This window comes from Nuphar pumila, chromosome 11, assembly GCF_984573655.1.
Source record: "Nuphar pumila chromosome 11, dmNupPumi1.hap1.1, whole genome shotgun sequence".
Lineage (NCBI taxonomy): Eukaryota > Viridiplantae > Streptophyta > Magnoliopsida > Nymphaeales > Nymphaeaceae > Nuphar > Nuphar pumila.
Genome location: NC_143259.1, coordinates 92,246,917 through 92,319,005, shown reverse-complemented (window position 1 = coordinate 92,319,005; position 72,089 = coordinate 92,246,917). Strand labels below are relative to the sequence as shown.

Sequence of the window (72,089 nt, the reverse complement as noted above, 5' to 3'; positions counted from 1 at the left end):
CCCTATACATAGTTGTCAACTTCATCTAAGTCTTCCAAGAATTGCAGTCACGGGTAACTTATCCTCGAACCAGACAAATCAGAAAATAAAGTAAGATAAAAAAAAATAAAGAAGGAAGCCGCACAACTATTGGTCAGCTCTTTCAGATGCATATGTAGAGGACCGACCTTCCCATTTATTACGGAAAGAATAAACTTTCATCGATGTGGAATTGTTTTCACCAGAAATACATTGTCTCCAGTCCTCCATCGACATTCCTAGAAGGGTCATACACTTGTCCCTTACGGTATAGTTTAAATCCCGTAATAGGACAACACTTCCATGGCACTTAAGGCCCGTAATCTGCGCCACATCTTCTAGGATCATGGTGATCTCAAAAGAATCAAACTGGAATATGTTTGTCTTATTATTCCACTTATTTACTAGGTGGGTCATGGTGTTCCAACACGTTTCAAAAGAATGTTGGTCCAAAGGCCGCCAAAGTGCATATTTCGCAATCGATCATTCTGATATTCACTCAGTTGTCCATACCACGACAAAACTATAGGCCACTGACACCGCCTTCTGAGCTTTTCACCTGGTGCTCTACTTCTCTTGTGACCTCCCTGTAACACAAAATAGCATATTATTCGTATCAAATCAAAATTAGTCTCATTTGTACTTCTACACGTCGTTGTACACAGTAATCATTAAAAATAATAATTGTTGCATATTTGCTATATATAGTAATCACTATCATAGTAATCAATATACATAGTCATACTTATAACAATAAATCGTTCACAGTAATCGCTATCATAGTAATTACTATCACAGTAAATCATTCATAATAATCACTATCACAGTTTGTTATCACAGTAATCGCTATACATAGTAATGACTATCACATTAATCGCTATACACAGTAAATCATGACAGACATGATCGATTTACGTACCTTGGTCACATTTTTCTCCTCTTCATCTCCTCCCTTCATCCTCTACTTTTCAATTTCTTCTTTCCTTTCCATTTTCTTCGCTTCCTCCTGCTTTTTCCTTTCCCTTTCCTTCTCTTCCTCTTTCTGCATCTTCATTTCCCTTTTCTTCTCTTTCTCCTGCTTTTTCCTTTCCCTTTCCTTCTCTTCCTCCTACTTCTTCTTTTCTCTTTCCTTATATTCCTTGTCCTCCTTCTCCTTCCTTTGTTTTTCCTTCTCTTTCTCGTCCTTCTTCTCCTTTCCTTCTCTTCCTCGTCCTCCTTATCCTTCCTTCGCCTTTCCTTCTCTTCCTCATCCTGATGCTTCTCCCTTTGCCTTTCCTCTTCCATCTTCATCATTTGCCTTTTCTTCTCTTCTTCCTCCTTCTTCAATTGCTTTTCCTTCTCTTTCTTCTCCTCCTCCTTTTTTCTTTGTCTTTTCCTCTCCTCCTCCTCCTTCCTTTGCCTTTCCCTCTCCTCTTCCTTCTTCCTTTGCCTTTCCCCCTCCCTCTCCTCATCCTTCTTCATTTGCCTTTGCTTTTCATTCTCCTCCTCTTTCTTCCTTTGATTTTCCTTCTCTTCGTCATCCTTCTTCTTCTTCTTCATCTTTAGTTCTTCATCATACTTCCTTTGCTCTTCAGCCTCAATATCTAATGAATAATCCTCCACATAATACAATTACAATGCTTTGTCCCTTTCTTTATCATTCTCAATCTTCATTATATTTTGGTACCTTTCATAACACTCATATAGATGGGACTGGCGAATCATTTCAGTAATAGTCATGAAATCGAACAACAAGGGATTTCTTGTCTGACGAGCTTTAGACATTGCTAACCTGCACAACACATAAATTTAATCGCATCATTATATGTTACAACTGCCCTCCCAAGTATATAATATTATAAATTACCCTATTCGTTAAACAATCACCAACATTACAAATCATCGCAATATTTGGCTTCATAAGTAAACATCACTGTAAGATTTAACAAACTTAAGTACAAATCGAGGTAACTTCATAAATACACATCGCTACTGCTTTAAATGTACAAATCATTGTTGCTTCAAACTTACAAATCGTTGTAGAAATCACAACCTTCATAAGTATATATCGTTGAAACATTTGGGCTTCATACATAAACATTGTTGTACGATTTATTAAACTTAAGTACAAATCATGGTAATTTTATTAAATCGTTATTGCTTCAAACGTATAAATTGTTGTTGCTTCATAAGAACAAATCGTGCTAACTATTTTTTGACGCCCAGAAGGTGGATAGGTACAAATCTATTTGTTTCAGTATGAAAATAGGTGTTATTTAGCATGAATAGTAAAATCAGCTGTAAGATTTAGCATTCAGATTTACAAATCGATTTGTTTGCATAATAAAACCTTACATGAAACTCACTGAAATGATATGAGTTTTGATAATCGGATAGTGAAGGAGAAACACCCAGAAAGTAGATGCAGTTGATGGTGGCAACGATGCTGCCACTACGCAGACAATGACAAAGGGTGCTCCGACGATAGAAGATGAAGGCAAATGTTACTCTGGCAGCAACAGACGACGACAAAGGGTGCTCCAGTGGAAGCAAACGACGGCAAAGGATGGTCCGGTGGCAGCAGACGACGACAAAGGGAGCTCCTGTTACATCAGATGGTGCAAAAGTTTACTGCTTAGGGCAAAAATAGAACGTTTGAACTTTGAAGAGTTAACATCATTCTCGAACCGGCGTTTCACTTTTTTAGATGGAGGATCTCGAATCGTCGTTTCACTTTTCTAGATGGACATTTTTGTCCTTTTCTTGAACCATCATTTCATGGCGGGAAAGGGTACTTAAGTCTTTGCAACTGCACCGGACTCCGATGCTAAGTGATGTCGACACACACGGGGATACGAGCCCCACATGCTTATATACGTGGAGCTCATTCGGACCCCCAAACACGCACTGTAGCAACAATGCGTCTTAAGGGGAGGGGGCATATAACCTGCTTCGCATTTTTTCAGTCCTACTAGGAAGTACATCAACCTTTAGCTTTGCAGCATACCCCCATATTTCAAACTCGTGATGCCCCTTCAACTTGAGGCATCAAGCACCACATGTATAGAAACCTTTGTGACTACTTGAGCTAAAAAAAAGTCATATAACCCTAAAGAATAACTTTGTGTATGGATCATCCATCACATGAGAACTACTATAGGTGAAACCCGTGGGATTCAAACATGAGACCCTTTGGTTATGATAGTGCAGCTTTACCATCCAGCTATATTATTCGACCACAATGTTCCACAATTATGGGCAAGAGCTTATTTTGCATTTTATGGTCCATCAAATATTTGGCAATGCATACTGAGTGGAAATGATTTGGTTTAGATGGGATGGGAATGGATGATCATTCAGCCTTATCTGAAGACACACTCGTCACTTGATTGCTGTTTGGAAAATCAGATGAAAATAAAAGCAGCAGTTGTTGCATAGTGCAATCATGGTTTTACAAATCTCTTATATATATATATAACATGCTAGATTTAGTGGGAATCGACTCTTGGATCATGTTTTTTCGAGAAAAAAGTGTATTTTTATGAGTTGAAAAAATTTGAAAAATGACTATACATACTGTACAGGTAATTTGACGCGATTTCCTAAAAGTTCTATAATTTTAGATATTTTTTTGATGTCCAAAATCACAAATCGCTAGAACACTTGTACCTTTCGCAACTACGAATTTAGGCATTTTTGCGATAAAATTATACTACCCATCGAATACGTTAAATCTAGAACTGTAGGTTTTTTTATGTGAATTTAGACCTCACGAACTCACATAAATTTATTTGCAAAATCTCGATGAAACTGAAACCACCAAAATAAAAATATCATACTTTGTTGCATACATTTCATATTTTGCATAAATGTATTTGTGAAACTCTACTTACCATTTACCACTAATTTCATAAATATCTGACTTTTTGCATATAATTCCCAAAATCACATAAATTTATGTGTGAAAGTGCAGTTATCACTTACCACCAAATTCACAAATATCTTAATTATTCACAAATATCTTACTTATTCACATATACGATACAAAAATCTATTTTGTGAAACCCCACTAAATTCGTAAATATCTTACTTATTCACATATACTACACGCTCTCACATAAAGTAATTTGTGAATTGCCTTATATCACAAATATCTTACATAACTATTTGTGAAAAATTGACACATATGTGATACTGCTTATTTATTGTGAAATATTTCTTGAATCATATATAAATCTGTTGGGGTCCCCAGCCTAATTATTTTTGCATAATCTAGGGTTTGTTTTCTGTCTTTTATCTCAAACCAGTAGTTCCCAACCTACTTTCCTTTCAGCAAGTATTTTTGTCAAATATTTCTGAAAACTATTTTCAGCAACTATTCATCGTTGAACCATCGATGACATATTTTTTCGATAAGCACAGTGTGCCCTTTTGTTTAATGGTTGAATCAAACATTGTTCAATTTCTTTTAACAACTAAATCAAACAATCTTTCATTTTATTTAACGGCTGAATAAAAAACTGTTCTATTTTGTTTAACGGTTGAATGAAACAATGTTTATTTTTAATTTTTTTAAAATTCTTTCTAAAATATAAATATGTTGTTTGTTTTTTGCAATGCTTGTTCAATATTCCCTGCATTGTTATTGTAGAAAAATTTAAATCTGTTTATTAATATAATATGGCCAATTAGAAGAAGACTTTGTCAAAGAAGACCACACCCACATCATCTGAAATTTCTTAAGTACAATAACAAAAGCCAACAAAGAACTATGAACTGGATCATCCTGATAATTTGGAAGCACGATTTAGTGTGCATAACTGGGTAGAGAGGGAGCCACATCCATTACAAAAAATGTGGGTGGCTAACATTTTTTACAAAAAATGCACTATCGATAATCACATATAGCTGCATTTAAGTAGTGAGATGAAACAAAATTGAATTGTCGTATAGAAAGTGGCTTACATCTAAGGCAGAATGTGCAGAAAAAGTTAAGAAGTTTATGGGCACAATCTTGTCTCCCATCCTAACCTCAATGCCTAGAAAAATGAAGTTGCAGATGCGGTCACCTGTAGTAGTAGTAGTAAGAGGGCAGAGAAAGTACCTAACTAAGGAGTTGAGGTTAATGTGGACCCTCATTAGGAACTAGATGTAAGTGAGGGTCATGTGGCTGGGTTGAATGTGAACACCGCTCAGGAGTCCGATGTTGCTCTTCATATGCAAACAAAAAGATTGCAACAGAAAAAAAGGTCTGGTGCTCGTGGATAATAAAAATTTATTGCAATTGACTAATTTTATTGATTAAATTGATATATATATATATATATATTGCTACTATACATGAATGCAATTGATTAATTTGTCATGTATGTATGCAATTGATTATATATATATTGGTACTATTCATTTTAGTTGACTGATTGCATTCATTATATATATATATATATATATATATATATATTGCTACTATACATAAATGCAATTGATTAGTTTGTCATTCATGTGTTCAAAATGTAAAAATTCATTACAATTGAGGGATTTCATTGATTATATATATATATATATATATATATATATATATATATATCAATTTAAATTGCTACTATACATGAATGCAATTGATTAGTTTGTCATTTATGTATTCAAAATGTAAAAATTCATTACAATTGACTGATTTCATTGATTTTATATATATATATATATATATATATATATATATATATATATATATATATATATTGCTACCATACATTAATGTAATTGATTAGTTGATTATGTATGTGTGCAAAATATAGAAATTCATTCTAAGTGATTGATTTCATTGATTTTATATATATATATATATATATATATATATATATATATATATATATATATATATATATATATATTGCTACTATACATTAATGCAATTGATTAGTTTGTCATATATGTCTTCCAAATTTTAAAAAACATTTTAATTAACCAATTTAATTGATTATATTGATACTATACATGAATGCAATTGATTAGTTTGTCATGTATGTGTGCGAAATATAAAAATTTATTGAAATTTATTGATTTTAGAAAAATTAATTTGGATTGTAAGATTCTCAGCTAATTGATTAAGAAGAGTCAACATCCTGCATGCACCGATTCTACTGGAACCAAGCATGCCAATGGTTTTTAACACTGGTAGAAAAAGCGAAGGAATTTTTGAATCAAATGCATTTTTGACAATTCTTGGAGATCACACCATGGAACATCAATCACCCCCTCTTAGAGGCCATTGTGCAGTTTTGGAATCTTACAACTAATATCTTACAGTTCGAAGATCTTGAGATGACAATCATGTTGAAGGACGTGACACAAATAACCGGACTAAAGTTTCATGAGGAGCCCGTTAGTGGACATCAATGAAAAATTTTCAAGCAGTTGTATGATATTTATTTGCAAGCATATGATGATGCATTCAAAATAGATAAGATAAAGTTTTTATGACTTAGGAACAATTATGACCCTAGTAAAGTGAGGAGGATGAAGACAAAACTACCGTGTGCTAAAGTAAAGGGCGGTAGTAGGGTGAACAAGACAGTAAAAGCATTCTTGCTATACTTCTTTGACTCATGCTTAATCATCGATACTTGTGGACAGTCAGTCCATGCATCATACATCGAACTGTTGAAAGACTTGGATCACGTCGATTAATAAGCATGGAGAGCAAACACACTTGCACACCTGTATGCAAGTTTGAGTAGCACGAAAGGTGAAAGAAAAAACCTTACCGCGATATTGATATTGTTAGAGATATTTATTCCTTTATTGTACCTTAACTTTTGATTTATAGTTTTTAATATACTTACATATTGTATATTAATTATTGTTATGCAAGTTTGTATATACGAGCACATATCCATTAATAGGCCTTAGATGTGCGACATCGCCCATGAATTTCCACGTGCCATAATATAAAGTCGATCATGCAACGAAGAGGGTCGTGATCGAACATTGGTGGGTCCTCGCATGTCACGTGTCGACTGTGTTGCATCGCTTCACAGGCTGATTAGGGCAAACGTAAGTATTATTGTTGATATTTCATATGTTTTTTAAATAAATGCATGTCTGTAGCCCTAACTATAAAGGAAATGTAGGAAAACTAGTGCTTTTATGAACGCGTATTGGAGGAGAAGGAGAATGCCAATGTGGTTGTAGGATCGAAGGACATCACGATGAAGGATATTTGGATGTACAACTTGAATGAAGTTGAGCGTCAAATGACTAGCCGAGTCATTCAACAATTTGGGTTTGTACAACAATCAACTAGTCACCCTCACACAGTTAACAAATTTTTATCACATGCCACCGGATCGAATGAAGAATTACCCTACGATATTCCTCTCTGAACTTCAAGACTGGCATGAGGGTGACAAAGATATCGGCTTATCATTGATGAAATGCGTCACAAATAATGATTCATAGCTGCCCAATAGGTTGCATGTTTTTCAACGACAAAGAAGGCCTTTCAGGGAGAGAAAAAAGTTGGAAAGAAGCAGAGAAATACCATAAGTAGATCGGAGGGAGAGTTGGCTCTTGCATATGAAGAAATCTGCATGCTGAAGAATATGGTACGTACTGAAGAGGATATGATACGTACTCAAGTTGACCTTTTAGAGAACACAAATAAGGTCATCGAGGTGCTACGATTGCGGCAATCACATCTACAACCGTAGAAATTCATTTAATCGTTCTTTATTTTTTTTGTATATATTCGAAGATCAACATTGTAACTCATTGACTTATTGATTTATATATAATGTCATTTGAATATTTCCATGAATGAATTTTTATATAAAGTCATTTGTTTGTCATTTATTTGTATATAATGTCATTGATTAAAATATTTAAATGGTTTGAATGTTAAACTGAAACCACTATTGAATGTTTAAATAATTTGAATATTCAAATTGAAAGCGTTGTTGGATAATTTGTATATAACATCATTATTTATATGTTTTCAAATCATTTGAATGTTTAAATTATTTGAATGCCTGTTTGCTTACATTCATTGTTATTTGGTTTGTTATATACGAAAATCCACGAGTTTATATATGATTCGAGAAATTCACAAGAAATAAATATTTTTGCATATTTGTCATAATTTTACAGTAAATACAATATTTTACGATATCTAAAGATTCACAAATAACTTCATGCAAGAGCGTTCAAGATATGAAAAAAATAATATATTTGCAAAATCAATAGTACGAATTTTATAAACATATTTATGCGAAATATGAAATATATGCGAAAGAGTATGACATATGCAAAAAAGTATGATACTTGTGATTTTGGTGGTTTCAATTTCATCGAGATTTCATACATAAATTTATGTGAGTTTGTGATGTTAAAATTCCCATAAAAAAACTTGTGCTTTTGGAATTAAGTGGGTGTTGGACATATTTGACGAGCTATACAATTTGATCACAAAAATGCTTAAATTCGCAGTTGCAAAAGGTAAAAGTGTCCTACTGATGTCTGATATTTGCGATTTTGGACATCAAAAAATATAAAAAATCAGAATATTTTTAGAGAATCACGTCAAATTAGCCATATAGTATGGTCATTTTTAAAAAAAAATTGATGCCTTCATAGCCATTGATTTCGGATCACCGAAAAAACATGCATACAGGTCAGATTCCGGTGATCCAAAAGCCAATTCCCACTAAACAAAACCTATAAATCACATTTATAGTGTTAGATGTGAGAAAAAATACCGAAAACTACAATTTTTGAAGGGGCCAAATGGGCAAAACAAGCGCATTACTCTTTATCTCCCTTTGTCTCTCTCTATATATACACGCACACACATACCTGCTCACATCTTATATTTTGATGATTCAAAAGTTGATTCCTACTAAGCAGTAAATCACATCCGTTAAGGTTAGATGAGAAAAAAAAAACACGAAAAAAATGAGAAATCAAAACCATCCATTCCCTCCTATAGGACTTTGCTGGGAATCAACTGTTGGATCATGTTTTTCTGATAAAAAAATACTATTTTATGACTTAAAATTTGTGAAAATTTTGAATTGTTGATTTTTGACACCTTATAAAAACATGCTCACATCTCATACTTGGATGATTCAAAAGTCAGATCCTATTAAGCAAACCATGTAGATCACATTTGTAAGGTTAGATTCGAAAAAGGAACAAAAACATGAAAAAAAGAGAAATAAAAACTGTTCATTCCATCGTTTATATCACAGAAACAAACACGACACCCCCTTACAAACAGGGCCCTGCATACACGTTACAGTGGCACGGCCCAGGTAATCAGTGCTGCCAAATTTGCAAACAGGGCCCAGGTAATCAGTGCTGCCAAATTTGCAAAAACAATGAATTTTAGAAAACTTAAAAGGATTGGACACTTGACTTATTTCTTTTTGAAAAAAAAGGAAGCTGAGACAATACACATGGCAGCACACCAATTAGTGGCTTATTTTGAAAGTGCAGTCCAGACATTCAGCAATCATTTTCATAGTACTACGACAGGTTGACTGCGAACAAAATAGGCACTTCACAACAAGAGGAATTTTGGGCAATAATAATCTTTTACAAGTGGGAGTAGGTTTGTTGGGCACTTTTTCAAAGCTAAACTTGGTTCTTTATTTCCACTACTTTTAGTTGAATACTACTATTTTAGCTTTAGTATTGACTATTTAACGCTTGAGAGAGAGAGAGAGAGAGAGAGAGAGAGAGAGAGAGAGAGAGAGAGAGGTGAATAGTTTGAAGCACAAGTGAGATATCTGCAACCACTCAGTGAGATTCAGTCTTGGTAGGAAGATTGACCATCGAGTTTTTACTAAGTGGATAAAATTTTGAATAATAATGTGCATGGATACTTTGGTGAAATTTTCAAGTATAAAGATTTTAAGGATAGTTTTGGTATTTGCACAATGAATGTAAAAGTAATATTCTCATAATGCAAAGCCAAAGTCGTAGTAAGTTTGCCCTTGGATAAGAAAGTGCAGTTAATAGCGATGGCCATTTTCTTGTAATGAGGCATGCATATTTATTTATTAGGTCTTAATCATTTATGCGATTTGTAATAGTAGTTTTGTTCTAAAGAAAATGCTAGCTAATCTGTAGAAGAGTCCTGGATTAGTGTGAAAAGGTCACCATTATGGGGAATACAATTTTTTTAAGAAAAAATGGAAGAAATGAGAAAACATCTCCATTTTCATCTTTTTGTCTCTGTTGAGTTGGAACTTTTGCTTTCTTGATCTAGCTACCGATAGCAGAATCCTTACCAGATCAGCTATTCACATATACTTGGCTAAGAAATTATTTGGAGCCTAAATGGAAATGGGCATTTGACATAAATCCAAACTAGTCAGATCTAAATCTAACACAATCAGATTGGGATTCTGTCTGGTTGAATCTTGCACCATACAACCTCAGCCCCTAATTCCTCATCCTCAATTGCACATCCATGGTTCTCAGTGGGAAAATTAGAAATAATAGCCACATGCAATAATTTGTTATTGTGGTTTCTATAACATGATACAAACATAGATTCATATTGAAATAAAATGAGCCGCAACTGATAAAATCTAGGCAGAGAATCTCTAGACATTAACGCATTTAGGATAACAGCCTGTGTTCATCTTTTCTTCTTAGGTTCATTGCCCATAAGATATTCCACCAAATGTGGTTCAAAGTTTCAAACATTAATATGGCTTATCAGATTGTGACCTTAAATAAACACTTTTTTTTTTCAAACCAAAAAAGCTGGAAGTCAAGCTTTTTATTAAAACTGATTGGGCAACAAACAAGGACATGAAATACGATAATGGAAGAGAAGGATTTGTTCATAAAGAAATTGAAGAAGACATTGGAATGAAAGATGTTAACAAATTGAGATTTGACACCAATACTTCTCTTTTTCTTTTTCTGAGACTTTATTTTGTTAACATTTTTTTCCTTTTTAATGTTTCAGCTGCAATATATTCGAGAAATAACATCGATCAAAAAGACATGTTCAAACCCTAGAATCATCTGATAAACTAATACAGGTCGGTAGATCTGATTTGAGATTAGAGGCGAAGAGAGTAGATTATGAATCAAAAGAGAGAGAAAGAAGAAGAAAATAAAGGAAAAAGGAAAAAAGAAAAAGAAAAAAGAAAAAGAAAGAAGAAAAAGAAAGAAGAAATAAGGAAAAAATTTAAACAAAAGTATGGTTAGGAAGAATTAAAAAAACAAGAAAAAGCAAGCAAGAAATACCTGTTAAGGTTACATGCTGAACCATTCCTTACCATTGTGGGACTTGTTCTGATGCCATGTGGACCTTGAAGGAAGAGAAAAGACGAGAAGAAAAGAAGGTAACTGATTGAGAAGGGATAAAAGAATGACCAGCTTCCTCTTAGCCTTCCAAATATTGTTTATGTCAACAGGGTTTGGTTACAAAACACACCCAATACATGTAGAAATTACACGTGCAACTATGTTACAACATAATTCTGTGTGCATAAGCAAGAAAGAATAATTGACAAAAAACAATCCCTAGGACTTGCCCTTGAACCTAACAATCTACATTTTTGGCTGACTCTACCAATAACCATGGGTTGGATCACTTCTTATTTCCTATTGTTTGGTTCTTACTGCTTGCTTGGACACTTCATAGAAAGAAGACTAGCTGCCACTCTTTATTCATAGGGTTGATAGCAAGGTTGCCAAACTAGGAAGCAGAAGCGGGAAACGATACGGGAAGCAAGAAGCGAGAAGCGCTGCATTTTAAAATGTATAGGAATCGAGAAGCGAGGAGTAAAAAAAAGAAATACAAGAATTGAATGAGAATCAAAATGAAACACAAATAAAAACTGAAATAAAAGTGTCTATTCTTAAATTTCATGATTTTTTAGTGCAAGAAATAAATTTTTAACAAAATCTAAAAATGATGATTGCCAATTTAGAGAAAGCACATGGAAGTGAGTGAGAAGCATGAGAGGAAACAAATAAAAAACATGAAAAATAGAGTGAGAAAACATATAAGAAGAATAGACGAAGCGTTTGGAAAGCATAGGAAAATAGTGGGAGAATCGAGATTCCCATCAAGTTTCAGAAGTGAGGAGCATCGCGCTTGCGAAGCGAGTTTCCGCGAAGTGGGCTTCCCACCTAACTAAGAAGCTTTCGGTAACTCTGGTTGATAGGATTTTTGTCGTTCTATATAAATCAAATAATGTGGAATCAATTTATCCAGCAGTAAATAAATGTTCTCAGCCCAGTTTTGGATAGATTCACCCCAAACAGGGGAAACCCAAAACAGAAAATATGAGGTGTTCCAGTAAGACTCAACTGCAGTCTCTGGCAAAAATATATCGCCCCCCTGCAGTTTCATGCTAAATGTGCAGAAGCGCATATTAGTGCATCTTTCCAAGATGGTGTCTTAGTTCTACTTTAAGTGTTTCATACAGTGTTAGACTTGAATCTAAATAATATGAAAGAAGAAAGCAATCCAAAAGGTTACATGAATAAATGCCAAGCAATAGCTCAAAGGAGAAATACATGTCTTATTCATATCCTTGATATAAACATGGTCACTAAACCAACAAACCATTCAGATGATAAATGACAGCATGGAAACGTGATCTTAAATACACCAATGAGGATGAGGCATTTGGAGTTGCCTATATTGAGCCATGTGATGTACAAAGAATCAGCTGAAACCTCAAATTATGAGGAAGAGCTAACCTCAGTTATCTTACTTGCAGGAGCCTTCTCACGCCTTTGTACATAAACTGAAGGAAACCAACCAGCCTTCCCCTTGCACTCACCCTCAGACCACCCAGCAGGTGAAACCTGTGAACAATAGTGAAAAGATTATCACCAATTACAAATATGATTATGATAGCAGATGAAAAGAAATAGTTATTTTATTTAACTCCATGACCATTCTTCATTCTGTTCCTGCCAAGGCACTAGGTAGAATATTTAGACTTAACTCGATGGAACATAATGCTAAGGCACTAGGTAAAATCCTCAAACTTCATGCTGCTAATTCGGTCAATAAGCTAAGGCACTAGATAGGATATTCAACCTTGCTTAACCTCAGTGCCTCTGAAAGATTTGGGAAACAGGTACCACAACCAGCTCATTTACAAACTATTAAATCCATTTTCACAACCCATTGGTCTTAAGCTACACCAGGTCTAGATAGCATATCACTCCTTACCCAGGTTTTTTGCAACTTTATAATGAAACGGTTGTACGGCTAGTTCCGTGTAAACCTACTACCCTCATAGATATTCTATGCCTGGGATACGCAAAGTGTACACTCACTAAAACAACCATGTATTATTCTGAAGCAAACCTTACAACTATCATCCACGCTGTCATTAATGGTGTTGAGGGGTTTCACTGCATAGATTGTCAAAACATATTAGCAGAAATCACCAATACAACAGAAGAACTCTGTTCTTAAACAGAGTAGTTCAGAAGAAACAACTAGATTACTGCTATTTTGTTTGAATTTGATGTCAGCAAGTTCACAGCCTAGTCAGCTGATTATTTGTACAGTTTGTAGTCTCCAAGTAGCCAAATCGAATCTAGAATTAGTTTAAGTTGGATGAGTTCTTGTATTTCCCAGTGCTCCATGGAAGTCCAATAAGGGAAGTATGATCATACATGGATTGAACATGCATACATACCAATGGCCATTAGTTATGCTGTCTGGGCAAGACCAAAGAAATATTTAATTATGGTTAATTCATTGGGCACAATGTAACTTAATTTTCAGTCAATTTATAGGTTTTTATGCATAATTACAAGACAGACATTAGGCCTGGCAACTCAGCAAAATCATGTTACAAGAACCAAGCATGCATAAACTTAAGAATACCTGGCGAACCACAACATAATCTCCCACAGAAAGACTAAGTTCATCCTCAGCTTGAGCATCAAAAGATTGTATAGCCTACACAAAGTGACAGAGAATGATCAAGTGACAACAAAAGTTTAAGGTTTAAAGCAATAAAGAGAGAAAAAAGGAGGTTGTATTCATTCACATTGAAGAATTTTATCCCATAACAAATGTAGGTCTCTAACCAAAGCAGAATGTTCAATTTTCCAGATAGTTCTAAAATAGCCTCAAAAGGTTTTAGATGAATTTCTAACTTGGATATATTGAACATTGTTCTGTTTTAAAAGTTCACTTACACATGGACAGATTTATATATCGAACAGTTACATTTTTCCCCAAACCAATAGGCGAGGAAAGATTTTTTTACTGTCTAGTGATGCATACTCTTATGACATCCTCAAGTTATGGTTTGCACACACAGACACACATGCACAAGCATACTATCATTTTATACTAACCCACAAAACAGTGATAAACTGTAGCACATATTTTGCATCAGTCACAGGAATGCAGGGTTTCTTTCACAATCAAGAATCAGCAATTTATTAGCAACTTCTCAAACCTTCAATAAAATATGATGGATGAAAAGCATCGGATGATAAGAGTTAAAGCCATAAAAATGACATAAGCCTCTGCTGATAAAGTAGAGAAATCACAAAATAAGGAAGTTGCAGATCCCAATCGATGTATATTGTCAGCTTCTGAACAAGGATGGTCTGTCAATACCTCAACAGTTGACAGGAAGACTGATAAGATGATTTCATGCATAAATATCACAACAAAATCTTAGATACTCAAATTCAAATAAGGTCCCCAAGATCCATTACATTTTGTAGATACAAAACCACACTTCTCGCAGAAGTTAAAGTTACCACAAGAAACATTTAAATGATAAATATGCCTTCAAGATATAGAGCAAAATACAATTCTACAAAGACAATGAACTGCTTATTTCAAACAATTTACATTACTGCTTCACTGACCAAAAAGGATGCAACAGAAAAAGGGAAAACTAAATTAAAAGTGTGCCCCAGAAATTATTGAAAACAGACTTCCAACACTTATGCAACTTGTTTTTGACAGATTAGTGTGTCCAATACTACATTCATTCAGTTGTGGTCAATCAAAGATTTGATGAAAGATTCATACCTCTGCTAAATAATACATAGCTTTCAGAGTAGCTGGGCCAAGATCAACAGAACCATTGGCTTTAGCATTATCAGCTGAATGAGATGTACCATTATCAGCTGGAGGAGGTGTAACATTATCAGCTGAAGGAGGTGTAGCATAATCAACTGAAGGAGGTGAAACATAAACATCTGTTGGGATACTTGCTGAGTTCGCTTCTTCTGATTCATGAGAACTATTGGTCTTAGCATCACCAGGTGGAAGAGGAGAAACATAAGCATCTGCTGGAGTACTTTTTGTTTCTGCTGCAGAATCACCATGTTGCTTCTCCGCCAGCATCTAATTCCAGAGAAAACATGTCAAACTTTTTAAAGAAAATAACACCATGCAAGCTCTGTCTTTATAGGGATGATTGCTACGACACCTTGTGCCACATAATCACTCTCTTTATTCTCTTTATTTTATCATATTATTTTTGTTTTCCATAAACATTTATGTTGAAGTACCTGATTTTGTAGATTACTGAGAATATCAGCAACAGTTTGATGATAAGCCCTCTCAGCCTCAACCTGAAAGATGGAAGATGCAGAATGAAGGCCATCTTATAAAGAAAATCTACCATAAAGGAATACATCACAACAGGAGAACAAAAAAATTTACGGGTATGCATAGTACTCTTCTCCCTTATAAATATCAAAAGGTCTGAGTATCAAATGATATTATTATAAACAATTAAACTAATTTCAAAATGGTCAACAACATCAAGTCTTTTTAAAAGTTAGCCAAGTGATGGAGACTTTTATTGAAAGAATGACATGCTTAAAGCTTCAAAACATACATATACACATTGACTTGCATATTTTCATGATGATCCATATGAGAATGTCTTTTATAGCAACCATCTATTTATTTGTTCTGCAATATGGGAATGGAGCCATCCAAAATAGAAATAGAAGCAAATTCACTCGGCCCATGATATTTAAAGTTCAAACACATCCATTATTATCAACCTGTGCTGTTCTTGCGCAAGATATACGAAGGTTTCCAACAGGCTTACTAGAAGAGTGACCCTAACATGGGAAACATGCATTAGCCATACAAAGTGTGATGATTCTGAAGTGTTATTAGAACTCTCCTAGAAATCACTCTTCCCCATCTTCCTCGACAATTTTGCATGAGAAACATGCTTTCCATGGTTGGAAAGCATGCATCTCAAATTCTTTCCAAATCCATCACCATTCCAGGACATGAAAAATCCGCACCTTCCTCTTACACTTCCACCATCACTTCCCAACACTGATGGGGAACCTCGGTTTCCAAATATGATCTCTTTAAGCATTTACTTTTGACCTTTTCTCTTGCCAGAGTTTTAGACACCTTCTTCCTCTTAATTTCTATATTGGGAAAGAAAACCACAAGCTACTTATCTTAACAGTTATGAAAAGAGAGAGAGAGAGAGAGAGAGAGAAAGAGATCCTGTTTTTTTCGTATCTTGTCTGAGGGGTTTGGTTTGGAAATAGGTTAGGGACCAATGATAAGCAGCCACAAATCATCCTCTAGGTTTGGAACCGAAGCAGATTATTCTGCCACTCAATATAATAGAGATTGCTGCTGAAAATCAGATTCCACCAGTTAGCCATTATGATACTTCTGTTTACAGCCAAATTGAATAGAGAATGGTGAATCTTTGGAAGTAGTTCAGAATTATGTTCCAACATTTTGAAGCATATCTTCCACCTGTTCATTTGTACGGTTTTGATCAACTCCATGGACTGCCTATTGGGCCACATTTGACTCTTAGAGGACTGGTCAACCATCTTCTTCATGAAATAGCAGCCACTGTTAAAATATATGAGCTATATATATATATATATATATATATATATATATATATCTTTTGTAATGCCCACTAGGAGCAATTTGGTCTTTTCATCTATTTGTAAATAGACCTGTCCATTAGGGACATTTTTGCATTTTTATATTTTTGTTTTTGTTTTTCTTTTTTTTATTAATTAAAAGGGTAAAAGGGGATTCCCTTAAGAGTCGTTGGGACTCTCCCCAACGGTCACAAATGTGACCGTTGGGGAGCTCCCAACGACTCTTTTGGGAGCTCCCCTTGGCCCCTCTTGAGGTGTATATATTCTCTCAACAATGCTTTTTCAAGCATTTCAATAATAGTTCCATTATTATTTCAAAAGCTCTCTCTCTTCTCCCTTGTGTGTGTTTTGTGTTTGCCCTTTGTGGCATATTGTATCTTGCCCATTAGAGACATTGTGTGTATGTGATTGTGCCTTCTTGTAGTCATCCCAGCCAACTCCAATAGAAAGAAAAAAAAGGATGGAACAGGTTTACCAGTATATTTTCTGGCTTCCTTGGAATGTAGAAAATAGACATTAAGGATGGAATGTTTGCTAACATGTGCTTAATCAAAGTTATTCTACCTGCCAAGAAATGCTATTCAGCACCAGATTAGGTTGTTAATTTCTTATGTAGATGGACATGGAATCTGCAATTACGTAGCCCAATTTTTAGTAGAAAGAGGTAAAAATTGACAGCAGGACCCCTATCCAAATTCCCTAGTCCATGACTAAATTACGTAGGGTAAGTTTACCTAAGAGAAGTTTCCAAATACAAACATCCACTGATTGCTAAGTAGATCCATTGAATCATAAGATCATCTAGGCCAGTGGACTTCCTCCAAAAGCTAAAGCAGCTGTGATGCTACTTTCTCTTGATGAAGCCCTCAAAAGTGACCTTCAAAAGAAAGCTTAACTTGAGTTAATATATCTGCATAAAGAAATCAGGCGATTGTTAAAACCATTTTACAGAATTCTACTGGACCAATCATATGTATGAGTTTTCAAAGGAAGAGAGATAACACAACCCTGAAAATTTATCCTCAAAGGGATTTCCCATCATTTTGACAACAACAAGGTAATTAAAAACACAATTCTTAGGGAGATTGTGATTAGAAACGAAATGGAAGCCTTCCAAAATAGAAAATCTTACCAGGTGACTTACAATCACAATGAAATGGAAGGCTTCCAAGATAGAAAATCATATCAGATGATTTGCATGCCCAAAGAAGCCAAAAAGAAAGTCTCCCTCTTGCTTTAGAGACGGTAGAAAATAGCCACTCTAGACTAGCAAACTTTATCCCGCTACTATAGTGTTTATAGAAACAAAGAGTTACCAAAGTATTTTCTGTTTAATGCCCCATTGCTCTCCCCTCTCTCACTCCATAACCCCCAAATGGCTTCCCCCTATTCCCTCCTTCCCCGGGAGAAAAAAACTGTCCAGCTCATTCTGTTTAAATGTAAATTTAGACTCTAAAATTGTATTAAATTGACCCTTTAACCAAGGAACAATGAAAGAAAGCCCAAAAGAGGGTTACAAATTTAGACCAGATTTGGAGCTAAGAATCAAGATGCAGAGAAGGCTTTACTGGTAAATTAGAAAATAAGTTACTATAATTTGTGACCGATGTAAGATGATAAACAAGCAAATCAATGTCAACTTGATAAGACATGACTAGTTGTAGAATGCTACCTCATCCACAATCAATTAGCTACAGTTTACCTCAAACATATTAGAAGCAACAATAAGGAAACAAAATTTGTGATAAGACATGACTAGTTGTAGAATGTTTTTACATCATGTTTCCTCACATGAGATTTTTGTATTATGCTTTTTTGCATATTTGGCATTTTTATATGGCTTAGTCCATCACTCTTCTATTCTGACACATTCATTATTATTTGTTTGACCTTATTTGAGGTGAGTTATGTGTGTACCTTGGTGTTGTGGAGCCAGAGTTAGTTGTTGAGGTGAGTTATGTGTGCACCTCTATCTTCTTGTTAGTATAGGTTGCCAAGCTGATAAGTGTCGTATTGACACTTGTTTTGGCTCTGACTGACAATTGATTGACCTCTGGTTTTATGAGTGAGTTGTATCACTCATTTGCTTTTTTTGGCCTTTGTTGTTTATTGGACGTTTGTATCGATTTTTGTTAGCGATGGTTCTATTGTTATTTGCTTGTGACCATTTTGGTTCTTATGGATTAAATCTCATATTATTGTAAAATTTATTGCTTTGATTTGAATATTGTTTTTCAAATCTTCTTGTTTTTTGACATCAATTTGTCTTCATTAAAGTATTATTACCTTTCTTGCTTTCTCCACTCTCTTCTTATTTGAGTAATTTTTCCTTTGGATAAAAGATTTTGTTTTATCAGTGTGGTGAGTTATGTGCACCCTCGTGAGTTATGTGCACCCATTGAAACAAATGTTTACAGTTTTACAATCATTTGTGAAGGGATGTGCACCTCTTGTAGTTGTAGTTGGTTGTTATCGTCAGTTTAGATAGTCAGTATTGTTGGTGCATGGTCATTGGTTTGGTTATTGTTGACATTTGTGTTTGAACTCTTGTCCTACGCGTTGATATAATTTTGAAGATATTGAGTTGGAGGCGAAAGAAGTAAAACACAAAAAAAAATTATTTAGGTTTGGGTCGGATCCGGATCCGGACCCCGACCCAACCCGAGGCCACCGCCTCTCGCTGTCATTAAGAGACAGCGAGGCAGGCAGGAGAAGGGTTACAAAACCCCCCTCACTGCCTCTCGCTCTCTCGTCTCTGCACTCTCTCCCCCTTTGTCACTCTCTCGTTCTCACTCTCGCCCGACGCCCTCTCTCTCGCTCGTCTGCCAACACTGCCGCCGCCGAGCTCCTCTCCGGCGACCCCCAGGTATCCTTCTTCCCATTTTCTTTTCCTTTCGCAGCCTCCTCTTCCCCTTTTCTTTTCTTTCTCTTCTGTTTCCCCCCTTCTCCTTTTTTCTTTCCGTTTGCTGGCAGGGAGCCGCTCCCTGTGTCGGCGCGATTTTCCGACAAGGGTGGAGCCCTGCCTCTTGTTTTCCTGGTAGGGGGTGTGAAAACTGCCTTGAGCAGTGTGTTTGGTGAAGGAAACGATGAGAGAGAGAGAGAGAGAGAGAGAGAGCACTTCTTGAGAAATCGACAACCCCAAAACTTTCTTAGTTGTTGCAGCACTAATACATCATTAACTTAATAGGGTTACAATATTTTACAAGGACAAAACTGCCCTGTATTAGTAATTCATATTACATTAAACTACAAAACATTTATGTGTTGTATCGGATATGGATCTTATACTGGATCCATATCTCCATATTTGTTTCATGTTCTAATACCCTCCCTCAAGTTGCGCATGGGAGTGAACCATGTGTAACTTGTTCTTCAGATACCAGAAACGATTACTTGTGAGGCCCTTTGTAAACATATCAGCGACTTGATCTTCTGAAGACACATAGATCAGTTCAATTTCTCTGTCTGCTATCTTTTGTCTGATGAAATGTTGATCAATCTCAATATGCTTAGTCCGACTGTGATGAACAGGATTGAACACAATTTGTATAGCACTTTTGTTGTCACACATAAGAGTTGAACATGAGATATTCTCTCCCATCTCTGTAAGTAAATGCCTAATCCAGGACACTTCTGTTGTGGTGGCTGCCATGGATCTATACTATGCCTCTGTGCTGGATCTCGCCACTGCCTTCTGTTTTCTGCTACTCCATGAAACAAGATTTCCGCCAATAAAAACACAGTATCCTGAAACAGACCTCCTCTCATCTGGATCCCCTGCCCAGTCTGCATCTGTATAGGCCAATATGTCATGTTTTCTTGTTCCCCATGAAGAGTGTACATACGTGAGTCCATCACCGACCGTGCCTTTTAAGTAACGAAGAATGCGTTTGACGGCATCCATATGACCAGTTTTCGGTTCATGCATGAACTGAGATACTTGATTTATAGAATAGACAATGTCTGGTCTAGTAAAAGTGAGGTATTGTAGCATGCCCACTAAACTGCGATACTTGCCTGCATCAGGATATAACTCACCATTACAAAGACTGAGTTTTTGATTGACAACACTAGGTGTGGGCAGAGGTTTGCAATTTGTCATTCCTGCTTTGGCCAGAAGGTCAAGAGTGTATTTGTGTTGAGTTAATAGCATTTTTTCATCCTGTCTGTCTACCTCTACACCAAGAAAATATCTCAGTTCCCCAAGATCTTTCATTTTAAATCGCATACTTAGTAAAATTTTGATTCGTTGAATATGATCTGGAGCATTACCCGTGATCACAATATCGTCAACATATATAAGTAAGAAAACCATAGTGGTTTCGTCCTTGTATATGAATAGAGAATGATCTAGTTGGGAACGAAAGAAACCATGGTTCTGAATTTATAAAGAGAAGCTTTCAAACCATGACCTGGAGGCTTGCTTCAAACCATACAGTGCTCTAGTTAATTTGGATACATATTCTTTTGGGTTCACTTCTGCATAACCTTGAGGTTGCTCCATTTAGACCTCTTCCTTTAAATCCCCATGAAGGAATGCATTTTTAACATCGAGCTGACTAAGGGTCCATCCATGTTCAATTGCGAGACCAAGAACAATACGAATAGTTCTCATTTTCACCACTAGGCTGAATGTCTCATCATAATCCTGGCCATATTCTTGAGTGAAACCTTTGGCAACAAGGCGTGCCTTGTATCGTTCAATGCTACCATCCGGTTTATATTTAATCTTATATACTCATTTTGAGCCAACAACATTCTTATCTGGAGGACGACCAACTATCTCCCATGTTTGACACTCATGAAGTGTCTCGATCTCCTCATTCATTGCTTCAATCCATTTATTAGATTGAATAGCTTGACAAAACCCAAGTGGTTCTTCGTGTTTTTCAATCTTGGATAGAAAGATCTGAAAATCCATAGAAAAGTTGTCATAACTTACCCATTTTTCAATAGGATGCCTTATCCTGCCTGATCTTCTAGGTGCTTCTCTGTCATTGGCCAACACCATATGTTCTCCAGTAGGTATATCTATCTGCTCTTTGGATCTCCGGGTATAGACGTTTCCTTTGTATCTCAAACATTCTATTTCTGATGCCTTATCTGAAGTCGTCTCATCATGTATGCTTTCAGGGGCCAGAGTAGTATGTTCTGTAGCGTGTGAAATGAGCTCAGCACTGAGCCATGGATCATACCAATTAGCAGCTGCATCAATATGATCACGATTGTGATCAACTTTATTTCCCAGAAAACTATTTTCATCAAAAACAACATTTCTGGAGATTCTGATCTTCTTGCTGGCAGGATCATAGCATCTGTAACCCTTGTGTTCATCTGCATAGCCTACAAATTGACATATAGAGGCTTTGTCCTGAAATTTAGTTCTCATGGATTTATCGATATGTACATAACACGTGCATCCAAAAACTTGTAATTCATCATAATCAGGATGTACGCCAAAGAGAACATAATAGGGAGATTGATTTTCTAAAATAGGCATAGGAAGGCGATTTATCACATAAGTGGCAGTATGAAAAACTTATGTCCAAAGTCCAATAGGCAAGTTACAACCATGCATCATACTCATTGCACTTTCCACAATGTGTATGTGTTTGCGTTCAGCAATTCCATTTTGTTGTGGAGTGTACGGGCAAGAAATTCTATGATGTATCCTATTATCTTGGAGAAAATCTAAAAATTCTTTGGAGGAATACTCACCACCTCCATCACATTGGAGAGTTTGAATATTTTGAGAAAATTGGGTTTTAACATAGGCATAAAAATGAAGAAAAATAAGGAAAACCTCTGATTTGTGCTTCATAAAGAATATCCAAGTAAAATGAGAGAAACTGTCAATAAATGATACATAATATTTACTTCCAAAAGAAGAAGGATTGGGAGCTGGGCCCCAAACATCAGAACATATTATCTCAAAAGGCATGGAAGCTCTTTTATTTATTTGATGAAAATGAAGTACATGACTTTTGCAGATCTGACAAATGGGACATACTTTGTCTTTTAACAAAGGTGAAACAGACTCTGAAAGAAAACCATTGGACACTAATTTTTCAATAAAGACTTGACTGCAATGACCAAGACGAGAATGCCAAATATCTGGCTTATTACATTTGGATATACTTAGAATGGTTTTAGAGACATGATCAGACTTGGACTTCAAGACACTGGCAGCTGGATCTTCATTGAAGATATACATGTTGCCACGTCGCCCTCCTTTAGCGAACATCTCCTTCGTTTGAAGATCCTTAACAAAGACAGAAGTAGGAGTAAATTCTATAAATGAATTGGTAGAGTCAACAAGCTTAGAAACAGAGACAATGTTTTTCTTAATGTTTGGAGCATGAACAACATCAGATAAAGGAATGGATGAAGACTCGGACACAGGGATGAGGACATTGCCTATGTTTGAAATAGGGTGGTGAGTCCCATCTCCAGTTATAATATTAGATTTGCCAAAATAGGGAGTCAAAGTAGAAAACTTACCTGCATTGCCAGTGACATGAGCTGCTGCCCAAGAGTCTACGTACCATATTCCATCATTGTTTTGTTTTAGATTCAAGTTGGCCATAGCAGATAAGAGAAGATCCTTAGCATCATCACTGACCCGAAAAGTACCTGAAGTTCCTGATGTAGCAAAATTTCTATTGTTTTGTGTTCTATTACAATTTTGTGGGTTGAACCAGCAGTTGACTTTGATGTGACCTCGTTTGTTACACTGGTAGCATGTGGGAACATTCTTTGAAAAGCTAGCAGTGGAATTTGGAATAGGTAGCAATCCACGTCCTCCCTGGAGTTGGGCTCCCCTGCCTCTACCACGCCCTCCTCGTGCACGATCAACAAACGTCCCTATGACAAGAATCTCATGCGTAAATGATTGCCCTGCTGAAGCATCAGATATGTTTTTCAAAGACATCTCGTACTGGAAGAGTTTAGCACGTAATTCCTCAAAACTGGGCAACAAAGGCAAGCATAATAAAGAGGTGACAAGTACATGATACTCTGATCCCAGGGCATTCAGTGTTTGTTGCACCTTTTCTTTATCTGACACTGGATATCCAACAATGGCTAATTGATCTGTGATGCTTTTGACTTGATTTCAAAATTCAATAATGGTCATTACACCCTTCTTTAAAAGCTGAAATTCACGCTTGAGAAGCAACACCTTAGCCTCTGATATCTGAGAGTAGGTTTGAGCTAAAGTTTCCGACAATACTTTAGATGTGCAATCATCAGGGATAGAAACCAAAACTTCTTGCGACAGTGTGGAAGTGATGTACACGACGAGAGCCTGATCACGTTTCATCCAAGCAATAAATACAGGATTGCGAATGGTGCTTGACATTCCTCTATCCTCTTTTGCTTCGGTTGTGACAAATTCTGGAGGCATTGGAGTGGAGCCATCCAAGTGACCTCAAAGATCTTGACTGCGAATAAAATGGGTGATTTGCCTTTTCCAAGTCAAATAGTTATTTGTATTCAGTTTTTCCGAAACTAGCTGCCCCAAGAAATTGGAAGAAAGACCAAAATTGCCTGAAGTATCCATTTGTAGGCTTATGATAGACAGAGAAATGTGGCTGAAAATAAGGAATAAAGTGACGCAACTTATGACAGAAACAACCTGGGCTGCTATCATAAAATGATGCAGCTTATGATCTATGACAGAAATTGGTACCAAAAGAAACGAACTCAGCCTTTTGTGTAAACTGTGAATAAATGAAGAAGAAGAAGACGTGACCAGCAGTTGCTGTGTGAATTAAGAAAAGGAGATGAAATCACGAGGAATAAGAACTAGGGGAGGAAAAATCTGTTGTGCATGAAACAGGGTGTAATAAAAAAAAAAACGAGAGAAGATCTGAATTTATTTCAGATCAGTTGTTGTAACACACACAGCAGATCTGAATGGCTTTCAGATCTGCGATATAGATAACTAATCGTTGTTGGAAAAGAAAAGATGCAAAGGACAAATCATGTAGCCGACGATGATAGAAAAGGAATAGGGGAATAAGAAGACAACCTGATTCACGTGGACTGATTCACGGTGCTGAGGAAGAGGACTTGGCTTTTCAGATTTTGTATTTCTGGAAAGAATATGGAACGACAAAAGAGACCTTGACAAACTAATCAGGTTAGGGTATGAAAACAATGCTATTTATGAAGTCAGATCTGAAAACAAGAGAGAAGATGAAGACACGGATCTGAAATCGAAAACAGATCTGAAAGATAGGATAAAGATGTAAACAGAAAACTGACAAAATCTGTCTTGAGAAAGAAACGATGATAGGAATGAAACCCACGAAGAGATATGATAGAAGGAGTTGGAATAAAGGGCAGAATCACCCTGGAGTTTGAAGGTGAGCAAAATCACGCTAACCTAGAATGTGAGGACCGATCTCTCGAGACACGTTCTGGGATCAACTTCACGCCCTTGAACAGAGGTCAGACGAAGCCCTGCTCTGATACCATGTGAAAACTGCCTTGAGCAGTGTGTTTGGTGAAGGAAACGATGAGGGAGAGAGAGAGCTCTTCTTGAGAAATCGGCAGCCCCAAAACTTTCTTAGTTGTTGCAGCACTAATACATCATTAACTTAATAGGGTTACAATATTTTACAAGGATAAAACTGCCCTGTATTAGTGATTCATATTACATTAAACTACAAAACATGTATGTGTTGTATCGGATATGGATCCTTTACTGGATCCATATCCCCATATCAGTTTCATGTTCTAATAGGGGGTGAGCCCCCCTGCATTCTTTTTGTCTTCTGACAGGGGGCTTCGCCCCCCTGCCCTCTTGCGTTTGGCGGCGGGGGACGAGGCTCCCCCTGCTTTTGTTATTTCCGGCAGGGGGCTTCGCCTCCCTGCCGCGTGTTTTATCAGCAAGGGGCTTCACCACTCTGCCTTGTGTTTTTCGGCACGGGGTTTCGCCCCTCTGCCTTCCTGTGTTTATCGGCAGGGGACGAGGCCCCTACCCTATGTTTCCCGGTAGGGGGCGAACCTTCCCCTGCTCTCATGTGTTTTGCCAGCAGGAGGCGAGGCTCCCCTTGCCTCCTTTGGTTTCCCAGCAGGGGGAGAAGCCTCCCCTGCCTTCTTCCTGATTCCGGGCAGGGGGCGAAGCCCCCTTGCATCTCATTTGTTTTCTGGCAGGGGGCTTCGTCCCCCTGCCTTGATCTTGTTGCCGGCAGGGGCAGAGCCCCTGCCTTTCTCATTTTCAGCAGAGGGGGGGGGGGGGGGGGTTGTGCCCCCTGTCCTGTTTCCTTTTGAGGCAGGTTCGGCAGGGAGCCTCTGCTCCCTCCCCTGCCTTTTCTGTTCTGACAGGCAGGGAGCTCATGCTCCCTGCCTCTGTGGCTTTTTTCCGGCAAGAGTGAGGCCCCTGCCTCCTACACCCTCGCAGGCAGGGTGCAGTGCCTCTACCCCTGCCTCTGCAGCTCTGATGTCTGGGAGCAGGCCTCCCCGCCTCTGCCACCGTTCGTCGCCCGCATCCAACAGGCCCTGACAGGGGTCTTTTACTGTTCCAACTGCCACTTCATAATCTGCTGACAGCAGGTCAGCAGGGGCTCGCAACCCCTGCCCCTGCTTCTTGCGCTTATAGCAAGTGCGCAAGGGCACGATGCTCTTGCCTCTGCTTCCCTTACGTCAGGACGACGACAGTGCCCCTGACTTTTTATTTTTTGTGTTAGCTTGCTAAGATCGTCACTTTTGCAGCTCGTACGACGAATCCCGTTTGCGCTCCGCGACCCGAGTCATCCATCGTTTACACCCGCATACACCAGCAAGCTTGCAACTCTCCAAGGTAGGGAAAGATTGCACGGAAGACATGGACAATTGAATTAAGTTCAATTAACTAAAAAAAACCTTTAAATAAATATATATAGAAATATATATTTATACAAGAAAGCATTTAACTCAAGGACGCGATTTCGCGATCTTGTCCTTTACTTTCTTACGGTCTTTACCTTGCCGTCGCGCATTGCACAAAGGTTTTGCATTGCACTCCTACTTACAGTATTTACTTTGTCGTCGTGCATTGCGCAAAGGTTTTGCGTTGCACTCCAGCCTTAGGTCTTTACTTTGCCGTCGTGCATTGCGCAAAGGTTTTGCGTTGCACTCCTGCTTACAGTCTTTACTTTGCCATCGCGCTTTGCGCCTAGGCTCTTGCTTTTGCATATGTGTTGTTACTGCCTAGCTATTGCAGATAATGCTCAGGTTTTCGCTCATTGCATACGCTTTTGATGCATCCTCGTGGAGGATGCAAGAGACATCTACCACTCTCACTCTTGCGACAAGAGTTCAGTCGGGAGCTAGCGATACATCCTCGTCTAAGGAGAGGGGTACCTCACAAGGATCCTGACTATTCGTGTACGCAGTTCCTGTATAGTAGACATGAGATTTAGGGAGTTGCGCAAAAGCATCAAAAGACTATCCAAATCAAAGCATTTGGAAGGATGTGATTGGCTGGTTCTATTCGTCTATTCGGCACATCTCAGGTGATCCTGAATTAGGGTTCGAGCAAACTTCTTAGCGGGGGTTCTGTTGAGAAACTCGTATCCCGTCTATCGAGGCCGGTATCGAGTCATGCGAGTCATGTAAATACCCCGATAGCGGATGAGATTCTAGAAAATCGCATACCAAATGTTGGCACAAGCTGCTGGCTGTTTTAAAAGATAAAGAATGTCAAAGTATAGTTTAAGAAGCATTACATCTTTGTGAAACACTTCTGATGAGGCTCTTATTGAGGAGTTATACCCCTTTCATCCTAGAGTACTTGTAGTCGTGCACTACACGCAGGTATTGCGATGATCGGATGAGACGGTCGTGCGACCTCGAACAGTGTTAAATGCACAATGTTGTAATCAAATAAAATGGCCTCACATTCGCCTTCACAGGCAAGATGCTCAAGTGGTTTAAAGACCACAAAATAAAATGGGTCGTTAGTTAAGGAATCCTTAACGCACCCATTCGCTTCTTGTTGTCTGTCAAGGGAGAGGACAGAGTGGTACAAAACTCTAATAGACAGGTAGTAAACAACCACCCCACAAGCAATGATTTGGCCTCCCCAGTCATTGGAGTTAGGGAAAAGGGGCTACAATAGTTACCTCAACACTTCTGCAGAAGTTAGAAGCATCTGTGACACTGCTTACCTGCCTTTGGGGAATCCTCTCTCGGCTAAAGTCATCACTTTAGGAGCGGACTCAACTAGCTATTCGGGTTATTGAAAATACATAGAATAACAGACGCCCGAACCAGTCTCAGTTGTTTCTACGTTTTGCCTGCGTGTACCTGCAGGCCAGAAATATTGAAACATAAAGTTTGTTCACACTGGTTGATTGCTCGCTTGCTCGATAGTTCAGTATGCTATTCATTGAGCTATGCACGCCTCTCAAGGCATAAGTCAATTTGGTTAAACCGCTTATGCAGTTCTTTGCTAAGTAATAACTAGCTTCTTATTCTAGTTAAGTGCTTATAATAATAGCATTATGCCAGTTGCTACATATTAGCATGTGACTTACTTTACTCCTTGGTCGAACTGCTTGGTGCTTGTTGTAGCGTAGCACTTGTTGGCTTGCGTCTCTTATGATTGATGTGATTGCATACAACTCGTAATCTATGAACTGGTGACAACTAGGATTGATGTGGCCGTTTGTCTAATAAGCTGCTTACATATTGTGATATAACTGCTGTCATATGATTGCTTATCATGTATAGCTTATGAATGGCTTGCGATGCAATGGTTTATGCCTTACGATTAATTTAATTACTTGTTAATGGACTGAGCCATTTGATGGTAATTGTATATTTTGCGGGCATTGTTATGAGTGTTTGTCTTATTCAGTTGTTTTGTTTCGATGTCGGATAGAATTAGTTACTCTTCGCCTATAAAATCAGTTGGATTGCCATATCTGCGTGTGCTCATGTGTCGTTTACGCATGCTTTGAGGTGCTATTTGAGGATTGTAATGTTCCTTGTGGCAATAACACGATGCGTAGTATTATATGCTTCTGTGTGATGTGATTGATATGCCACGTGATAAGAATTGTTGGAAGAATGCGATAATATGTTCATGGTTCATGGAACCTTATTGGAGAAATGGTTGATCGTGTGTTTTGTTTTACCATGTGAAGTGATACGATGCATATTGCTGATATACATGCTTGTGCCCATATTGGTGGCTACTGACCCCAAGAGCGGTCGATGGTTCAGAGCAGTTGATTGTATTAATGCATGTATCACTGAGTAGGGTGTCTGCTGAAGACCGAATCTTTAAAGAATTATCTGCGAGGGCGTGTATGATCAAGACCAGATAACCAGCTAGAGTGGTAGATTCTCTGTGAGGATGTACACTATCCACGAACGAGTAGCTGCAAAGACGGTGAACTCCCGTGAAGAAGTGTATGGTCCAAGACCAAGTATACCATCTAGGGCGGAATTCCTTCTGAGGTTATACATTTCCCAGACCAGGTGATCCGGCGTTGATCTTGTTGATTGTAATAGTGGCTATCGACCCTGAGAGCAGTCATTTGTGTTGATGCGTGTATCGCAATGATTTTCATTGCATATGACATTTGTTGAGGATGAGGTTTCCAGAAGTTTCTCTGTGAGGGTATGTATGATCAAGACCAGGTGATCCGGCTAGAGTGGTAGAATCTTTGTGAGGAAGTACACTGTCCAAGAGAGGGTAGCCGCAAAGACGGTGAACTCCTGTGAGGAAGTATGTCGTCCAAGACCAGGTATACCCTCTAGGGTGATAATTCCTTATGAGGTTGTACATTTCCCAAATATGGTATTCCGGCTAGAGTGGTAGAATCTCTGTGAGGAGGTACACTGTCCAAGAGTGGGTAGCCGCAAAGACGGTGAACTCATGTGAGGAAGTGTGTCGTCGAAGACCAGGTATACCCTCTAGGGCGGTAATTCCTTTTGACGTCGTACTTTTTCCCAGACCTAGCGATCCGACGTGGATCTTGTAATTTTGATTACCATATAAAGTTATGGTGAGCTGTGATGATCTTCCGAGATTGTTTGGGATAGCCACTTATGAATCTATAGTTTTGGCTTTCTGCTTTAGCATGATTAATGTTGAACCCTGATGTGAGAATCAGATCTTTAGCGATTTTAGATCATGATCATGTTTTGGACCTTTTATAGAAGGTTGGGCCTTTTTTTGAGAAAGTATGACGCCTTAGTGAGTCATAACCTGTGACAGTTGGCCGCATAAGTCTTTGAGAGATGTGAATAGTTAAGGTGGTTCAGGACAAAGCATTTGTTAGAAGTAGTGAGAACGACAAACGATGACCTGATAATGATTAGATGCAGAATCCTCGTTCTAGGAATGAGAACAAGCTTGTAGCATGGTGGTTCATAGCTTACGATCAAATGAATCGTCTTGCTACGTTTTGACAGTTGCACCGCTTACCTGCTTGCACTACTTAACAGTTTGCACCGCTTACCTACTTACTCGCTTGCACTACTTACCCATTTGCACCGCTTACTTGCTTGCACTGCTTACCTGTTTAACTGCATATCTGCTTTAAACTGCTTAGCATACTGAATTAAATGTACTTAATTCAGTTTCCTGTAGTCGCTCTTGTGCACCTACTAGTTTTTCGCGAAACTAACTCATTCTATGGGTACAAGTGATGATTAGGTACACCACGAGCGATGACAAGATGACTTCAAGACTTCTTCTTCCTGCTCTTATATCGCGTCCTGGACGTTTTGGGTTTGTAACAGATTTTACTTGGGATATTCGAATTTTGTGAGTTTTGATTCTTTTAGCTAACGTGCCCAAAGTTGTCAGCTTGCCTTTCTGAATTTAACAAAAGAATAGTCTTCCACTGATTTTATAAACAAACTCTGGAGGGAAGAGATTTTTTTCTAGTCTCTTGCCTGTTTTCTGAAAGGTTCACAAGTTTAAAATTTTGAGGTGTTAGAGATTGGTATCAAAGCTAAGGGAAGCAAGAATTCTTGACCATTGAGCATCCGCATCGCGCTGTGAGTATACACTTTTCTTGTTTTGTAGATGTTTTTAACATTGTTAAGCTAAGTGGCTTGACGTGTTTCGCCTATGTACCAACATTGCTGCGTTTTTGTAAACTACTCATGTTACGCATGAATAGTACGGATGTTTTTGGCTTCTTTTTCGAGCTTCCTGAGATTTCTGATCTTTGGTATCCCTTGTGTTACTTCAAGGAAGGTAAGGAACTCGAACGAAGATTTCTGCTAACGAATGGTCAGATATCAGGGAAGAATACCCTGACTTGTATTTTGACCAATGAATGCACTAGAAATTTCGCGGACGAAATTCTTTTTAAGGTGGGTAGGATGTAAAACAAAAACAAAAAAATTTATTTAGGTTTGAGTCGGATCCGGACCCGACCCGAGGCCACCGCCTCTCGCTGTCATTAAGAGACAGCGAGGCAGGCAGGAAAAGGGTTATGAAACCCCCCTCACCGCCGCTCGCTCTCTCGTCTCTGCACTCTCTCCCCTTCTGTCACTCTCTCGTTGTCACTCTCGCCCGACGCCCTCTCTCTCGCTCGTCTGCCAACGCTGCCGCCGACGACCTCCTCTTCGGCGACCCCAAGGTATGCTTCTTCCCCTTTTCTTTACCTTTCGCCGCCTCCTCTTCTGCTTTTCTTTTCTTTCTCTTTTGTTTCCCCCCTTCTCCTTTTTTCTTTCCTTTTGCTGGCACGGAGCCGCTCCCTGTGTCGACACGATTTTTCGACAAGGGTAGAGCCCTGCCTCTTGTTTTCCCGGTAGGGGGCGAGCCCCCCTACATTCTTTTTGTCTTCCGGCAGGGGGCTTCGCCCCCCTGCACTCTTGTGTTTGTCGGCAGGGGGCGAGGCTTCCCCCTACTTTTGTTATTTCCGGCAGGGGGCTTCGCCCCTCTGCCTTGTGTTTTTCGGCAGGGGGCAAGACCCTTGCCTTCCTATGTTTATCGGCAGGGAGCGAGGCCCCTGCCCTGTGTTTCCCAGTAGGGGGCGAAGCTCCCCTTGCTCTCATGTGTTCATGTGTTTTGCCAGCAGGGGGCGAGGCTCCCCCTGCCTCCTTTGGTTTCCCAGCAGGGGGCGAAGCCTCCCCTGCCTTCTTCCTGATTCCGGGTAGGGGGCGAAGCCCCCCTGCATCTCATTTATTTTTTGGCAGGGGGCTTCGTCCCCCTGCCTTGATCTTGTTGTCAGCAGGGGCAGAGCCCCTGCCTTTCTCGTTTTCAGCAGGGGGGGGGGGGCACCCCCTGTCCTGTTTCATGTTGAGGCAGGTTCGGTAGAGAGCCTCTGCTCCCTCCCCTGCCTTTTTTGTTCTGGCCGGCAGGGAGCATAAGCTCCCTGCCTCTGTGGCTTTTTGTCAGCAAGAGTGAGGCCCCTGCCTCCTGCACCCTTGCAGGCAGGGTGCAGTGCCTCTGCAGCTCTGATGTCTGGGAGCAGGCCTCCCTGCCTCTACCACCATTCTTCGCCTGCATCCATCAGGCCCTGACAGAGGCCTTTTACTGTTCCAGCTGCCTCTTCGTAGTCTGCTGACAACAGGGGCTCGCAGCCCTTGCCCCTGCTTCTTGCGCTTATAGTAGGTGGTGCGCAAAGGCACGATGCCCCTGTCTCTGCTTCCCTTACGTCAGGACAGCGATAGTGCCCCTGACCTTCTATTTTTGGTGTTAGCTTGCTAAGATCGCCACTTTTGCAGCTCGTACGACGGATCTTGTTTGCGCTCTGCGACCCGAGCCGTCCATCGTTTACACCCGCAGACGCCGGCAAGCTTGCAACTCTCCAAGGTAGGGAAAGATTGCACAAAAGACTTGGACAATGGAATTGAGTTCAATTAACTAAAAAAGACCTTTAAATAAATATATATAGAAATATATATATATATATATATATACGAGTACGCATTTAACTCAAGGACGCGATTTCGCGATCTTTGTCATTTACTTTCTTACGGTCTTTACCTTGCCGTCGTGCATTGCTCAAAGGTTTTGTGTTGCACTCCTACTTACAGTATTTACTTTGTCGTCGCGCATTGCGCAAAGGTTTTGCGTTGCACTCCAGCCTTAGGTCTTTACTTTGCCGTCGTGCATTGCGCAAAAGTTTTGCGTTGCACTCCTGCTTACAGTCTTTACTTTGCCATCACGCTTTGCGCCCAGGCTCTTGCTTTTGCATATGTGTTGTTACTGCCTTGCTATTGCAGATGATGCTCAGGTTTTCGCTCATTGCATACGCTTTTGAGGCATCCTCGTGGAGGATGCAAGAGACATCTACCACTCTCACTCTTGCGACAAGAGTTCAGTCGGGAGCTAGCGATACATCCTCGTCTAAGGAGAGGGGTACCTCACAAGGATCCTGACTATTCGTGTACGAGTTCCTGTATAGTAGACATGAGATTTAGGGAGTTGCGCAAAAGCATCAAAAGACTATCCAAATCAAAGCATTTGGAAGGATGTGATTGGCTGGTTCTATTCGTCTATTCGGCACATCTCAGGTGATCCCGAATTGGGGTTCGAGCAAACTTCTTAGCGGGGGTTCTGTTGAGAAACTCGTATCCCGTCTATCGAGGCCGGTATCGAGTCATGTAAATACCCCGATAGCGGATGAGATTCTAGAAAATCGCATACCAAATGTTGGCACAAGCTGCTGGCTGTTTCAAAAGATAAAGAATGTCAAAGTATAGTTTAAGAAGCATTACATCTTTGTGAAACACTTCTGATGAGGCTCTTATTGAGGAGTTATACCCCTTTCATCCTAGAGTACTTGTAGTCGTGCACTACACGCAGGTATTGCGATGATCGGATGAGACGGTCGTGCGACCTCGAACAGTGTTAAATGCACAATGTTGTAATCAAATAAAATGGCCTCACATTCGCCTTCACAGGCAAGATGCTTAAGTGGTTTAAAGACCACAAAATAGAATGGGTCGTTAGTTAAGGAATCCCTAATGCACCCATTCGCTTCTTGTTGTCTGTCAAGATAGAGGACAGAGCGGTACAAAACTCCAATAGACAGGTTATAAACAACCACCCACGGGCAATGATCCGGCCTCCCCAGTCATTGGATTTAGGGAAAATGGGCTACAATAGTTACCTCAACACTTCTGCAGAAGTTTGATGCATCTGTGACACTGCTTACCTGCCTTTGGGGAATCCTCTTTCGGCTAAAGCCGTCCCTTTAGGAGCGGACTCAACTAGCTATTCGGGTTATTGAAAATACATAGAATAACAGACGCCCGAACTAGTCTCAGTTATTTCTACGTTTTGCCTGCGCGTACCCGCAGGCCAGTAATATCAAAACATAAAATCTGTTCACACTGGTTGATTGCTCGCTTGCTCGATAGTTCAGTATGCTACTCGTTGAGTTATGCACGCCTGTCAAGGCATTACTCTATTTGGTTAAACTGCTTATGCAGTTCTTTACTAAGTAATAACTAGCTTCTCATACTAGTTAAGTGCTTATAATAATAGCATTATGCCAGTTGCTACATATTAGCATGTGACTTACTTTACTCCTTGGTCGAACTGCTTGGTGCTTGTTGTAGCGTAGCACTTGTTGGCTTGCGTTTCTTATGATTGATATGATTGCATACAGCTCGTAATCTATGAACTGGTGACAACTAGGATTGATGTGGCCGTTTGTCTAATAAACTGCTTACATATTGTGATATAACTGCTGCCATATGATTGCTTATCATGTATAGCTTATGAATGACTTGCGATGCAATGGTTTATGTCTTACGATTAATTTAATTACTTGTTAATGGACTGAGCCATTTGATGGTAATTGTATATTTTGCGGGCATTGTTATGAGTGATTGTCTTATTCAGTTGTTTTGTTTCGATATCGGATAGAATTAGTTACTCTTCGCCTATAAAATCAGTTGGATTGCCATATCTACGTGTGCTCATGTGTCGTTTACGCATGCTTTGAGGTGCTATTTGAGGATTGCAATGTTCCTTGTGGCAATAACACGATGTGTAGTATTATATGCTTCTGTGTGATGTGATTGATATGCCACGTGATAAGAATTGTTGGAAGTATGCGATAATATGTTCATGGTTCATGGAACCTTATTGGAGAAATGAGTGATCGTGTGTTTTGTTTTACTATGTGAAGTGATACGATGCATATTGTTGATATACATACTTATGCCCATATTGGTGGCTACTGACCCCAAGAGCGGTCGATGGTTCAGAGCAGTCGATTGTATTGATGCATGTACCACTGAGTAGGGTGTCTGTTGAGGACCGGATCTTTAAAGGATTATCTGCGAGGGCGTGTATAATCGCGTGTATAATCAAGACCAGGTAACCGGCTAGAGTGGTAGATTCTCTGTGAGGATGTACACTGTCCCCGAACGGGTAGCCGCAAAGACGGTGAACTCTCGTGAAGAAGTGCATGGTCTAAGACCATGTATATCATCTATGGCGGAATTCCTTGTGAGGTTATACATTTCCCAGATCAGGTGATCCGGTGTTGATCTTGTTGATTGTAATAGTGGCTATCGACCGTAAGAGCGGTCATTTGTGTTGATGCGTGTATCGCAATGATTTTCATTGCATATGGCATTTGTTGGGGACCGGGTTCCCAAAGGTTTCTCTCTGAGGGTATGTATGATCAAGACCAGGTGATCCGGCTAGAGCGGTAGAATCTCTGTGAGGAGGTACACTGTCCAAGAGCGGGTAGCCGCAAAGATGTTGAACTCCTGTGAGGAAGTGTGTCGTCTAAGACCAAGTATACCCTTTAGGGCGGTAATTCCTTGTGAGGTTGTATATTTCCCAAATCTGGTATTCCGGCTAGAGCGGTAGAATCTCTTTGAGGAGGTACACTGTCCAAAAGCGGGTAGTCGCAAAGACGGTGAACTCCTGTGAGGAAGTGTGTCGTCTAAGACCAGGTATACCCTCTAGGGCGGTAATTCCTTGTGAGGTCGTACGTTTTCCCAGACCTAGCGATTCGACGTAGATCTTGTGATTTTGATTACCATATAAAGTTATGGTGAGCTGTGATGATCTTCCGAGATTGTTTGGGATAGCCACTTATGAATCTATAGTTTTGGCTTTCTGCTTTAGCATGATTACATGTTGAACCCTGATGTGAGAATCAAATCTTTAGCGATTTTAGATCATGATCATGTTTTGGACCTTTTATAGAAGGGTGGGCCTTTTTCTGAGAAAGTATGATGCCTTAGTGAGTCATAACCGGTGACAGTTGGCCGCGTAAGGCCTTGAGAGACGAGAATAGTTTAAGGTGGTTCAGGACAAAGTGTTTGTTAGAAGTAGTGAGAACGGCAAACAATGACCTGATAATGATTAGATGCAGAAACTCCGTTCTAGGAACGAGAACAAGCTTGTAGCATGGTAGTTCATACCTTACGATCAAATGAATCGTCTTGCTACGTTTTGATAGTTGCACCGCTTACCTGCTTGCACTACTTACGCGTTTGCACCGCTTACCTGCTTGCACTACTTACGTGTTTGCACTGCTTAACCGTTTGCACCGCTTACCTGCTTGCACTACTTACGCGTTGGCACTGCTTACTCGCTTGCACTACTTACCCATTTGCACCGCTTGCTTGCGCTACTTACCTGTTTAACTGCATATATGCTTTAAACTGCTTAGCATACTGAATTAAATATACTTAATTCAGTTTCATGTAGTCTCTCTTGTGCACCTACTAGTTTTTCGCGAAACTAACCCATTTTATGGGTACAGGTGATGATTAGGTACACCACGAGCGATGGCGCGATGACAAGATGGCTTCAAGACTTCTTCTTCCTGCTCTTAGCTCGCGTCCTGGACGTTTTGGGTTTGTAATGGATTTTCCTTGGGATATCCGAATTTTGTGAGTTTTGGTTCTTTTAGCTAACGTGCCCAAAGTTGTCAACTTGCCTTTCTGAATTTAACAAAAGAATAGTCTTCCGCTGATTTTATAAACAAACTCTGGAGGAAAGATTTTTTTCTAGTCACTTGTCTGTTTTCTGAAAGGTTCGCTAAGTTTGAAATTTTAGGGCGTTACAAAAGAGGTGGTTGTTTGTGGTAACCAAATTGGTGTTGTGATTTGCAAATATCATTTCTTTTGTTACGTGGGATTTTAAAATCTCTCCATGTACTTTCTAATCCTTTCCGCTGCTTGTTTTTTCCTGTATGGAAAATGTTTATTCATTGAAAAATTTTCATGCATTATTATGTGCATTGAATATGCTTTAATTGCATATATATGTTGAGGATATTTAGATTTGTTTCATGTTGGTTGTCTTGCGTGTTTTGTATAAATTTTATTAATTTCTTGTTTATTGTAAAGTCTTTTGCATGCTTACATTTGATATACATATTGTCATGTTTTTCTTAGTGTAATGAATGAGTGGTATCTTTTTTAAATGTTTACCCAAGCTTTTAAGACATTATTGCAAAATTGTTTATATCTTATTGATATTTTATGTATAATATGTGCTTTTCTAAGCATTTTGTTAATGACAACATTTTATAATTTTTGCTTGTGACAATTAGTGAATTGTGTATATTCATTGAAAGTGTTTTTGTCCATATGTGACAACTTTGCTTTGTATCTCATTATAGCCTTTAAGACACTCTCTTGTGTTTCTAATATTAGTGTTTTTTTAATTTTAGTGATCAAAATTCTACTATGTTCAGAATTTATGAAAAATATGTTGTTTTTATGGTTATAATTGTCTAAACAAGAAATTCTTAAAAATTGATTTTGAAGTATATTCCTTGTATTTCCTTAATGGCTATTGTACCTTGCTTGAATTGTTACTAATGTTTCTAAAATCTTAAAATTATTGCTTAAGGTGCATATCTGACTCACTTTTAAAATTGTTTAAGTTTATAGTACCTCTATGTTTTGTTTAAAAACTAACCATCATCGCTTCATATATATATGAATTAATTTGTGTTATTCTTGTTCAAAATACATATATTTGTTTTGAAACTATATACATGTATTTCATATCTACTTTTTTAACTCTTGGGTTAAAACATTTTTGTTTAATAACTATTTGGTTAGGATATCTTCCTTTGTGTAGTTGAAACTTTTGTTTTGTTCTCTCTGCAGGTTCTTAAAGATGCTATGGGTTGAGAAATAAATTCTATTTTGGATGCATCGTGAAGATGAAGATAACCGATGCAGGCATTTTGTGAAAATTATCATTTAAGACTTGGATCCTTCCTTTTGTTTCTTTTTGTATTTTCAAACTTTCGGTATATCGCACTGTAAGTTTGAGGGAGGGTGTTAAAATACATTGATTGTTAAGTTGTACATGTATATATATATATATATATATGTATTTTCATACATATATATATATTCATATATATGTATATATATTCATATATATGTATATATATTCATATATATATATATATGTATATATATTCATATATATATATGTATATATATTTTATTTATAATGATGTAATAGGTAAATACCCATTAAGGGTATTTTGGTTATTTCAGCCCTTGTAATAGGCTGTGCCCATTAGGGACACATTAGTACTTTTACTTTATTATTTTCTTTTTGTCATTTTCTATTTTTATAGGAACTATTTGGTCAAATACCAAATAGAGTTGTTGGGTACTTTTTTTACTAGTCAACATAGAATTGACTAGTCAACAGAGCTGTTGAAACAATCCAACAACTCTATCGAAGTCTCCCTCTCTCTTGTATGTATATAAATAGGGGCTTTTATCCCCTTTCATTTCTTAATGCTTCTCTTAAGCATTCATGCTCAATAAGATGAATATTTTTTATGTTTTGTGTTCTCTCTTGAGTTTTTTAATGTCTTGAATGCACTTAGTGCTTGTGGGATGCCTTTGTGCTCTTGTATTGTCCCTTAGTTGGACTTATGTATTCACATGTGCACTTTGTGTTTATGATCTTGTAAGCCCTCGGAGACCCTCATTTTGTACTTCCGCATATTTCATTACATTGATTCATATACGAGTGTGTGTGTATATATATATATTATATTTTTGTAACTGTTTTAGTATTGTAATAGGTTTTTTCCATGTATGGGGCATTTTGGTCATTTGTACTTATGTAATATGTACTGTCCATTAGGGGCAGTTTTGACTTTATACAGTTTTTTATATTTTTTTGTATTTCTTTGTCTTTTCCCTCTTGTATGAGGGTACATTGGACTAAGTCCAATATAGCAGTTGGGATCTTCCCAACGGCTATATTTATAGATGTTGGGAGCATCCCAATGACTATATGGTGACCCATGTAGCCTATATAAAGGGGTAAATCCCCCCCATTTGTTTCTAATGCTTTTCCTAAGCATTCTACGTTAATAAATGTATTATTTTATGTCTTTTGTGTTCTTTGGCATGTGCTCATTAATGTCTCTTGTAATCTTGTGTATTTGCCATTGCTTGATTGTGTGGCCCCTTTGAGGACTTGTACTTGTGCACATTTAGGCTCTTTGTAGCCATTGTATGCACTTTATACTTGTGTAGCGTCTTCGTATAATCCCTTAGTGGATTTATATTTGTGCTTGTGCACATTGTATTTTTGCTTTCAACTTATTTTATTACAAGAATAAGTTCCTTGTTTTCACTCACACACACATATGGCATTCTCTGGCACGTTTCTTTAATTCTAGAATACTTTTTACAAAAGCATTTTCCTTGCTATTTTTTATTTCCAGACGCACTCATTAAACATTGATGTACTCCAACAATTAAAAATAGCGACCTTGAAAAATTACTGCTGAACAATGGGAGAAATAGGAATCAAAGAGAAAGAATGAAACAATAAACTGTGTTAAAAAAAAAGTCTGATTGGATGCACCATGTTCAATTCATCACTTTCCCATATCTCACTCTCAAGCTTCTATGAACATGAGCTGCAGAAAATTTTGGATGAAAATGAACTTTTAGAGTTCAGTTAGTAGCAAGATGTGAAAACTAATTTGATTCAAGCTTGTAGCATCCTAGCATGACATTATTAGATAGAGAATACTTATGAGAAAAGGAGCCACTTTCTTGTAATTCAATGTTCAACGATGTCAAGCAATCACATATGCTGCCTGGGCAGAGGAACATGAGGTTTCACTTTTTTTTTTCTTTTCATAGGTTGACCATTAAAGGAACAAAGCAAAATAATAAAGCTACAATATTCTCTAGACTAGCGATAAAATAACATATGAGAACTAGATTAAACAATAGAAGATAAATTCACATTTTCATTTAGTGATGAGTGACAACCAATGTTAAAGATCAATACCATGGTCATTAGATGTTGAAAAGTAACCCGTTGTTGTTGAGCTTCAACAGACATCATAGCAGCAACTGCTTCTTGTCCTACCGCTGACAATGTAGATCTGAGCTCTTCCAATCTCGATTCTGCATGTTGCACCTTTAGATTGCTGTCTGTATTTGTGCCAGAATCTCTCAACTTCATTTGGCGTCTTACGACTTCGGCTGCCTAGTTAGCCCAAAACAGTTCAGAGTTATGGAAAGTCACATCCTCACATATCTAACATGATCAGATAGAATAAGACATACCTGAGCATCAACATCCCTCCAGATTTGATCATACCGCCGTGTTAAGTGGCGGGCATCCTGCAGAGGAGCACTCATTACCATTGCACGTAATGGATCAGAGACCTACAATAAAGAAAAAAATAAGTAGGGAACATAACTTATTATTGCTAATGGAAGAAAAAGTATGTATATTTAGTATTTAAACTATAAAATCAAGTCTGAAAGCAATCTTTAATAGCATTCCACAATGATTAATGTAGCAATAAAAATACGTGAATAAAATATTATACAACCTAACTTGTTTATCAAAGCGTGAGAGGACAGGAGGTTGATTTATCGGCACTAAATAAGGTTCCAAACAGCTGTTCAACCTAAGTTCTCATTCCTTCTTAAAATATCTTCTCCTCTTTCCTCCCATTGTGTTTTTTCTTCTCTTTCCTCAATCTTATTCTTCTTTCTTCCTCTTATCTTTCATCCTTTATTCTTCTTTCGAAAAAAAAGAGAGGTTCAGATCTGGTTTGATTCAGATTTGCTGAACCTTTTCCACCACTTTTTTCCAAAGACGTTTGGCTGCTGACATCAGCCTGGTACAACCACAGCTTTGTGACTGCCTTGTTATCTTTCGAGTCTCTTGCTGATATCAGCACATTCAATACCAACTGATTTCTCATCAAACCTGAAATCCCTCAGATATGGTTAATTTCGGACTCAATAATCCTGTCTTTTACTCAAATTCAGAATAATACCCAATGGCATCTTTGTCCTTCAGTTCATCCTTTCTTTTGCAACTTACTCAAATTCAGAATCCTACCCAAGACATTGATGGCCATTTTTGTGCAAGAAAAGGTCAAGAAAACAACAAAGACTCCCTATACTAGAAACAATGTCAGCTAGCTAATATACTTAGGAAAGTTGAGAAGTGTCTAGATTTGGAAGGTTAAATTGGTTATGTTATTCATTGGAGTTCTGTCCCACAACAACCTTTATGCAAATTTAGCCAGGATCCAACCTTGCATTGCAGTTCTGAATTATTGTTTACCTTCAGCATTTCAACAAAAGGCATGACAACCAGGTGATAAAAGCAAAAAGAAATAACCTGAACTCCAAGAGTCCTCAGCATATTCTCCCTCTCTTTTTCCATTGTACTGTGAGAATTTCCGAAGTGAAGAGCAGCCCTTGCAAGGGTAGTAGTGCCAGGATTCTGGTTCTCATTTGAATATTTGCAACAGTCATCTGCAAGTTTCATTGCTAAAGAAAAATTGCAGGTAAGAAATGTCATAGAAGGTCTTGCAATGGATGGAAGAACTATAGGAAATACAGAAGATATGAAACTATGCTCACCGATTTCCATTTGCTTTAAGCTCAATGCAACAAGACCCTCCACACCTCGTACAATATCCCTTTGCAAATGCTATTCAACAAGAAGAGTACCAACGTTTACCAATGTCATGATCTTTAACAACATCTAGCCAAAAACAAACTAAAGTACATAGAGTGTACCTTTGTTGCTCTTGTTGATGTATAAAGCCTTTCAAGACGTTCATGACACTGAAGCTCAAGTTCATCAGAAAACACTGCTCCATTACCAACATGGCTTGCAAATTGCCTTAGAACCGCCTGTGCAATCGATAGAAAACTTAGATGCACTGTACAAGGTTATGGCATAAAATATTAAAAATAAAAAGCTTTAGAGTTCAAGAGCACTTACCATGTCAACTACTTACTGTTATATATATATATATATATATATATGCTTGTAAGAGGTTTTTTCCCTCTAGGGGCATTTTGTATGGCTGTAATAGGTTCTGTCCTTTAGGGACAGATTTTTATTTTTCCTTTTTCTTTATTTTTTCCTTTTATTGTCTTTTTATTTTTCATCATGGGCATTATGGTCTTTGGACCACCTCTTGTCCCCATAGTAGCTAAGCTTCTCTTAAGCTTTTGCTCAAGTGAATAAGATTATATTTTTTTATGTTTTTGCTCTTTGAATGATATTTGTGAGAGTGAGCCCATTTGTGGCTTGTGTTTAGCCATTTGTGGCTTATGCTTGTACTTGCCTCAAGGCTTCATTACACTTACCCATAATAAGCAGCCACAGGTGATACAAGAAAATTTTTAAATGCAAATAAAATCATAAAAGTTGCATGACAAGAAACCAAAATTTGTGACTTTATTTAAAGTCCCAGGGTGTAAGAGGATAAAACCCTATGGTATTGTTACCATACCTTCCGGTTCAAGCCTTTCCCCAGTAGTTCTATATAATGTACAACCAGGAGATAAATTGAACTCTTAAATGCTGATCTCAAATGAGTGTTATATATGTAGAACGAGTGCTCCAGTGTCAAGTACTCACAGGTTCTTGTTTGCTGCATCTTCTATGTAGATGTTGTCTCTCACCTCACAGGAGCTGCACACGTTTGTCTTATTAGGTTACCTCTTTTATCCTTTTTTTTTTTTCTTATTAGCACTTTTTTTGCCAAAAACAAAAGGTTGCCATAGTCCATTGTATGTTTATGACAATTATCCAGAATCCAATTGGTAGAATCACGTCACAGGGACATCCTAAGGAGCAAGCACAATATGCTGAATTCATACTATAGAATACAGTTTACTAAGATTAGAGGTCACCAAACCACAAGTTGCAAATCCAACTATAAGCATAACTTTTCAATAGGTGGAGATGCATGAGATAAGGCAGGATTTCCCTCTTTTAAAGAAATGACTAATTATATGGTTCCCATAGCTTTCAAGGTTTCACTGGATAGGGTAAAGGAACTTCAATAGTAGGTTATAACTTTGCACCAAGAGGATAAAATGATGTAAAAAAGCTTGACTTTTCTGAGGATCTATCTGGCTGTAACTTTTAAGACTTGAAAATGTTAAAATGTAAACTGCAATATATATATATATATATATATTATTTAATATTATTATATTTTCTTTTATTATTTTATTTTTCTATTTTTTTATTTTCTTTTTTAGCATCTAGTTCAATAAAAACTAGATATTTTGATCCAGTCAAGTTCCTGTTGGAACTTGACTGTGCAAGTAGCTGTTGGACTGTAGTCCAACAACTATAATAAATGCTGTTGGACTATAGTCCAACAGCTATAATAATAAATGCTGTTGGACTGTAGTCCAACAGCTATATTAAGAGACGTTGGAATCCAACGTCTCTTTTTTGAGAGCTCAAAATGAGCTCTCCTCTCTCTCCCATTTTTTTGTATATATAGGGGTGAACCCCTTCAATGTAAAGAACTATGCTTCTTAAGCATTTTGTTCATGAATAAAGTATTATTTATTTTTCAAGTGTTCTTCCCTTTATACCCTTTCAAGGGTCATGCTTGTAGTGTCTCCAATAGACACTTGTTTGTGAGTTATTTGTGCATTTGTTGAAGACCACCATTTTATTACATGGTATCAGAGCTACGAAATCCTTAGATCTTGAAATGCTTCCGCCTCGATTTCCGTGCCACATTTACAAAAGGTGTTTCATCACCTTGTTCTTGGCTCAAGAAGATTTGTTTGAAGAAAGGCGAACTTGTGCTACAAAAAAATTTGGTTTTGTATCCTCTCTTATTCCTTTGTCTACATTTTTTCTTTTCTTTTTATTTTTCTCTCTCTCTCCTATTTATTCCTCTCTTACCCTTGTAAAAGATGGATGACAATGATAAGATCACCATCATTCCTATGAAGCTAAATGATACTAACTATGTAATGTGGGTTTCGATTATGAAGCACCACATTTGGGGAAAAGGTTTATGGGGTATAGTGGATGGTTCCGATTTGGAACCTAAACTATCTCTTACCAAGAAAGAGGGTGATAAAGAGGTTCCTCTAACGGAAGAAGAGAAGAGTAAGGCGTTAGCCACTTATGAAAAGAAATGGAAAGAATGGAGGATAGGGCATGCAAAAATTATGTCATGGCTCATCAATAGCATTGACATTAAAAAATGCTCTAGTCTAGCTAAGTTTGAGCATGCCGATAAGGCTTGGGAATACCTCAAAAACATGTATTCCCTTAAAGATATTGCACATGTATGCAATTTACAAGATAAAGTTCGGACAATGACTCAAAAAGATAAAACTATTCGAGAATATTATAATGAGTTGTCCGAACTTTGGGAAGAGTTGGCTCTTCTTGAGCCCAAATGGCATTGTGCCGAAGACATCGAGCTTCGCCAAAAGCAACTCGATATGGAACATTTCTATCAATTTGTGAATGGTCTAAGGCCGGAGTTTGAATCCGCCAAATCAGCCCTTTTACATCGTGGAAAAATTCCTTCTATTGTTGATACTATAGAAGAGCTCACTATGGAGGAAAATAGACTTAGAAAAAGTACTCCAAAAGTTGATGATGACTCCGTTTTAGCTGTATCTAGACCGGAGAATCATACTCGTACTTACAAGCCGCCTCATTTTGGAAGGCAAAACGGCGACTTTGATAAAAGAAAAGTTATTTGTCATCATTGTCATGAACCGGGGCACTATAGGCCTCAATGTCCAAAGTTAAAAAGAAGAGAAGAAAAAAGAGTTGCATCTGTTGAATCTGAGTCAAAAGATCAAGATGCACCTGTGTCTATGGCTCAACTGATGGAAATCCTTCAACCTCTTCTCAAAGGGGTATCCTCCTCAACCGAAGCCTCAACTGGAGCGGCAGTTGCATCTTTCTCTGGTCCAGGTAACTTTCCTTGGCTTTTAGATTCTGGTGCTTCTTTTCATATGACCCCAAATGTTAATAGTCTATCCGAATGTCTTAAAAATAACTCAAGTGTGTCAAAGGTTTTTACAGCCGATGGCACATCTCTCGAAGTAAAAGGAATAGGATGTTTTGAAAATCTTCAAAAATCCAAAAGATTTTTTATCCCAGAAGTTAGATATATCCCTAAACTTAATTTGAATCTCTTATCTGTCTCGCAAATATCTTATTATGGATGTAATATCTCCTTCTCTTCTCATGGTTGTTGGGTACAGGATCGCCAGTCAGGGAAGCTGATTGGGGAAGGCCATAGAGAAGGAGGACTTTATTACATGGACTTTTTGGAATTACCCAAGAATGCATTTTGTTATAATATTCAGAAATTAGAATTGGATTTATGGCACAAAAGGCTTGGCCATCCTCATATGTCTAAAATTCAATATTTTCCAAGTTTGGAAAAATTTTGTAATTCTGAAAATTTTTCTTGTAAAGACTGCATTCTTGGCAAAATGAAAAGGTTACCATTTCTTAGTAGAACTTTTGTTTCCTCACGACCACTTGAGTTAATACATTCGGATGTTTGGGGCCCCGCACCAGTTATTTCCAAAGGTGGTTATACATATTATGTCATTTTTGTTGATGACTTTTCTAGACATACTTGGATTTATTTTCTTAAATATAAATCTGATGTCTTTGCTAACTTCCAAATATTTCATAAAATGGTTAAAAATAAGTTTCAAAATGATATTTCTGTTTTTCGCACTGATTCAGGGGGAGAATTTATGTCCAACGAATTCAAAGACTATCTCAATTTACATGGTATTACACATCAAAGATCATGTCCACACACTCCACAACAGAATGGCCTAGCCGAACGCAAACATCGGCACATTATGGAAACTACTAGGACATTGCTAATTGCAAATCAAGTTCCAAAAAGTTTTTGGGCTGAAGCGGTCCTAACTGCCACCTACCTCATTAATAGGATGCCATCTTCCTCATTAAAGAATACAACTCCAATAGAAAAGCTTGTTAATTTAACTCCAGATTATTCTAGATTAAGAGTCTTTGGATGCAAATGTTTTGTTTTCACCAACAGAAATGATAAACTCTCTTCTCGTGCAATCCCATGTGCCTTTTTAGGATATGCTGATAATCAAAAAGGCTACAGGTGTTTCGATTTTCAAAATGACAAATTATATGTGTCAAGAAATGTATCTTTTTTGGAAAAAGAAAGCTTCTTTGAATTTGAAAAATCCAAGGATGTCACTGAATACTCGTTTTTAATTGATCCAACTTCAAAATCAAATGAATGTGATGTTGGATGTGACCTTGACAATGATCAAAGTCCTATTGTTGTTGAAAATTATGATAATGAAGAGCAAATCCATAGGGATGTTAGTCTACAATATTCAAGACGTAGAGAGCAAAATCTTCCATGTGCATTACAAAAATACTCTGAAGTCTCACCTAGAAGAACGTCTAGAATCTCTAAACCTCCAGAAAAATTTGTGTCTTATGAATCTTTTTCACCCACGTATAGGGCCGCCATTACATTAATACAATCATATGTTGAACCATCATCCTATTCTCAAGCAAAAAATCATATAGAATGGATAGAAGCCATGAAAATAGAATTGGATGCACTAGAAAAGGCCAATACTTGGACGATACAAGATATTCCTCCGGGTAAGAAACCTATAGGTTGTAGGTGGGTATACAAAGTCAAAACCAAAAGTGATGGGACCCTGGAAAGATATAAGGCCCGTTTAGTAGCAAAAGGATATGCCCAAGAGTATGGCATCGATTATGAAGAAACATTTGCTCCTGTGGCCCGTATGACCACTGTTAGAACTTTAATAGCCTTGGCCTCCATTAGAACATGGCCTATCTTTCAATTAGATATAAAAAATGCTTTCCTGAATGGGAATCTCGTTGAAGAAGTATACATGGAAGCCCCACCTGGTATTAGTATCCCTAAGGGTAAAGCTCTTCGTCTAGAAAAAACTCTTTATGGTCTTAAACAGGCTCCAAAAGCCTGGTATGACCGATTTAGTCATGTTATGCTTGATATTGGTTTTCAACCTTGTTTACCTGACACTGCTTTGTTTGTTAAGAAATCTGATGCAGGCATCATTATTCTTCTTCTCTATGTGGACGATATGATCATCACCGGAGGCGACAAACAGGGAGTTGCAAATATCAAATCTCTTCTTAAAACTCACTTTGAAATGACTGACTTAGGTTTATTAAGATATTTTTTAGGCATTGAAGTTGCTTATTCCCCTCGGGGGTATTTGATATCTCAATCTAAATTTGCTCTTGATATCGTTTTCAGGTCTGGAATTACAGATGATAAGAAAGTAGACACTCCAGAAGTTGTCAATGTTAAAATGAAAATTGATGATGGAGAACTTCTTGATGATCCTACTCCTTATAGACAACTTGTTGGAGCTCTTTCTTATCTTTCCATTACTAGGCCAGATATAACTCATGCGGTTCATACAGTCAGTCAGTTTCAGCATGCTCCCACCTCCGTGCACATGGGAGCGATTTTGCGTATTATTAGATACTTAAAATCCTCTCTTTCACGAGGACTCTTCTTGTCTGCTTCATCTTCATTAAATTTAATTGCATATACTGATGCTGACTGGAGAGGTGATCCCAATAATAAACACTCAACTACTGGTTTTTGTGTGTTCCTAGGTGAAACCTTAATTTCGTGGAGGTGCAAGAAGCAGCAGAAAGTCTCTCTTTCCTCCACCGAAGCTGAATACAGAGCCATGGCAACCACCACTATGGAGGTTGTTTGGCTCAGACGATTGCTAGCGGATATGGGAGCTAAAGCAACGCAAGCTTCAAAGATGTGTTGTGACAACAAAAGTGCGATCTACATTGCAAGCAACCAGACATTCCATGAGCGCACTAAACACATTGAGATGGACTGTCACTATGTCAGAGAGAAATACTTACATGAAACCATTGATCTGCCATATGTTACATCAGAATATCAATTAGCAGACTTCTTCACCAAGCCTCTCGCTGCTCCCAGATTTCACTTCCTCTTAGACAAACTTTCGCTCATTGTACCGTAAGTTTGAAGGGGAGTGTTAAAATGTAAACTGCAATATATATATATATATATATTATTTAATATTATTATATTTTCTTTTATTATTTTATTTTTCTATTTTTTTATTTTCTTTTTTAGCATCTAGTTCAATAGAAACTAGATATTTTGATCTGTTGGACTGTAGTCCAACAACTATAATAAATGTTGTTGGACTATAGTCCAACAGCTATAATAATAAATGTTGTTGGACTGTAGTCCAACAGCTATATTAAGAGACGTTGGAATCCAACGTCTCTTTTTGGAGAGCTCAAAATGAGCTCTCCTCTCTCTCCCATTTTTTTGTATATATAGGGGTGAACCCCTTCAATGTAAAGAACTATGCTTCTTAAGCATTTTGTTCATGAATAAAGTATTATTTATTTTTCAAGTGTTCTTCCCTTTATACCCTTTCAAGGGTCATGCTTGTAGTGTCTCCAATAGACACTTGTTTGTGAGTTATTTGTGCATTTGTTGAAGACCACCATTTTATTACAGAAAAGAGTCTGACTGCTAGTATTAAATGCCAGTATACACCATAAACTGTTAAAAGACTGGAAAGGAGTTTGACTGCTAGTATTAGATGCCATCACACACCATACCTAGGAGCCTATTTCCCCTTGCATAGCACAAAGCACCACTTTTACCAATATCCATATATTGTAAAACATGGAGGATACTCCACTGATCATACAATGATTACAATATGAATTGGATTTGGAAAACCAGGATCTGTGTGATTTACTATCTGTTGACAAAAAATGGGTCTTCCAATAAGATCCAGGTGCTATAAGACTTGGTCAAGACAGTTCAAATCCCAGATCTTCCCTAAGCAGACAAATGTTTGTAGGATTATAGTGGTCAATTGGCATCATGGATTGTTTGTGTATACTACTTGCCTTTTCCCAAACCATGATCTCATTGACCACTAGGAGGTGGACCAAGCAAGAGGTACTAACATTCTCCTAGTTGATGATGATCTTGTTTTTTCACCTTTTGTACTGTCAATCATTTCCCTTGGTCTATTTGCAAGCAACTGTGGAAAATGATGGCTGTCCTGATCTGTCCACATCAAGGTGAAGACCGAAATTACAGGAAGAACATGATAAGGGCAAATCCAAGTCAAAAAATAGCCATAAGGTCAGCAAAGCATCCTATCTTTCAGAGTTTTATTGATATGAATCTTCCAAAGATTAAACAACAATTGCGGTCCATCACTCGTAAGAAATCAAAGTGGCACGCCCACATAAGCTCCTATGAATGTTTGCAAGAGCTCAGCTCAATTATACCATTATTGTTCTTTATATATGACACACTGTGGTTTCAAAGTATGCAATTTTCTCCAAAATATGCACGCTGATCTCCAGTTTAGGAACAATTCCCAGGGGTTTACGAAAATCCAACACAGTCTAGTGTGCTTCACCATTCTAGTCTTGCATTCTGTGGCACTGCAAGTACGAACATTTTCCATGAATTCATCTCAAATATAAAAGTCAAAGAGTTGGATCACTCGTCCTAGAAAAACTGATTCCCCTTTACTAATTTGATGACTTCTGTTTATCATTATTCATAAATTAAAATAGCATGAACTATGAACAATGTAATCTTCCACAGAAAACCCCATCTGCAGGTTCCATAAAGAGAAGGGAGCCCTCAACTGCAGTCATCACTACAAACAAAGGTGTAGCCTTGTAATATAAGCTTGTAGAAGACACCATTCACAATCAATCAAGAATTCCTTAACTAAAGACAACGATGCAAATAAAGGCATAGTCTTAATATACACTTGTAGACAATCCACTCACAACCACTCAACAGTTCCTCAACTACAGACATATCTGCAGAAAAAAAGCGCAGTCTAGTAAGATAAGCTTGTAGAAAATCCATTGACGACCGATAAACAATTCCTTCTATCATGAAATCATAAGAAAAAGCGCTTCAATAGTCATTCCAAGCTCTAACTACGTAAATGTTTAAGCGGGTCGAAGATCATCTGCAAGGGACAGGCAAATAGTTTATCTGATGCATCTCAACCGGACAACCAGAGACTGTAGCATTGGGCACACAATCCATAACAATTTATGTGAAATATTCCCATGAAATTGAATTCATGGCTTCACACACTATCTCTATATCAGCAGCACAAACTACATACCTTCCTACATTTCATTACTTCTCAATTTATAAATAGAAAAAAGATCAAACTTCAAAATCGCAGCCAAATCTCCCTTAATTAAATATGCGGCGTTTAAGTAAACAAAAAAAGAAAAGGAAAAATGAAGGAACAATCATGCCACCAACTATAAGAAAACCAAGTCTTGTTTGGGAATGATAAGCATATGTGCCAAGCACAACAGATTGGACCAACCCAATTAATGAAAACAGCAAATGTTTGATCTTTAATCAAAACCAATCAAATGAAAACAGCAAATATTTGATCTTTGATCAAAACCACCACTATGGCACCACCCTCTTCCCCTGGACCACGCCTCTTCCATTCCTCGCAAAAAGGAAAAAGGAAGAAAAAAGAAAAAAAGCAAAGAGAAAAGGGGAAAGAAAACCTGCTGTTGCTTGGCAACTTGCTCTCTTAGCTTGGTGGCCTGCTTTCGTATGGCATCCATTTCCGATCCCTCACCCCTTCCTCATCGATCCCTCACCAGTACATGCACACGGCTGTATCAGCATATGTATGGGAGCAAACCAATCTTTTCTTTCTAAAAGAGAAATCTTTTTAGAGAGAGAAAGAGACTAGCAAGGAAGAAATGGGCGTAGTGATGAGTCTCCTCGGAAATCGATGTTATAGATTTCCGGACTAAAATGAGAGAGAGAGAGTAAAACTACCTGATATAATAACCAATGAACAGTAGTAGAGGGAGAGGACGGAATAAGAGTAAAATCATGATATTATAATAGCCAATGAAAAGTAGCAGAGGGGGATGAAAATTGGAGGTATGTGTCTGTAACTGTCGGACTGAGAATATTAGTATTACGAACCGCTGGTGGTCTCTCTTTCTCTCTCTACAACTCTCTACAAGGTTCCCTCCACAAGTTGAGAGAATGGAGGGTATTTTAGTACTTTTCATCGATACCCTCGTCCCCAATAGGGTCTGATTCGCACTCCAAAGTCCGTGATTGATATGACATGTTAAGCTATTACAGAGGTTGGTAAATGGTAATTCCATTCTTTCCATATTGGAATTGGTTTACCATTCTTTTTAGTAGGAGGGTGCAGTGCGGAGGACTTGTTTGTTTGCTTTCATGTCACAAATTTAGGACACAAGGACACGCGATGCAGGCTCGACACTGAGGTGTATTTTTTTTTTTAGAATTAAACATGAGGTCATGGATTTAAAAAATGATTCTATTGAAATATTATTTAAAAGTAAAAAGTTTATTAAAACAACAAAACAACATCTATACGGATCCATATTATCAGCGTGTGTGACAGTGTCAGGTTGTGTCACCAACAACATGTAGCCAAAAATGACATGTCCCTGTGACATAAGTTTAAGGGAGGTTGCCGGCCTTTAGCTGCTAGATAGGTAGTTAAAGTTTGATTTTTATTTTATTTTTGGTGTACAAAGTTTGATTTTCACAGGTGTCACCTCTCTGCGCAAGCTGACACCTAGCATGGAACCCAGGGGTGGGGGCCTTATCTTAGAAGTTTTATGCCACCAGCATGATAACCATAGGAATGGCAGGCTGAGCCAAGTGCGATCAGGTCTTAGTGCCAAGTGCAGTTTCTTCGAGTTATAAGTGTCTTAATAGAGGATAAGAACTTAAAAACTACATATGAGCATCTTTTGCTGCGAATTTGAAGCTGGGTGTACTCTATAAGCAAGGAGGACTTGAGGCTTCACGCCAATAAACTAAGTGACTAAATAAGTTTTCTCCAGTTATCCAAAGAATCTCCTTTTTCATTTTTAGATAAAAAACTAAGGTTTGGCACACCCTTACCTGTTGAATTGAATAAAAAGAATGATTAAAATGAATGAGGCCCACTTGGAAACCAGCCGGGTGGCTATCTTTCCATATAGAACTATTAGTTACAGCCAATAAAGCCACATTTTAGCAATTGCATTGCAAGATTTTGAAACTCTTATAATCTGAACGTGATTGAACCGAAAGTGTCTAACACCATCCTGTCCACAAGCCCACACTGACCACGACTTTCCAACTGCTGATTCATGATATAGACTACATCTACTTTTGAAGTTTTTTTTTTGGAAAAAAATCACCTTTTTAGTGTATTACTTAAAATGTTGTCTCAAGACCAAAGGGGGCTCCTCTTGTTTGGTAGGAGCTGTTAGTGCACACCACCGTGTGTTGGGAGGTTGCAAGTGCAAAACTCAATGGTATGTTGTGTAACTGGTGAGGGTCGGCCTAACCCCAGCTTGCCTTTCAAAAAAAAATTGTTGTTTCAAGTACTATGTCATTCTGTGAATAGTTATAAAACACAGTAATTTTTTGTCACAATTTTAGACATTGTATGATAACTTGAAAAAAGGAAGATTAATGTTACAGATATATCTTTAATTTTTCTTTAGCTAAATTTAAAAACGTAAGACTTAAGAACAACTAAAGCAACTGGACACTGTTTATAATATGTAGATTGAAACAAGGAGATCATTTCGTTTTTTTTTTTCTACGGAAAAATATTTCATAGATTTAATTCGAATTAGAAGAATTACATCACGAAGTGACGAAAAGTCACTAAACAATTATAAGCTATAAGAAATCATTCAGGATGACATGGTGATTACATTAGAAAATGTCACTCATACGGAGAGAGCCAACAAAATGGGGATGACACTTGAAGAATAAGCTCATCTTGAAGACCTTCTCTATGGACACCGCATGCAGATTACTTGAAATTCACATTTAGCATTTCAATTTCGGTCCTTTTAGGCCTGTGCACCTTTTTATCACTTTTGAGTACTAACTTGATAGGGGCATGGAAGGAACACTTGTGCAACTAGCTTGGGCATCCCAAAGCGTCTGTATAAAGGTACACTGAGCCCCTTAAGTAATGGTCTGAAGACCATGTTTGAAGGTAATGAAGGAAGGTCACACAAATAACTCATGTTGCAAACCTTAGTCATTATCTGAACCTCTTGCTTTTTAAGATGACAAAAGCCATGAGAAGAAGCGGGGACAGAATAAAAAAGATTACCAAAAAAGGTATTATCAATGGTATCATCCATAGTGCGATGCATAGGCACAGAAGAAAGAGAAGATGGGCTATTGATGTCTTGGGCAGTAGAAGAAATATGTTGTTTCTTAGGCTGAGAAGCGCCATTAAAAACAATAACCTCTTCCTCTTCCTGAACCCCAAGAGTCTTAAAAGAATTATGATTTTCAGATGAGACTTTTGAAACCTATACCTTTTTGGCTTTGTGCTTATGCTGCTGCCACCCTCTGCTAAGACCAAGCATAATGGATGCTGGATTCTTGCTCACACAACTTATAGTGGCATGCAATCTTACCTTACATACCTCACAATAGTGTGTGTCGGATTCAACTTCAATATGAAGGTCACCCTTATAAAACCTGTCCAAAACAATAGGGATCGAATCAAGGATCTCTAAATGAGATCAAACTTTCACAAAGATCCTAGCAAAATGCAAGCGAGCTTGGACAAAGGTCCTATCATCAACAACAACTAGCTTTTCATCCAGCGCATTTGTTATCAAGTAGAAAACATCATTGCATCAATAAGTAGGTAGAAGATCATGCACTCTGTTCCATACCAGAATAAACCTTAAACCCTAAAATTTAGGCATGTCACGTCTATCCCAACTTTTCATAAGTAAAATATTACCAAAAACCCTCCATAGTCCTCTTTTTGAAACCGACCTCAAATGATCTTGCAATGAAAAATGCACCAGGAACACGTTGTTTGGCAACGCAGAGAAGATCGGGTTAATAGAGGGCTTCCATCTCTTACAAAGCTCATGAATATAAAAATCTTGTTTCATCGCCATGGTGTCCCACTTACAAACTAGACATGTCCTCTCTTGTCTCTAAATGAGATTTAACATGTAATGAAGTATTACCCAAAGTGCCATACCATATTGGAAAAGTTAGATATTATTTCTTTTCTAAGATGGCACCTTACTCTTTATTATAATTTAAAAATACACTTAACATTTGGAAAAATTAAAAAAAGAACAAAAGTTTTGTTTATACAAATCAAAAACAATTTTTTTTTTAAATCACTTGTAGTTATTATTACATGTCCCGAGCCCGTACATTTACTATTTAGAATATATTATGGGCAAGGGTAGAACATGCTCAAAATATTAAGGCCTTATAGGGTGTATGCATAATTGACATATAATAATAGTATGTTGAAAAATATTTTACTCAGTAATTAAGGCAACTTAACTTGAACCAGGAGCTTTCGAAGGCACACATTACATGCACTATCTTTTAAGTGATAGTTTCCCTACTTAGAATCAAGTTCTTGGCGCAATAAGTATACACACAACTTCACTCCCATGATACAACTGAGCTTTCGCCTTCTCATGAAGATCGGCCCATGCCATGCACTAATTGAGACCGAAAATTTTGACACAAACCACCTTGACTTCTTGAGTAGGTTATGTTGACCTATGTTCAACTATATGATAGACCCTAGGCTCAACTTGAGTTAGATCCTAGGTAAAAAAAAAAGCCTCAACCCACTAGAGTAGAGAACAGAAAAAGCACTATGTGAAAAACTCCTATAGGTTGAGCATAAGAGAATATGGAACTCACAAGAGTATGGGAGAGAGCTTAGTGCTCTAAGGAGCACACGAGAAAGAAAAGAGAGAGATAGAGCAAGCTTGTGCAAAGAGAAGAGAGGGAAGGAGAGTTGAGTAATGGAGAGAATGAGAAAGGGTTGGGGTGTATATAAGCCATAACTCAACAACTAGCAATCAAGGCCAATAAATGGCAGTAAGATGGCCCAAACGATTAACAATAAAGAGCCTACGCTGGCCAAATAGTCAACTTTAATGGCCCAAATGGCTAGACAAGGGAGGCTTGTAGTTAACATACAAAAAAAGGTATAACCCTAGTTCAAAATGACCCTAGTGAGGTCAAGAGCATCCAAAACTTGGTTCATGGTCTATAGTCAACAGGGATGAGCGGCTAATGAACTATTTGACCATAAATGCTCAATGCAAAAGACATTGGGTAAGTTCGGGTCAAGGTCAAAATGGATTTAAATAGATATTAAGGTTGGGCCAAGGTTCATAAATGGGTCAATCATTGGTTGATCTTGGATTAAAATCGCCCCAAAGAAGAATGGTCAAAGACCATGTAACGCCCCAAAAATTTGAACTTGTAAACCTTTTGAAAACAGTTTAAAGGCTAGAAAATCCTTTTTTCTTTTCAGAGTTTATTTATAAAATCAGCGAAACCATTTCTTTAAAAGAAAAGAGGTCAAGTCGACAATCTTGGGCATGTTAGCTAAAAGAGCATAAAAGATAAAGGCATAACTTGTAAATGTCCAGATGAAATCATTTATATTATAAACAATTTCAAGTTTGTACAAAATTTGGATTTCTCTAAGAAACTTGTAACAAAACCCAAAACGACCAAAACAAAAGTTGTCAGTGGAAACAATGGATCCTGAGGACATCTCGCAATCGCGACATCGTCTGCTGAGTACCTAATCATCACTTGTACCCATAAAATTGGTTAGTTTTATGAAAAACTAGTAGGTACACAAGTAGACAGAAATGTCTGAAAGAAGCATAAACAATTAATTATGCATGATGAGTAACCAAGTAGTTATTGAATTAACATGAGCAGTTTACTAGCATGTGTGAAAGTCTAACTAGCACATGCTACAAATTATATCAAAGCATTTAACAATGAATTGAAAATCACTGAGCATTAAGCAAAACAACAATTCTATGCTTATTAGGTAGAGTGCACAAGTTACTTTATGTTTCATCATTAACTGGCATGCGGGTACGCGCAGACGTGATTCGTAGAAACAACTGAGACTAGTTCGAGCGTCTATTATTCTATGTATTTTAAATAACCCGAATAGCTAGTTGAGTCCGTTCCTAAGGGGACGACCGTTAGCCGAGAGAGGATTCCCCAAAGGTGTTCGTGGCTACGGATGCATCCTACTTCTGCAGAAGTCCAAAAGATCTACCACCTAGGATAATATCTGGTAGTCTCATCCCCTAACTCTGATGACTGGGGACACCAAGTCTTTGCTAGTAGAATGGTTGTTAACAACCTGTCCATCGAAGTGTGTGTATCAATCCGTCCTCTCCCTTGACAGACAACAAGAAACGAATGGGTGTGTCAGGGATTACTTAACCAACGACTCATTTTACATGCTCTAGTATTTTGACCCAATCAAGCATCTTACCTCTGAAGGCGAAAATCAATCAATTTGTAATGTGGTTTACCAATGTACTCATAGCACTGGTTGAGGTCGAATGATCATCTCAAACATCCATCGTATTACTCGCATGCCATGCATGTCTATGAGCACGTTACGAGGAAGAGTTCTAGGTCCTCAATAGGAACCTCAACAACATAATTTGCAAAGATATAATGTCATCACTATACACTTTTGAAATGACCAATATCATATGCCAACTTATGGCATGTGATTCATATGCCAACTTATGGCATGTGATTTTGTCGAATCTCATATTCGTTATCGTAGTGTCAACATGCAACACAAATTTTGACACTGATAACGATAAATGGTGAATGTGGATTTCACATGAGAAAATTATGCTCACAAGCTTGCTCGAGTCCCAGATGTTGGGTAATCTCGAGCTATGTCAGAAAAGCGAACTAGAGTAGAGGAACTACTCCTTCCGAATGCTTGATTCAGGATGTCCCACTGTGATGCTTCAAAACCAACATTGTTTGCAAAATCGTATGTTCGATATAAAAGGACTCCTTTCATCCATTGAGGTTGCAAATTTTAAACCTTGCTATTTCTTAATCGCAGGAGCGAGAGAGGTGCAAGCCTACGCATGCTTCATAAGTTTGAATTTATGAAACTCCGTATGAAGAAATACTACAGGATAATGTGTGTGATAGCAAGGTGAAAACAATACAGTAATGAAAAAAAAATGCAAGGGCCTGGGCGCAAAGCGCGACGACAAACATAAAACAAGTAATGTGAAAGCAAAGGACAATGATCGCAAAACTGCAACCTTGAGCTAAAGACAGAAAGCAGGAAATGTGAAAGCAAAAGCCTGGGCGCAAAGCGCGATGGCAAATTAAAGACAAAAAGCAAGAAAATGCGTAAATAAAGGACAAGGATCGCGAAACCGCGTCCTTGAGCTAAAAGCACACTTATATACATTTACGTATATAAATATATATTTTTTTTCTTTTGGTCTTTAATTATTAAAGCTAGGTTTAGTAATTTAAGTCCTTGTGTAATTTCTCCTACCTCAGGGTATTGCGAGAAAGAGGTTGCCTACGAGCGTAGGTAATCGTCGGTTCGGTTCGCGGAGCGCGGATGGGCTCTGTTGCGTAACACTGCAAGAGTACAATATTAGCATGAATCTTAATTGAAAATGAAACAAAGATCAGGCAAAAGCTTATTTCTACTGTCCGTCGGACATATTCGAGCGACAGGGGCCAAAGGCTCCTGCCTTCTCTTTGGGGAGGCTAGCAGGGACCTTTGGCCCCTGTCGGTTTTCTAAAAGGCGAGGCAGGGGTACTTGGCCCCTGCCGAGTCCTGAAGAATCACGAGGCAAGGGCCAAAGGCCCTTGCCAGCAGTTCTACCTTGAATAGAAGGGGGCTTCCCACCCCCTTCTGTTGGCCTGTCAGAAGGCAAAACGAGAGAGAGAGGGGGTCGCAGGGGCCAAATGCCCACCTGCGGCCCTCGGAAGAGGAGGCAGGAGCCAAAGTCTCCTGCTTCTTTTTTAGGGGAAGGGTAGGGGCCATCAGCCTCTACCTGAAAGAGAAGGGCAGGGGCCGATGGCCCCTGCCGGAATAGTAAAAAGGGCAGGGGGCTCCGCCCCCTGCCTGCTAAAAGAGACCAAGGCAAAGGGGCAGAGCCCCTTGCCTGACGGAAATGGGAAGAAGAAGGCACGTAAGGGGCCACTAGCCACCTGTCGGCCTTCCGACGAACCCAAAGGAAGAAAGGGGGGAACAAGAGGAGAAGGGGATTACCTGGGCTGCCTGAGGGAGGGAGGCTGGCGAACTGCCTCGATGGAGAGGGGCTCGCTGGCGTCGGTTCAGTGACAAGAGAGAGAGAGATGGAGTCGGGGAGGGAGAGAAGAGACAGAGGGGGAGAGACAAGAGATAAGAGAGAGTCAGGGGATCGCGGGAGAGGCTTGTAAGCCCTCCCCTCTCGCCCTTTTATAGCATCACAGGGGGCGAGCAACCCCCTGTGTGTCACCCACGGCCAACCCCTGAAAGCCCTTTCGATGGGCAGGGATGGCTCAGGTATGGATCCGGGTCGGGTCCAGACCTGACCCGGGTCCCAATTTTTTTTTAACTGGGTTTTATATCCTACCCTCCTTAAAATAATTTTATCCTCAAAATTAAATTGAATTTATCGTTCAAAGTACAAGTCAGAGTATTTCTCCCTAATATCAGAGTCTAGCTCCCAAGTACATTCTTTTATCTCATGGTGTTGCCAACGCACCTTGACAAGGGATATCATCTTTAACCTAAGTACTTGATCCCGATGATCAATGATCTTGACAGGTCTTTCCTCGAAAGATAAATCCTTCTGAATGTCTACATCATCATAATGGATGATGTGTGACGGGTCGTGCACATATTTCCTCAACATGGATACGTGAAAGACATTATGGATCTAAGCGTATTGAGGAGGTAAAGCCACACGGTAAGCTGCTTCACCAATTTGATATAGGATCTCGAATGGTCCGACGAATCTGAGACTTAGCTTCCCCTTTTTCTCGAATCGAAAAACACTTTTTATGAGAGATACCTTAACAAAAACCATATTTCCCATCGAGAAGGTGAGCTCTCGACGACGTCGATCTGCATAACTTTTTTGCTGGCTCTGGACACTACGAAGTCGTTCTCGAATCAACTGAACTTGCTAAGTGTAGTGTTGTAATACTACAGAAGAATCCAATCTTCGCTTGCCAACCTCATCCCAGTAAAGAGGTGATCAACAAGGCTTCCCGTACAAGGCCTCGTAAGGGGCCATCCTGATGCTAGCGTGATAACTGTTGTTGTACACGAATTCTGCCAGACTGGTATGAGAATCACATTCTCCCTTCCAATCTATCATGCATGCACGTAGCATGTCTTCCAAAGTCTAAATCGTGCATTCAGACTGCCCGTCGGTCTAAGGGTGGAAAGCGGTGCTAAACTTCAATTTTGTACCTAAAGCCAACTGTAATTGCCCCCAAAACCTTGAGGTGAACCTTGGGTCGCGGTCAGAGATGATGGACACTGGAACACCATGCAATCTTACAATCTCCTGAATGTAGAGGTCTGCCAGACTGTCGAGTGACTGACTGAGGCGGATAGGGAGGAAATGTGCTGATTTGGTGAGTCGGTTGACGATCACCCAAATCGCATCATGCTTTCTTCGAGTCCTTGGCAAACCGACGATAAAGTCCATAGTGATGTCTTCCCATTTTCATTGTGGGATTTCTATCTGCTGCATCACTCTGCCTGGTCGTTGATGCTCGATCTTAATCTGTTGACAAGTCAAACACTTGGCGATATATTCAGCCACATCTTGCTTCATTCTGTTCCATCAATAACATCGCTGCAGGTCTTTGGACATTTTTGTGCCTCCCGAGTGGATCGTGTATCTGGACTTGTGGGCCTCCTCGAGAACCTCGTCTCTCAAAACAGGATCGTTTGGGACCCAAAGATGATTCTTATACCATATGCTTCCTTCTTCCTTCAGACAAAAGGGGGTATCGAGTTGTTGTGCTTGAGCCTTCAGCTTTACATATTGCGTATCAATCCTTTGCCCATCAACAATCTTTTCTAAAAGCTCAAGTTGGGCCACTAGGCTGGAAAGTCTGATAGAATGTTTCATGACCGCAAATGGTTTCAAAGAAACCAAATCCTCAAAAAGCTTCTAACCAGCGTATAATAGATTGAAAGAAACACAGGAAGCCTTGCGGCTAAGAGCGTCAGCCACGACGTTTGCCTTTCCTGGATGGTAGGAAATGGTAAAATTGTAATTCTTTAAGAATTCTAAGCAACGTCGTTGTCCAATGTTCAACTCTTTCTGCGAGAATAAGTACTTAAGGCTTTTGTGATGCGTGAAAGCCTCGAACTGTTCCTCGTATAAATAGTGTCGCCATATCTTCAAAGCGAAGACCACGGATGCTAACTCCAAATCGTGGGTCGGGTAATTCTTCTCATGGATTTTGAGTTGGCGCGAGGCATAGGAGATTACTTTCCCATTTTGCATTAGGACGCATCCTAAGTTTGTTCCTAAAGCATCCATATAGATCACGAAGCCGCCTTGTCCTGAAGGCAAGGCCAAGATAGGAGCGGTAGTAATTCGCTCCTTTAACATCTGAAAACTGTTTTTGCACGTATCGTCCCATATGAACTTAGCCTCCTTCTTTAGCGGTTTTGTTATAGGTAGAGAGATTTTGGAAAAGTCCTGGATAAATCTTCGATAATATCCAGCTAATCCAAGAAAACTTCTGATGTCACAAACATTCCTCGGTTGTTGCCAACTTAGTACGGCCTCCACCTTGGAGGGATCTACGGATACTTCTTTCTTGGATATAACATGCCCCAAAAACATAACCTCCTTGAGCCAAAACTCACTCTTAGAGAACTTAGCGAACAAACACTCCTTCCGCAGGGTCTCTAAAATTATAATCAGGTGTTCGCGATGTTGATCTTAGGTCTCCGAGTACACCAGGATGTCATCGATGAACACGATTACGAAGGTGTCCAAAAAGGGTTTGAACACACGGTTCATGAGGTCCATGAAGGCTGCAGGAGCATTGGTGAGTCCGAAAGGCATGACAGTAAACTCGTAATGCCCATACCTAGTTCAAAAAGTTGTTTTGGAGATATCATCTTCCTTAATTCTGAGTTGATGGTACCCAAATCTAAGGTCGATTTTAGAGAATACCCTAGCCTTTCTTAGCTGATCGAAAAGATCCTCGATGTGAGGCAACAAATACTTATTCTTTATTATGGCCTGATTTAGCATTCAATAATCAATTCACAATCGCAACAATCCACCCTTCTTTTTAACGAATAGGACAGGAGCTCCCCAGGGTGAGACACTGGGGCGAATGAAACTCAAATCCATCAACTCCTGCAATTGCTTCTTGAGCTCCTCGAGCTCAGCTGGGGCCATTCGGTATGGAGCTTTAGAAATCGGCATGGTACCCGGTAGCAACTCGATGTTGAATTCCACTTCATGAGGAGGGGTAAGTCCTGACAACTCCTATGGGAAGACGTCTAGAAAATCACGCACAACCTCCAAATCTCTGATCGAAACTTGCAATGACTCAGACTGGATGACACAGACTAAAAAGATAGTGCATCCCCTTCTTAGGTAGTTTTGCGCTTTTAGCGAAAACATTATCTTGCTAGCTCGAACCGGTCTCACGATCTTGAATTCTACCTTAGGCATCCCTGGTGGAGACAAGACAATTCTACTATCCTGACAAAAGATTTTGGCATGGTACTTGTGCAACCAATCCATGTCTAAGATAATGTCTAATTCTGTCATCTCAAGTAGGATAGCACGAGCGGGCAAGTGCCGATCGACTAAGACTACATTCAGAGCTGGTACGTAGGTCGCACAAACTGTGTTCTTCCCAATTGGATTATACATGTCGAGAACATTGTTCAAAGAACTAACAAGTAAGTGCAAGTGTTCAACAAACTTTACGAAAATAAAGGAATAAGTGACACTACAGTCAAAGAGTACAAAAGCTGCTTGATTAGCAACCAGAATGGTACCTTGCACGAGCTCGCCCTTGGTCAACTGCTCGATTGTGGTGGTGTAGAGGCGTCATGGCGTCTTCTTCTGACTGCTGGATTGCAGCTGTTGTGGTTGTTGCGGTGGTCGAGAAAACATATGTGCTCCATTGTTTCGCCTGAGATCATTGATCGCCTTTTTGAGGCATTCATGGATGTAGTGGCCCATCTTGCCACAATACAAGCATCCACCGGTCTCACGAGGGCATGCTTGCCCAGGATGGGGTCATGAGCATTGGGGGCAAGCATCACTAGCTTGTTGCCTAATTTGAGGGTTGCCCTGAGGGTGCTGACGCTGTGAGGAGGAGCCTGCCTCCTTCCTCCTTCTCTTTTTATAAAAAAGAGCGGCTGCTTGGCTTGGCCGCCAGAAGGGGTCTTCTTCTACTCTCAACCTGCAACAGGTGGCTTGTTGGCCTGGGTGCTCTTAGAGCGCTCCCAATCTTCATTTAGAAGGGTGGCAGCCGCAACTGCCGCAGAGAAGGTTGAGGGTATGCTGGTGAGGACCCTAGGTCGGAGTCCTTCCCTCAATCCTCGAATGAACTTGCCAGCCCGTTCACATTCACCATCGAACAAGCCAGGGCAGTAATGCTCCAGCCTTTGAAAATTGGCGATATAGTCCGCAAGTTTGGAAGTTCCCTGAAAGAGTTCCAAAAATTCGACCTTCTTCTTTTCTCGTGCATGTGGAGGAAAATAATTCTCCAAAAATGCCTTTTTGAAGGCTTCCCAAGGAATTACGGATGAATCTGGGAACTAAACATCTTGGGTCGTGTCCCACCAATTGCGGGCGTTATCCTTCAATCAGAAGGTTCCAAATTAGGTATTCTTGTCGTCTGGGACATCCAGCACTCGAAAAACTCGTTCCAGCTCTTTAATTCAGCTTTCTGCCAAGTCTGGATCGGTTTTGCCGACGAAAATGGGCGGATCAAGTTTTAAAAATTTCTTATATGAGATTGTCGTATGTTGGCTTGGCTCAGAAGAGGGTGCCTGAGCGCGCATTTGGCCTCAAATTGCATCATCTAAAGTACCGAGGGAATCCATGACAAATGCTCGTTGATCTAACCAATCATCAGACGAACCTTCGTTCGTACCTTGCACCATTCTTAATATAAAAAGATACGTAAGTCAGGTTTCAAAGAAACATAGTGAAGAACCCAAAATATCTTAGTATTTCTAAGTGTCAAAGTTACAATAACCCAACAGTACTGGTACAAAAAGACACTTTACAAAAAGCAACAGAGTACACAAACTATGGTACAAAAAGTTACTTGATAAACAAAAAGACAAACCGATTATCGAGAAAAGACAACAAGTCATATATCCTTTAGGGTCGACGAGAGTACTTCTTCAAGTACTCTCTTGCGATACTCGTATGCCTGATCCCTCTCGGAGGGGAAAAATGATGCAAATCATCATTCAAGACTCCTTGACCGTAAGGAGGGGTCGTGGGGGTGTAATGCGGCGAAGCATTTGGTAGCGTAAAACCCCAAGAATCTGCAAAAGTAGGAAGATTCAACCTTCTTACCCAAAACTTAGCTCGGGACCCTTCACGGTCGTGACGAGAAGTCGTAGGGTTTCTTCCCCTACTTGAACGACAACACATCTGTCGTGCGCTTCTGCCTGATACGTACTCTACACCACCCGAAGGATTCATATTCTTTAAACAAGAGACCCCAAGTACCCATGTAAGGTATGCTTAAGTTTAATAGTAAAAACATGAATAGTAAAAGAGATTACTTACAGCGAGATGCGGATGCCAGATGTCCAAGAATCACTATAAACCTTTGACTTTGATACCAAAAGTTGTAACACCCTAAAATTTCAAACTTATAAACCTTTTGAAAACGGTTTAAAGGCTAGAAAATATTTTTTTCTTTTCAGAGTTTATTTATAAAATCAGCGAAAGCATTTCTTTAAAAGAAAAGAGGGCAAGTCGACAATCTTGGGCACGTTAGCTATAAGAGCATAAAAGACAAAGGCATAACTTGTAAATGTCCAGATGAAATCATTTATATCATAAACAATTTCAAGTTTGTACAAAATTTGGATTTCTCTAAGAAACATGTAACAAAACCCAAAACGACCAGGACAAAAGCCGCGAGTGGAAACAGTGGATCCTGAGAACATCTCGCAATCGCGACATCGTCTGCTGAGTACCTAATCATCACATGTACCCATAAAATGGGTTAGTTTTATGAAAAACTAGTAGGTGCACAAGTAGACAGAAATGTCTGAAAGAAGCATAAATAATTAATTATGCATGATGAGTAACCAAGCAGTTATTGAATTAACATGAGCAGTTTACTAGCATGTGTGAAAGTCTAACTAGCACATGCTATATATTATATCAAAGCATTTAATAATGAATTGAAAATCACTGAGCATTAAGCAAAACAACAATTCTATGCTTATTAGGTAGAATGCACAAGTTACTTTATGTTTCATCATTAACTAACCTGCGGGTACGCGCCGACGCGATTCGTAGAAACAACTGAGACTAGTTCGAGCGTCTATTATTCTATGTATTTTAAATAACCCAAATAGCTAGTTGAGTCTGTTCCTAAGGGGACAACCGTTAGCCTAGAGAGGATTACCTAAAGGCGTTCATGGCTACAGATGTATCCTACTTCTGCAAAATTCTAAAAGATCTACCACCTAGGATAATATCTGGTAGTCTCATCCCCTAACTCTGATGACTGGGGACACTGAGTCTTTGCTCGTAGAATGGTTGTTAACAACCTATCCATCGAAGTGTGTGTACCAATCCATTCTCTCCCTTAATAGACAATAAGAAACGAATGGGTGTGTCAGGGATTACTTAACCAATGACCCATTCTACATGCTCTGGTCTTTTGACCCAATCAAGCATCTTACCTGTGAAGGCAAAAATCAATCAATCTGTAATGTGGTTTACAAATGTGCTTATAGCACTCGTTGAGGTCGAATGACCATCTCAAACATCCGTTGTATTACTCGCATGCCATGCATGTCTATGAGCACGTTACGAGAAAAGGTTCTAGGTCCTCAATAACATAATTTGCAAAGATATAATGTCATCATTCTAAACTTTTGAAATGACCAATATCATGTGCCAACTTATGGCATGTGATTTTCTCGAATCTCACATTTGTTATCGTAGTGTCAACATGCAACACAAATTTTGACACTGATAATAATAAACGGTGAATGCGGATTTCGCATGAAAAAACTATGCTCACAAGCTTGCTGGAGTCCCAGATGTTGGGTAATCTCGAGCTATGTCAAAAAAGTGAACTAGAGTAGAGAAACTACTCCTTCTGAATGCTTGATTCAGGATGTCCCACTATGATGCTTCAAAACCAACATTGTTTGCAAAACCGTATGTTCTATATAAAAGGACTCCTTTCATCCATTGAGGTTGCAAATTTTAAACCTTGCTATTTCTCAATCGCAGGAGCGAGAGAGGTGCAAGCCTACACACGCTTCATAGGTTTAAATTTATGAAACTTCGTATGGAGAAATGCTATAGGATAGTATATGCGATAGCAAGGTGAAAACAATACAGTAATGAAAAAAAATGCAAGGGCCTGGCCGCGAAGTGCAGCGGCAAATTTAAAGACAGAAAGCAAGAAATGCTAAAGTAAAAGCCTGGGCTCAAAGCGCGACAACAAACATAGAACAAGTAATGCAAAAGCAAAGGACAAGGATCGCGAAACCGCATCCTTGAGCTAAAGACAAAAAATATAAAATGCGAAAGCAAAAGTCTGGGTGCAAAGCGCAACGGCAAATTAAAGACAAAAAGCAGGAAAATGCGTAAGTAAAGGACAAGGATTGTGAAACCGCGTCCTTGAGCTAAAAGCACACTTATATACTTATACGTATATAAATATATATTTTTGTTCTTTCAGTCTTTAACTATTTATGCTAGGTTCAGTTATTTAAGTCCTTGTGCAATTTCTCCTACCTCGGGGTATTGCGAGAAAGAAGTTGCCTACAAGCATAGGTAATCACCAGTTTGGTTCGCGGAGCACGGACAAGCTCTATTGCGTAACACTGCAAGAGTACGATATTAGCATGAATCTTAATTGAAAGTGAAACAAAATCCGGGCAGGGGCTTATTTCCACTGTCTGTCGGACATATTCGGGCGGCAGAGGCCAAAGGCCCCTGCTAGCCTCCCAAAAGATAAGGCAGAGGCCTTTGGCCCCTGTCGGCTTTCTAAAAAAATGAGGCAGGGGCCAAGGGCCCCTGCAGAGTCCTGAAGAATCACGAGGCAAGGGCCAAAGGCCCTTGCTAGCAGTTCTACCTCGAATGGAAGGGGGATTCCCACCCCCCTTCCGTTGGCCTGTCGGAAGGCAAAACAAGAGAGAGAGGGGGTCGCATGGGCCAAATGCCCACCTGCGGTCCTCGGAAGAGGAGACAGGGGCCAAATGGTCCCTGTCGAGCTTTGCTCGACAGAAAATGGGACAGGGGCCAGAGGCCCCTGTCGGTTTAGAGAGGGGTAGGGGCCATCGGCCCCTGTTGGGTTTCCAAAAAAAGGACACAGAAGCCAAAGTCTCCTGCCTTTTTTTTAGGGGAAGGGCAGGGGCCATCGGCCCCTACCTGAAAGAGAAGGGCAAGGGCCGATGGCCCCTGCCGGAATAGTAAAAAGGGCAAGGGGCTCCGCCCCCTGCCTGCTAAAAGAGACCAAGGCAAAGGGGCGGAGCCCCTTGACTGACGGAAATGGGAAGAGGAAGGCACGATAGGGGCCGCTGGCCACCTACCGGTCTTCCGGCGAACCCAGAGGAAGAAAGGGGGGAACGAGAGGAGAAGGGGGTTACCTGGGCTGCCGGAGGGAGGGAGGGTGTCAGACTGCCTCGACGGAGAGGGGCTCACCGGCGTCGGTTTAGCAACAAGAGAGAGAGATGGAGTCGGGGAGGGAGAACAGAGACAAAGGGGGAAAGACGAGAGACGAGAGACAAGAGACAAGAGACGATGTTGAGAAACTATATTTTGATGACACACAATATGATACACTGTCATATATGATATGATAACATGCCTTCATGAATAATGTTATATTATGACTGGATATGATTTGTCATGTATTTAACGAGTATTTGATGCAAGGTTAATTCACTCAAAAAGGATGGAGACCTCCTGCTCAAGTACAACCTTGGTGCAATCATACTCTCTGAAGAAAAAGCTTGATGGGCCATTCATTTGTAAAGATCATCTAAAGAGATCAACTACTTCAAGATGGAGATTTTTTTCTTTAGAGTCATATGTAATAGAACCTTCAGAAGCATGCATATTGCATATTACATGCTTTATCATACAAGACACTCATTCACAAAAGCCATGTTTCATAAAAGCATACGATATTTTCAAAAAGCACCTTTTTTGAAAACTAAACATTGTACCTTCTTACAAACTTTTATGAAAAAGGTATTTTGACAAGATATAATAGCTCATGATTTCAAAAGCATTAATTGTACCTTCTATCATGTATAAGACAACTTGAAAAGAAATAAAAAGTAATGATTTCAAGTATGTAAGGAAAAGACAAACATAAAAATCGGCTAGTTGAACTAAACAAAGAAAACTAATATTATTATAATATGTTTAGAAAAGACTTTAGTTACTTTATACAACTCAAGAATGTCGACTTACTTAAAGTCATCATTCTTTCTGTAAAACATTAAATACCACCTCAAAATTTTTTTAGAAATGACTATCTTAACCCCTCTCAAAGAACATCGACTTGCTTAAAGTCTTCATTCTCTCTGTAGACATTAAATAGCCCATCATAAAGTATTTTTAGATATGACTATTTACAAAATAAAGAACTCAAAGCATTTATTGTACTTACACCCATTTAAGTCAAGAAGTGACGATTTCTAAATAAAATACTAATGTACTACAAATCATTAATTTGAATAAAGACAAAACAACATGATGGTTTAAAATCCAACGTTTAATGTACTACAAATCATTTATTATGAGAATAGACCTTTTACAAAATATATCACACCTAAAATACTACAACAAATAGTCTACTCCAAAATATTACACTTATGGAAAGAAGACCTTTTCAAAAAAGCAATGTTGTACACAAAGGTGTTTTTGAATTGACTTGACATCTCACATCCCAAAAAGACAATCATTTCAAAAAGACAACGACTATATTTTTTGAGCTATATAAACTCAAACAAAATAGTTTTTCAAACAAGGACATGTGAGCTTACAACGAGAAAAATTCTTATTCGATATTTGAAAAAGAGAGCCTAGAAAAAGAAAGAGAAAAAGTCAAGAATAGCTCTTTGACAAAGAGAATCATCTGAGTGAAAAGAACAAAACATTCTGAGAATCCTTCATTCGTGCATTCATATCATTCTGAAGGTTCTATAGGAAGTATTGTAACTTTTTGTTATTCACTGTTTTCCTTCTTTGTTGGAAGAAGTAGACCTCTGTGAAAGAGGGTATTGTCCTTCTCTGTTGAGAGAAGAAGACCTCTGTGAAAGAGGGTGTTGTCCTTCTCTGTTGAGAGAAGAAGACCTCTGTGAAAGAGGGTGTGTTCCTTCTCTATTGAGAGAAGAAGACCTCTGAGAAAGAGGGTGTTGTACTATTTATCCGGTAACTCAGATGTTATAGTGAAAGGCTCAAGTGTTTTGCTTGGGGACTGGATGTAGGTCAGTGACTCGACCGAACCAGTATAAATCTTGTGTTTTATGTGTTGTGCCTTATTGCATTTAATTTTTTAAATTATCGATCTATTACATAATTCACTATTCATCCCCCCTCTAGTGGAATTTCATTTGGTATCAGAGCAGGTTTGCTAGTTTCGACATAACAAGTCTTCCAGCACTTATGGAATCAACCTCTTATGCTCGTGATATTGAAGGTCAACACGCATCTCATCCTCCTTTCTTCAACGACTCCAACTATGGATACTGAAAATGCAGAATGGCTATATTTCTCAAGTCCATAGATTTTGCAGTATGAAAAATTGTTGAACATCCATACACATCTCCATCCTCAGACTATAGCTTATGGTCTGATGAAGAAAAGAAGATGGCCAATCTAAATGCAAAGTCTATGAATGCTTTGTATTGTGCCATTGATCAAAATGAATTCAACAAAATATCTATTTATGAATTTGCTTATGATATTTGGCATTCTCTGGAGGTAATTCATGAAGGAACCAACAAAGTGAAAGAAGCCAAAATCTCATCTCTAGTTCGAAAATATGAGTTGTTCAAAATGAACAAAGATGAACCCATTACAGAGATATTTACAAGATTCACCAACATCACCAACGACCTGAAATCTCTGAGAGAAACTTATTCCCAGACAGATAAGGTGAAGAAAATCTTGAGATCTCTCACAACTGATTGAGAGAAAAAGACTACAGCAATTGAAGAAGCTCAAGATTTATCCAAGCTTACCTTGGATGACTTAATAGGCAATCTTATGGCCTATGAAGTCCATATGAAGGAAAAAATGGAAGAGGAACAACCTACAAAGAAAACTCTGGCCTTCCCAGTTCTTTCTGAGAATGAGGAATCATAAAAAGAATTTGAAATAGCGCTACTCACCAGAAAATTCCAGCGCTTCATGAGAAAGAATCGACTTCCAAATAAGCACAAGGAAAGAAAAGACTCTAAAGAAGATTCTATGTGCTATCAGTGTAATAAGCCAGAACACATAAGACATGACTGCCCTCTTCTAAAAAGAAAATCCAAAACCGAGGAACCAAAGAAAAGGTTCTTCAAGAAAAAGGCTCTGCATGCTCAATATGATGATTCAGAACCATCCACAAGTGAAGAATCAAGTGATGATGAAGTTGAAACCGCCAACATGTGCTTCTTGGCAGAAAGCTCTGTAAGTGAAACTCTCGATTTTTCTTTCGAAGATCTTCAAAATGCTTTTCAAAAACTTTTTGAAGAATCAAGAAAAACGATTCTCAAAAATAAAAATTTGAAATCTGAAAATTTAGAGCTTGTGCAGAAAAATGAAAAACTCAGTATTGAGATTTCTGAGTTGAAAAAGAAAAATTTTATGATTACTTCTGAAATCTCCTCTACTAGCTCAAAGACTAAAAATCTTCAAGTAGAAATTTTAGAATTAAAAAGTAAAACTGAAAACCTTATGAAAACGGTTTTCAAATTTACTAAAGGAAAAGAGAACCTAGATAAACTCCTATCCTCTTAAAAATTCTTTCTACAAGAATGGTATTGGTTATTCTCACATGAATAAACCTTCTTGTATAAATAAAAAGACTATTTTCATCAAAGGTTCTGCTGAACATAAGCAGGAGCATTACAACTTTCATACTTTGTACTCCTCTAAAGTTATAGACAAACCCAAATCAAAATGGATATGGGTTCCTAAGTCTAACAAAAAGGGACCCGATTGGGTACCACAAAGAATTTTTACTTAATATTTTGCAGGCTCCAAAGAAGAAGAACAGATGGATGCTAGACAGTGGATGTTCAAAACATATGACAGGACATCCAAACCTTTTTTCTGTTCTTCATCATAAAGAAGGAGGAACTGTCACCTTTGGAGATAACAACATAGGTCTGATAATTGGTATTGGTAATATTGGTAATATTGATAAACCTCTTATCAAAGATGTTCTCCTTGTTAAAGGCTTGAAACATAACCTCTTAAGTATAAGTCAAATGTCTGACACAGGTTATAATGTTTGTTTTAAACATGATGCATGCCTTATAGCAGACACCAACGAAAATATCATTTTAAAAGGTATAAGAAAAAATAATATATATGAATTATACCTAGAAAATATTATTGAACATTGCCTTATGGCTAATAATGACACTCAACATTTATGGCACATGAGAATGGGTCATGTCAACTCAAAATACATGTCTAAATTAGCTAAAAACAATTTAGTATGTGGGTTACCTAAAATGTCATTTAAAAAGAACTATTTTTGTGATGCATGTCAATTAGGAAAATTGTCAAAATCATCTTTCAAATAAAAAAATATTGTTTCAAGTAAAAGACCTTTAGAGCTTCTCCATCTGGATCTTTTTGGTCCTTCTAGAATAGCTAGTCTTAATCATAATAAATATGCTTTTGTCATTATAGATGATTACTCAAGATTTACTTGGATAATATTTTTGAAAAACAAAAGTGATACGTTTTGTGAATTTGAAATTTTGTGTAAAAAGTTACAAAATGAAAAATCTTGTTCTATTATAAAAATTTGTAGTGACCATGGAGGAGAATTTGATAATGATTTTTTGTAAATTTTTGTAACTTGCATGGTATTTCTCATAACTTTGCCTTTCCTAGAGCTGCACCTTAAAATGGTGTAGTAGAAAGAAAGAATAGAACCCTTCAGGAATCTGCTAGAACTATGCTCCAACATAATAACCTTGCTAAATACTTTTGGGCAGAAGCTGTTAATATTGCATGCTATATATCAAATAGAGTTCTTATTAGGCCCTTATTAAATAAAACTCCTTATGAATTGTTCTATGACAGAACTCCAAGGATAGACTACTTTAAAGTCTTTGGGTGTAAATGCTTTATCCTTAACACAAAAGAAAGCCTTGATAAATTTGATGCTAAATCTATTGAAGGCATATTCTTAGGATATTCAAGTCATAGTAAAGCATACAGAGTATTTAATAAGAGTTCAAATTCCATTAAAGAATCTATGCATGTCAGTTTTTGTGAATCTATTGATCAATCTGTTCATAAGCAGACTAACGATGATGATGTTGAAAGTACAGATTTATTCTTAGACAACACAGCTAAACCCAATGAAGATGATCTTCAAAGAACATTTGCCAAAATTAGAGATCATCCTCAAAAGCAGATTTTGGGAGACCTGACCAAGAGGGTTCAAACTAGAGCTCAGCTGGAACGAATTGCAAACATGACATTCATTTCTCAACTTGAACCAAAGAAGATTGATGAAGCCATCATCGATGAGTTCTGGATGCTAGCCATGACTGAAGAACTGAATCAA

At 38.5% G+C, this 72,089-nt stretch overlaps 1 protein-coding gene across 2 annotated transcripts; it reads right to left on the bottom strand.

The window, feature by feature from the left end:
- Nucleotides 1-12,455: 12,455 nt before the first annotated feature.
- Nucleotides 12,456-51,077, bottom strand: LOC149822505 (SH3 domain-containing protein 2-like). Of its 2 annotated transcripts, XM_089981590.1 has the most exons (11): nucleotides 51,039-51,077; nucleotides 50,759-50,911; nucleotides 41,890-42,006; nucleotides 41,731-41,800; nucleotides 41,486-41,637; nucleotides 40,411-40,512; nucleotides 40,130-40,330; nucleotides 15,529-15,591; nucleotides 15,044-15,361; nucleotides 13,874-13,948; nucleotides 12,456-12,834 (listed from the first exon to the last, which is right to left on the bottom strand). In XM_089981590.1, the coding sequence occupies exons 2-11, from the start codon at nucleotides 50,816-50,818 to the stop codon at nucleotides 12,709-12,711; spliced, it is 1,284 nt and encodes a 427-aa protein (XP_089837716.1). In that variant the 5' UTR covers nucleotides 50,819-50,911; nucleotides 51,039-51,077; the 3' UTR covers nucleotides 12,456-12,708. The 2 variants fall into 2 exon arrangements, with proteins under 2 accessions (XP_089837716.1, XP_089837717.1); XM_089981591.1 differs by lacking the exon at nucleotides 51,039-51,077 and having other exon boundaries at nucleotides 50,759-50,942.
- Between the last annotated feature and the right edge of the window lie 21,012 nt (nucleotides 51,078-72,089).

Bases quoted from the DNA above. Each gene is read 5' to 3' on its own strand.
- LOC149822505 (XM_089981590.1), bottom strand. From the start codon at position 50,818: ATGGATGCCATACGAAAGCAGGCCACCAAGCTAAGAGAGCAAGTTGCC. The intron at 41,801-41,889 runs GTACACTCTATG...CTTGTTGAATAG, and splicing joins CATCAACAAGAGCAACAAAG to CATTTGCAAAGGGATATTGT. The intron at 41,638-41,730 runs GTGAGCATAGTT...ATTTTTCTTTAG, and splicing joins CTTAAAGCAAATGGAAATCG to CAATGAAACTTGCAGATGAC.